Source organism: Trachinotus anak, unplaced genomic scaffold, assembly GCF_046630095.1.
Source record: "Trachinotus anak isolate AG129_WGS33_773 ecotype Australia unplaced genomic scaffold, CSIRO_AGI_Tana_v1 ptg000019l, whole genome shotgun sequence".
Taxonomy (NCBI): domain Eukaryota; kingdom Metazoa; phylum Chordata; class Actinopteri; order Carangiformes; family Carangidae; genus Trachinotus; species Trachinotus anak.
Window position 1 is genome coordinate 5770234 of NW_027273870.1, and position 57019 is coordinate 5827252.

The 57019-nt window shown below is 40.4% G+C and overlaps 5 protein-coding genes and 1 long non-coding RNA gene across 7 annotated transcripts; 5 read left to right on the forward strand and 1 right to left on the reverse strand.

Annotated features, from left to right (window-relative positions):
• Positions 1-12366: 12366 nt before the first annotated feature.
• Positions 12367-17128, forward strand: LOC139636655 (uncharacterized). Its single transcript, XR_011694441.1, has 3 exons — positions 12367-12557; positions 16143-16221; positions 16965-17128. It is a non-coding gene; the product is annotated as an uncharacterized lncRNA (long non-coding RNA).
• A 629-nt stretch (positions 17129-17757) lies between these two features.
• Positions 17758-22028, forward strand: fgf8b (fibroblast growth factor 8b). The gene is made up of 5 exons (XM_071504892.1): positions 17758-18431; positions 18532-18568; positions 19086-19266; positions 20794-20900; positions 21175-22028. Exons 1-5 carry the CDS (start codon positions 18373-18375, stop codon positions 21469-21471), a joined length of 681 nt encoding a protein of 226 aa, XP_071360993.1. The 5' UTR covers positions 17758-18372; the 3' UTR covers positions 21472-22028.
• Positions 22029-23133: 1105 nt separating this feature from the next.
• Positions 23134-26201, reverse strand: dpcd (deleted in primary ciliary dyskinesia homolog (mouse)). Its single transcript, XM_071504891.1, has 6 exons — positions 26069-26201; positions 25402-25482; positions 25182-25306; positions 24884-25017; positions 24616-24718; positions 23134-24178 (listed from the first exon to the last, which is right to left on the reverse strand). Exons 1-6 carry the CDS (start codon positions 26175-26177, stop codon positions 24074-24076), a joined length of 657 nt encoding a protein of 218 aa, XP_071360992.1. The 5' UTR covers positions 26178-26201; the 3' UTR covers positions 23134-24073.
• A 97-nt stretch (positions 26202-26298) lies between these two features.
• On the forward strand, positions 26299-31966 carry poll (polymerase (DNA directed), lambda). Its single transcript, XM_071504876.1, has 9 exons — positions 26299-26439; positions 27289-27432; positions 27609-27906; positions 28106-28223; positions 28406-28744; positions 28943-29116; positions 29880-30008; positions 30667-30835; positions 30939-31966. Exons 2-9 carry the CDS (start codon positions 27318-27320, stop codon positions 31298-31300), a joined length of 1704 nt encoding a protein of 567 aa, XP_071360977.1. The 5' UTR covers positions 26299-26439; positions 27289-27317; the 3' UTR covers positions 31301-31966.
• A 117-nt stretch (positions 31967-32083) lies between these two features.
• On the forward strand, positions 32084-48277 carry wbp1lb (WW domain binding protein 1-like b). 2 transcript variants are annotated; one of them, XM_071504884.1, is made up of 4 exons: positions 32084-32677; positions 41117-41219; positions 43256-43417; positions 44651-48277. In XM_071504884.1, exons 1-4 carry the CDS (start codon positions 32591-32593, stop codon positions 45490-45492), a joined length of 1194 nt encoding a protein of 397 aa, XP_071360985.1. In that variant the 5' UTR covers positions 32084-32590; the 3' UTR covers positions 45493-48277. The 2 variants fall into 2 exon arrangements, with proteins under 2 accessions (XP_071360985.1, XP_071360986.1); XM_071504885.1 differs by lacking the exon at positions 32084-32677 and adding an exon at positions 37916-38069.
• Positions 48278-50932: 2655 nt separating this feature from the next.
• as3mt (arsenite methyltransferase) lies at positions 50933-56677 on the forward strand. Its single transcript, XM_071504888.1, has 11 exons — positions 50933-51067; positions 51279-51327; positions 51513-51640; positions 51720-51870; positions 52763-52899; positions 52994-53063; positions 53213-53294; positions 53374-53505; positions 54655-54794; positions 54881-55003; positions 55967-56677. The coding sequence occupies exons 1-11, from the start codon at positions 51051-51053 to the stop codon at positions 56072-56074; spliced, it is 1137 nt and encodes a 378-aa protein (XP_071360989.1). The 5' UTR covers positions 50933-51050; the 3' UTR covers positions 56075-56677.
• Positions 56678-57019: the final 342 nt, after the last annotated feature.

A 57019-nucleotide genomic window follows, 5' to 3' on the forward strand; every position in this document is an offset into this window, starting at 1 on the left:
ATAAATCAGTTTATTGTGATTAGTGTTGAAACTTAGGCTTAATTGCAATAATGGAAAACTTAGAAAAATGACAAATATTTGCTGGTTTTAGCTTCTCAATGTGAGGATTTGCATTTTCACTTTGCTGTATTGTAACTTTTGTGTTTTGTACTGTAGGGCAGACACATCACAAGAAGCTGTTTGAACGTGCCAACTCAGGCTCTGGGAAATTGTAACATTTATTGCTGTTTTCAAACATTTTATGACAATTAACTGATTGAAAAAAATAATTGGGATCTGAATCAATAATCAAAATAATAATTGCATAATAATAGTTGCAGCCCTAGTAGGGACTGTTTTATTAAAGTTGAGCCCACAATGTCCTTTTACTGTGCTATCTCCCCTTATGAAAGCACAACACCATCAGTGTGTGTTGTAGTTAAACCTGTGCTACTGTAACATTACACAATAATTTTCAAAGGGAACTAGAACCAGAAGTAACTTTAATTTCCATTTCAATACATGATGCTTTGATATTTGTACAATACAGGACCTCAATAATATTTTTTAAATATTTTTTATTTTAGGTTTAAATTGATCAGTTTGAATCTTAAATGTCAGTTACATCTTGGATCATACAGCAATTTTGAAAAGCCACACATTCACACAAATACACTGACAGATTCCCATGCACATAAACTCTGATATTGTAATGAATTTACTTCCACAATCACAGGGCAGACCCACACCCACCCCTGTCTAACATTACAATCTCCCCACCCAAGCACCCCTCCCCAGGACGTGAAGGTCAGCGTGGCAGATAGGAGGGGTGTTTGATCGATAAGCACCACCTAACCCCTCGGCTCACTGACAGCTCCCGTCAAGTGTTCAGCAGGACTCGTATCAAATGGATCAACCCCATACCCCCCCCCCTACACCACCACCACCGCCACCCACCCCCCACTTTAAAGGAGAACTGTCACTAACTGCCACTGTCACATACCAGTCAGGTGCTTTCAACACACTGATAATGTGCCAAGGAATTTCACCAGGACTGTTGTCCCAACTGTACGGGGGAGGATGTGTGTGTGTGTGTGTGTGTGTGTGTGTGTGTGTGTGTGTGTGTGTGTGTTAAGAGGAGAGCTGCTGAAAGTTCTGTATTGAGTGTGTGTGTGTGTGTGTGTGTCTGTGTGTGTGTGTGGCCATTGTGACCCAATTTTCTGCTCATCATTTCAGATCAAGCTACAAAAGAAAATATCCGCAGCATATTTTGATTGATTTTATAGTAGTTTGTATTATATGAGGAAAAACTAAGTAGCTGAAATGAGTTAAGAGGCTGGAGACCTATAGTTTCAGTTTTTTTTGTTTTTTTTTTTCTCAGAGACTCCTTGTTAAAAGAGACCTGCTACTTTCCATATGTCACCAGAGGAGAGGTGCTCCTCAGTGACCCACATCACAGATGTTGGAGGTGGAAAAGTCCTTTGTGTGAAGTCTGAGAAAACTATGTTTGTGTGTCCTACACCCGCCATAAGGCCTGCATTCTTAGGTTCTTAACACATCGACGACTGTGTCCTTAAACTGAGACGCAGCAAAGCAGGCTGCAGGCTCACAGAGTTGGTGTTTGTGTGTCTTAGAGTGGTGGTGGTGGTGGGGGGGGAGTTTAAAGGGGTGACAAGGAGATAGTGTCGCTGATTGACACGTGAAGAGCAACTAAAAAACGCTCCCCTTTGGAATGCGACAATCTCCCAGCGTCCCATGTTGCTCTGTGTCCGACAGTGAATTGTTAAAAGCATTCCTGGCAGTTGGGGTGAGGGTGAAAAGAGGGTGAAAGGAGACGGTCTGGTGCTAAAAGAGGAGTTTGTTTACCCCTAAAGAGGATGAACCGTATCCTAACTGCCCTGCAACATAATAACCCAGAAAAGATAAAGATGGAAAACTAGAAGTAGATGAAAAGTTTTCAGCTTATTTCACAGTATCTCACGTTGCTGACATTTCAAAAATCACAAAAATCCTAACCTCCATTAGCTCCCATCTATTCTCCTTTAAAACAAGTCAACCCCACATTCTGCATTTTAACTGAGGACAGGGGTTCAAAGGAGGCTTGGTGGTCCCTGAGCTCCTGTGGTCACATAACTACACCCCCACCCCACCGTCCCAAACCCACCCACTGAGGCAGGCAAGGTGGTGGTGGTCGTGCTACAAGGCGAGGTCCTTTTGGAGCGGCAGGTTAAACCGACCACACGACAGGGGCAAAAGGCCCCGGCTTACAAAGTCTAATTGGTTCCACAGGTTGCAGAGTACAGAGGAAAGAGGGGAACAGGGAAGAGGAGGAGGGGGGGAGAGGGGAGAGTAACAGCAGGGAGTGAGAGACAGATAAATGGTAGGAGAAGAGAGGGTAAGAGAGAGAGGAGGGTGCAGGAAGGAGGGATCGGGCAGGGGGAGGCATAAGAGACAGATAGAAAATAAGATCAGAGATGTAAAAGACAGGAAAGCGACTAAGTAAGAAAGAGAAGGAAAGATAGAGAGATTAAATAAGAGGACAAGGAGAAGAGCAGAATCCTATTTCCATGATGCAACTGTTGGGTTTGACTGACTTTTACTGCAGTACTGAGACTGGTTTTGTCAGTGAGAACTGGTGGAATAAGATGTCAGGTTTCAGTCCCAGCTACCATAACATAATGTTATAGACATAATGTAGATAGATAGATAGATAGATAGATAGATAGATAGATAGATAGATAGATAGATAGATAGATAGATAGATAGATAGATAGATAAAATACACATATTGCTAATGCTAACATGCTGATGTTTAGCATGCTGACACTCAAGACATTTTCATGTTTTATTCTGCAACATAAAATACATCAGCAGTGATTTCCTTATGCTTTACATCTCTTAAAAAAGGCTGGTTGCTAACAGGTGGCTAAATGAGAGAACAGAGGTTGTCAGGGATGTTAAACATCATCATACTGAACACAAAACTGATCTCCTCCCCAGTCCGCTTTTAGAGCCTCATTCTGCTTATACTTGTGCTTTTGTAAACCTTTACGAACTTTGTAAGAGGAAAGACCTTTGTAGAGGAGGTAAGCACATTAAATCAAACTATAAGTTGGAAGTTTTTGTTTCTGGTGATTGTATTTAGGCTTTAAAAATCATGGAAGTGGTGTTAATTTAAGATTATCTTGCTGAACAAAACATGTTAGTAGCCTATCATAAGCCCATGTAAAAATCCCATAGTTTTTTTTGTCAAAGGAACCAGGGTTATGCTAACTTCCAGGTTGGCCTATAAAAAATATAATTGTCACGGCATTATGTTTACTATCTTCACAATCTTGGTTTAGTGTGTTATCATGCTAGCTTTTGTTGTACTTTGTGTTTAACACTAAACGCAAAATACAGATAAAGCTGATGGGAATGTCATTAGTTTTCCTGGCACTTTTACAATTGACCCTAAAGGCATCATAAACATCTGTACCAAATTTCATAGCAACCCGTCCAACAGTTGTCAAGACATCATGGTGGCCTGAGAGGAAAAAGTCGGGGGATCACCAGAGTCGTGAAGAATCATCCTCTGGGGACCATGAAGGCCTGGACAAAACTTCATAGCAATCCATTCGTTAGTTGATGAGATAAATTACTGGACCAACAGACCAATGGACTGGCAATTCCAAAAAACTGCAAAAACCAGCCCATAGATCATTTGTGCAGCAGGTTATTATGACCCATAGTTATGTTTTGTTGTTAGGCGACATCTAGCAGCCGGTGCAGTGACGTAGTAGGTATGTAGGGATGGATGGGGCCAACATGTATGGGCCAACAAAACACAGGAATATGACACAGGAGTGTGGTGTTTGATTCCCATGTGATAGTAGCAGTTGTTTCTATTATCCTTGACCATTTGTCAAAGTTAACCACATTGTTATTATTGTAGCCATGACAACAAAGATCATCTAATGTTGAGGAACTACTTATTTTAACCCAAATTACAATCTTTTCCTAAGTAGTTTTTGTGCCCAAATCTAACCAAGCCAAGACCTTCGTTATAGTAACACACCTGTGTTTGTATTTACCTATTTACCATGATACTCTTCATGCAACAGACACTTGTATGCTATCAAGTTAGAAGGAGTGAAGTAACAGGGTTTTTTTTGTGATCTATGTCAATACCCAAAGGGGAAATTGCTCAGAGAGCAGGATTAGAAATAGATCGGCATCCCTGGAGCTGGGAACACTTATAGGGAAATACAGGCGAATACTTATTGTTATTCAGAGAAGCTTAAACATGGGTTTTTGGATTAAAAGTAACACCGTCTGAAAATTCACTTTGCCTAATTGGACTTGAACTCTGGACATCTGTGGGGTTCTGCTTACTCAAAGTAACATTCTGTTCATGTTCAAAACAAAGTTGGAAAAGGTTACTGAAACATCCAGAACTCACTATAACCTTATAAATTTGACGTCTACTACACAGAGAATGTTTTCTTTCCAGTCCTAATTTCAAGACATCACATAATGTTATTAGCTGAAAAGAGTAATAATCTTTTAGAGCAAACAATAAAAGGTATCTAAGGTGAGGCATATCTGTGAGCTGTTGTGATGGCGTTTTCTCTGATAGCTTAGATATTATTTGTTAATGCAGTCTATGTGACAATGACCAAGTCAGCTACATGGCCAGAGAACCACAGAAAAAAGCCTGAAAGCTGTGATGCTATTGAGAAGATGTGAAATCTGGAACTGTTCAGCAGATGAAGGAGGGACTTTGTGAGTCCTCAGAGTATTTATTTCTTTTTATACCCAGCCGAGCTTTAGTCTGTATTATTGGTAGTTATGAAGCAGAAAATGGTATTCCCAGAAAAATCTAACTGGGTACTGTCACACTGCAGGAAATCTTAAAAGTCATTTAATCTAGTTAGGACTATTTAAATATTATTGTTTTTAAATCTGCCAGTGGAGAAAAGTAATTTACCTATTTCCTTTGCAAAAACCGATAAAAAATGCTTAAAATTTTTTGAATCCTATTCTTGAATAAATGCATTTTTTTGATACTACTAAAGCAATGTGCTCATATTTAAATCTTGTTTCTTATTTCAACTCAGTTTCAGAGACAGCGGCACTAACATGGGAATAAGTGGACTTACCTGACGTTTCTTTGGCTTCACCATCTTACATAGCTCACCCTATTGTGACGCAGGTCCAGTTTTACATCTCCATGACATCTGTCCTAGACTGTCTAGACCATAGTAATAATACATATAAATTCCTAGAGTGAGTGGCATTCCCATTTCATGTAAAGTGATCTGCTGTATGCTTGCCAGGACTGAGCGAACAAGATCACTGACACTATTCCTGTTATACGATTTATTTGAAAGAGTCACTAAGTTTTAATGTTCTAAATCCTTGTGCTTTTGTACATGATACTGCAGCTGTAAAAATGGAGTGAAATGTACCGATGCCATTGAAACATAAAAGGCTCTATGAAGCTCCTCATCCCATGGTTTTATTCACTAACACACCACATCACATCAGAAACTCTTGCAGAGCTTCTTTTTGTCATTTTGTTATCTCACAGTGGGCTGTTTTCCTAATTTACACACCTTCAGCCAAGTTATAGTACAGCTGCAGTCAAGTCTAAACTATTATGGCCCAGATGTACTGAAGAGTATGTATTACAGATGTTAAATGGTGCATTCATAGATGTGTTATGAATGTGTCAAATGTCTAGTAAATGTAAGTCTTTACCACATCTTTTAAATTAAAAAGAACTTGAAATAATGTAAAATCTGGTTTCTCAACTATGTGTCAGGACTTTAAACAGGTTATTGGACTGTATCCCGACATATTTATAGAACCCAAACCTGTCAAGCTATTCAACAAAGTAATGAGAGCAACACTCCAACTAGGCTGGCTAGCAGGATAGTTGGCTGACCACTGGGACTGTTACCTTTAGCACAAGCAAAGTCTAGTGATCACAAGTGTCCACTATGGTGCTTTGTCATCAAAGGAATAACTGCAGAGTTAGAAGAGAAGATTGATATTGCTTTCATATCTGTACATAAAATATGATTAGAGATGGAAAAACCGCTAGCATGGCTTTGTGAAAGTAACAAAATCCCAGCACCTCTATAGCTCACTAATCAACACGTTATATGTTGGGTTTTTTTTTTATCTTATTTGTTCCTTGGCCGGGCAAAGGGACAGAAATACATACTGTGACATGTTTTTGTTTCTTGCTCAAATTTGTTGCACCCATGGTGAAAAGCAAACTATTCTGCAGGCAGCAAGCATCTGTCCAACCTAAGACAGTGATTCATATTTGTGTAGACGTTACGCTTTTGCTGCGTGCACAGTCATCAGCTGGCTCTCGGTGTGTGACGGGATGAGACCCTTGTGATTTTATCAATCATAAGTAGATCCCAGAAGTGGAGAACAACAAAAAGGTGATATTTTAATTTTAATTTCAAGAATATCTTCATTGTTTGTGTTAATCATCTAAACCTTTATGTCCTCTTGAATGTGAACATTTGAAGTGTTTTGTGGGAGACGAAGGGTTAAGCCCTCCGTTGGAAGAGATAGGGGCTGAGAGCAGCCCATGAATCCTGCAGTCTCTGCAGGCACAGCATGGTAAAATAATTAAGCTTGCCTTTGAAGGGGACTAAACAAACACAACAGCACTCAACACCAACCCCGTCCACCCTTTATTTTTTTCCTCCCAGCTTTAAAGTGGACTTTCCTTCTCTGCTTTCTCACTCTGTTATCTGCCATACTCAGCTCCTTGTGTTAACCAGCCACCCCCACCCTCACCCATATTTCTCATCCCTTCATCTTCCTTTTTCATTTCACATTTTGCGGTCTCGCTCTCTGTGCAGATTCTCCTGGGGACGAAGGGTGGGGAGTAGGAAGAAGAGAGGGAGAGAGAGAAGGACCAGGTGATTCACAGGTCAGTTTTTTACATCTTCTAAAGTTGGCTTTAAACTGAGGAGCGAAACGGTGCTGCTGGAATACTTAACTACTAATCCATGAGTGTTATGATACTATTAAAGTCCCTTCTGTTAAGTGGCCTTTAAAACACTTGACAGTAAGGGAATGGAAAACGTGAGATTTGATTCTTCTTGGTATTTTAAGTTCTGCCAATGTTGTTTCAGTACGACAGAATGGGAAATTATTTGTCTTCACTGAGCATTTTTGTGCTTTTAGATATTTTTTTGGATTCATGACGTGATTCAAGCTGAATATTGCGACTGTATATTCTTGTCTTTTACATGTAATTCTGTCATCTATTTATGAAGATGATCATGATGATGAAAAGACATTTAATATATAAGATATTTATGCTGTCTAATTCAAGATACTATGAAAAAAAGCAGTACTATTAGCAGTAGTAATATGCTTCTAAAATTTAAGTGATATAAATAATATTTTGGGAAATAGTTTTAAACGGTTAAAACTACTCACCTAGAAGCAACAATGTTAAAGGAATAGTTTGAAATTTTGGGAAATACACTTGTTAGCTTTTTTGCCAAGACTTAGATGAGAAGGTCAACGCCACTCTCATGTTTGTGAGGTAAAAACAAAGCGACTGCCAGCAACGCATAAACTAGCTTAGCATAAAGACTGGAAACATGCATGACTCTGTCCTAGCAGGTGAAAGTCTCCATTGGTTGGTTTTTGTACAGATTAAATAAATAAGATAACACATGTTAGCTAGCTGTCTCTTGCTCCTCTTGAGGTTTCTTCCTTTCTTCCCAATAGAGGAGGACAGAGGGTGTTGAATGCTATGCAGTAATTTGTTTTTTTGAGCTATATAAATGACAGGCAGTTTCCCTGTTTCCAGTATTAATACCAACCTAAGCTAACCTTTCAACAAGTGATTGTGACTGTTAACAGCAAAACATATTGCGCATGTAGGAAAAACACACATGGCATAAATGTCCATCAGTGATGCAACCGCAAAAACCACACATGGCACTTGTTAGCTAGGAGGTTCAGCGCACGAAGGCAAGTCAATTACACCAAATTCAGCCACTCTTATTCCCACACACACACCAGTTAAATATATACATTACACCCTACTACTTTAGACTGCTATAACTGCACACTTATGGCAATCTAAAGCAATCATGAACCCAAGTCACTACACTGATAGATCCCAGCAATCACAAGACTGTCCAACACAAACAAATCAACGAATACAGGCAGTCCACAGTGAGGCTGGTATGTTCAGAGGGGCAACAATAAGATTAGAAAGCCTAGCAGCTATAAAACAGAGGAGATATTTGAGCAGCACCCATGAGGATGGTACAGATTCTCACCAATTGCTCATTTTTTTATTATATCCCACCTCTTGGAGGAGTGTGAGGAATTTTAAAACCAGGACGGTGATCTCACCACAGAGGGGACTGATGGTGATGATGCATGAGGGACATTACGTTCAGCTCCAAAACTCCAGCTCCTCTTTCTTATTTTACAGAAGCTTAGGCTGAAATATATTAATGCTGGAGATGAGAAAATTGTCCATTAGTCTTAGTTTCATGCCGCCTTTATTGATAGAGCCTGAAACCACGGTTAGTATTGCATCCGTGTTGCCACACATGATTATTTGTGATTTACATTAACAATCATACAAGGTGTCCAGTCTCGCCCACTCTCAGCTGGGATTTTCAGCTGGGAGAGCTATTTACCTTGAGGACTTGTTGGAGACCAAAACAAAGCTAAAAACAGAATTAATATTGCACCCACACTCATAAATTAGCCTGACCATACAACAGGTGGGTGATGATGCTCTGTATCTGGATGAGTAAGCAGGCAATTGCTGACATGTTTTCCCAAACTCAATTAGACAAAACTTTATCACATTTTGCCCTCTAGTGGTCACAGGTTAATACAGAAAAACTTCTTTTAATCTCATAAATAATGTCAATCTTAACTGTATAATGTAGATAAGAATTAATATGACTTTATATAGACAATATTTACAATGTAAAACCACTGCGTGGAATTTAAACTAGCAAGCAGCTACTGTACCTTAACGCTGGCAGTGAAACTTAGTTCACATAAAAGAGAGATTTAATTTTCTGGCTTTTTGTTGTGATGTCTGTTATATTTTTCAAACTATATGACCCGCTTATTGGTATTTGCAATTCTGGCATGCCATGTTTGACAATAAAGTTTGAAATAAGTGGACAATGGTGAGTGCAGCTGCCAGAGCAGAGAGTTCCTCTGAGTTCAGGTAATGCTTTGTAGACTCCTGATGTGCTGTGCAGACACAGTGCTGATAGAGAATGGTGTTGATTAATATCTCAAATTCTAATATCTGAACCTTTTTATTTAAATCTGTAGATGGAAATTTTGCACAGCTACACCCAAAAGGAATCTTTTATGACAGAAACATAAGAAAAAAACAAATCATGAAATTTAAAAAAAAAAAAAAAAAAAAACACACCTACACTCTATTTCATTTTTGCCAGGTTATTATGAGACTATTATGGTTTAATTTCCTGAATTAAATTTCTCACAGCTGTGTTTGGCCCTGCTCCTGGACGATTTTCAGTCCATCACTGACCTCCACTGACGCCAAGGATTTCTTCCTGAATCTCAGTTCCTTTTCATGCAACTTGATGATTTAGTGGTGAAATAAAGCAACTGTGGCAGAAGGTGATGTGAATCTAAACCTGGGCTGTTTCAGGTCTGAGGGTCGTAACTGTGAGAAAACTTAAAGGAAATAAGCAGCTAAGAGGACTGAACAACAGACTGAGAGGAGGGAGGAGTATCAAAAGGGTATCACTTTAGATAGCGGGCAAGAAAGAGAGAGATAAAGAAAAAGAGGGAAGGATGAAGGTAGACAGGGAGAGGGAAGGAGAAAAAGAGCAAGCGAGAGGCATGGGGAGGTACGATTCCCAGAGGACCATTGAATTTCCTTTCTTTCTTCTCTGCGTTTTTCATGGTCCTCTCACTCCCAGGTCCGCACAGCTGTTTCAGGGCCGGGGGCTTCTTTCTCCAGAGCCCAGATGAAAGAGCCGCCCTAAGCAGCCCTGCAGGTAGGTCTGTTAAAGCCATTGCTCTGGCTGTCCACTGCCCAACACATGAAATAAAAAGGCAGAAAGAGAAAGAGCGAGGGAGAGAAAGAGGGGGGAGTTTGGAGGAGGGAAAAGAGGATGATATGAAAACAGGGATAAAGAGAAACGTAAAGAAAAAGGAGAGAGGGAATAGAGGACACAGATGACAGACAAGGAGAAAAGATGGAGATAGAGAGATGGATGAGTGAGGGGGAAGCCAGAGAAGGAGGGGAGAATACCTGCCCTCAGCCACCCCAGACCTCCCCCTCACCACCCCCTGATACCAGGAATGATGTCTGCTTTTATTGACTTTGTTAAACCGTTTTCAATGCTACTTCCTATGTGTTTACAAGACAGTAAATCACGCTCCATTCGGGGTGGGGGGTTATGGGGTGAAATATGGGGGAAACATCCAAGTCAGTGGGAACAAAGACCGCTGCGACTGAGCCAATGACAACTTTGCAGCTTTCTACCTCACTGCCAGCGCTTCACGCCACACACGCACCTTTCCTCACAGGGAATTGATGATGGTGATGCCACGGTGGGGCCTTTTGTCTTCATCGCTTTCATTTTCATCTGTTCTGACAAGGGCAAATGAGTAATTTAAGACTTACTGAATGATAAATTTGTTGTTTAGATACTTAAAAACAAGTCTACCATGAGAAATAGCAAAGCAGAACTGCTATACTCAACTGTTGTTAAAAGCTTGAGCAGAGAGCTTTATTTAATATCACTCAGAACACCACTCAAAGTCGTTATGCAAACACATTTGGGTTATGGCAAAATTGGGTCCCCTTAATCACTTCTACACACCGGGGTCATTCCCAGACAGTCGTTTCATCTAGTTAAAAAGTCATTTAAGCTCTCCACTCCGCTCAAACATGAGTAAGTACTTCAAACGTCATTCGGTGGCGAGAACTTCAACTTGATTTTCCAAATTTTCTCATTGTAACACTGTGCTCAGGCGCTGGCATTGTGACACTACCCCATACACACACACACTCCCCAAATCATCACAGCATGACTGGGTTGCTCCAAACGACTGAAAGGTAGACAGACACCCCAGCCCCACCCCACCCTGATTACCTCACTTTAATGGAACAGTGTGGGACAATTACTGTCCCTCTCATGCTGTCTTTCCATCAGGCCAAATTCATTTCAAAGATGAGAGGAGATCAAAAATAAGAAAGAATTTGTGAGAACAACTTGAGGGGAAATTTTCAGTTCAGGGAAGAGATTTCATGGAGGTACCTTTAGGTACTTTATTGTGTCTTTACAGTGGACGATAGGCAACTTCCTCTTGTCTGCCCTGATTTGAATAAAAATAACCTTGGTATAGATGGCTAGAACAGCTAGAAATATGTGACAGATAAGTGACAAAATATTCAAATTCACTGAGTCAAGAGCATGTCTAAATAGTTCTTATGACTCCAGAATGTCTCCCCATTTAGAGAAAAAACTTAATAGTAACTTAATAATACTTTATAATAAGTCACCATCTATACACTGTAACTGATGGCTTAATTAATTATTGTTTTACAGATCAGTTATAATCCTTTAATGGATTGCCAGACTGTAAAAAAAAAAATATATATCTGGCTGATGAGTCATCAATAAAGTGAAGTCATTAATACAGTGTCAGTAGTTTCTCACTTTCTGATAAATGAATGAAGTGCAATAAATCATCAAGTATACTGTTATAAATGTTAATAAACATCAAGTATGCTGTTATAAATGTTAATAAACATCAAGTCTGATTTTATAAATGCTAGGTAACCAACCAGGCAAAGCAGATGACTGCCCCACAGCCCCATACCCTAAGGGGTCACAAAAGCCCCAGTTCACTGCGTGTCAGATGGTTTTACTAATCTGATTAAGTGTAAATTAGGTATGCACCAATAAAATACAGTAGCAACTGCAGTGGATCCATTCATAGCCCTATCTTGTCTTTGAGATGGGTACTGAGTTTTATTGTTTTATACACAAAACACAGTAAATCATACAGTGTAAGGAGTAAGTATTATTCCAGCATGGGAGTACTGGTTATACTAATAAGACTCTAGATCTAGGTGGGGGGGTCAGTGAGGACCCAACAGTCAGCCTGCCTGCATTGGGATCTCCTCATAGGTTAATCCAGTCATTTTAATGTGTTGTTTATAAATGGTAACAAGTATGCTGTTAAACATGTACAAGTTATAAAGAAAGGGTCAACTTTTGTCTCTAATGAAGGATTTTCTACAAAAAGCCAAGTCTCTAAGAGTAAATTTGAATAAGTTAACAAATACATTTTGGTTGAGCTCACATATAGACATTTTCCAGAAGGTCAGGGACCAAAGGCCCATAAAAAAGTGACTGATTGAAGGATGGTATCCATTTCCCCATCCGTTGTCACTGTCAGGCCATCCATTAGGACACTGGATGCCATTCATCCTCCATGTCATCCTGCAAACACACCAGGAACAAATTGTAACTTCCAGTGATGTTGTGATGTTGTGAGCCAGCGCACTCTCCAGCCGGTTCAAGGTAAGTTACTGGTGTGGTGATGTGTTCTTACAGGCACATTATGTGGTTCACGTTGTTGCAACAAAGCAGCAGTGCATAATTACAACAGGTGGCTGAGGAGTTTTTCTTCTAAAAAACCACTGAGGTTTGGGCGGTGAGCGACGCTGCTACCAGATGACACTGAGAATCGCAACATCCCTCATTTTCTTTCCACCCAAACACACTCATATGTACACACACACTGTCTCATATTATGTGCGTCTTCCTCTCTGGCTCTGTTTTTTCTCTTCCTCTATGGTGTCTGCCTTTCCATTGGCTCTGTCTTATGCAAGAGTGTGTATTTTTATGTCTCACATTAGCTAGGGGGAATAATACCTCTCACTGAATGGTAGTCTGCTCTGAGGCCTTTTCAGACATTCAGTCACTCCTCTTCTAAGAATAACCAATGTGCTTCTTTGCCAAAAAGTTCCTCTCGCCGATTTCTTTATTCACAGCGTCCTGTGATTGCTGTTTTTGTACCTCACTCTCTGATACTGAGGCTTTGTATTAGCAAACTGTGATCCAAATGAGAAAAGCAGCATTGGGAGACTAAGAGAAAAGGCAAAAGGAGTGGGGAACTGGGGCAAAACTTGGACCTGTGTCAACTTTTCTCAAACTCATTAGGAGGCCAGAGAAGCTGGTCACTAGAGAATCTCAGGAGTGGGGCAGCAGACAGTTAGGTATGTAAAAAACTAGAGTAAAAAATGATAGCTTTTGATCAGGTTTCAGAGGGAACCTTTCATGTACAGTCTGGAGAATTTTAGCCAAACCTGTCTGACAGGTCACCTTAACCTAATGTCATTTAAGTTTACCGAGATTGAATTGTTCCTAAATTGCAAGTGGCTGTTGTAGACTGAAGTTAGAGAGATGTATCGACATTCTGGCACTGAACCAAATGCTCTCTGAAGTTTTCTGAAGCAGTAAAGACTGTGAGGGAGATCCTGTGTATGAGGTGACCTAGCTAAGACCAAGATGTTGGGTGTAAAGGAACAGTTCAACATTTAAGGAAACACACTTAATTGCTTTCTTCCTGAGAGTGAGATGAGGACATTGACACCCCTTCCTGTCTGTTCTCTGAGCACAAAACTATAGTCAGCAGCCAATTAGCTTAGCTTAGCATAAAGACTGGAACAAGGGGAAACAGCTAGCCTGGCTCTGTGCTGATGTGTGAAATGTGCACACCAGTGCCTCTAATGCTCACTAACTGACATATTAGGCCTATATATTTCTTCTTTTTGTAAGTTTTGCTACATAGCATAATAACAGCTGTTTACTTAACAGTCCAGAAGAAACGTTATGCGTTCAGCATCAAACTTAATTCCTTTACTCACCAACAGCTGTCTCCAGCTGTGGAAAGCAAGGCCAATGTTAACTCTTGTCTCTATCACGTCTTTTTTTTCTACTTATGTTAGCACACTGACCAGCTAGCCCTGACTCATCTCGTCACTTTCCGATAGCGACTCACTGTAGCCTCTAATCTGAGGCGTCACAGTTGGGGCGTATTATAACCTGCAACCCTGATTTTGTGGTCGGTGGCGTTCTCCAGGCTCTGTGGGCGACAAGTGGGCTACAATTTTCTTTTATAATCACCACCAACACAGCAGGACAGTTGACACAACTTTATTCTGCACTGTTAGCATTACATGTGGATCCCCATAGACTGTCACATTAACACCTGTCCCCCTGTAAACAAGCAGGTGGGAACCAAACTGCTCGACACTAAAAGGGGTTGTAAATAAGCAACTTAAATGTTACACTTACAAAATATATTTGGTAAAACGAATAAAGTGCTGCAACTAATAATGAATTTATATAATAGACTCAATTAAGTTATATTGATTAATAATATAATAAACTCAAATAATATTGCTCCACTTATTATACAACACAACTTAATATATTAAACTTACAATTAAAATGACCCAAATGTGTACAATAATTAAGGTTAAACAGCCTCTTGTCTTGAAAACACAACAATGCCCGAGCCCTTTTAAAGTGACAATCACCACAATCCTCCTTAATCATGGCTCAAACTGAGACTTAAAAATTACATGTTGTGGTTTTACTGGGGGTTATGCTTGGGCCTATTTCTTGGCTGGGTGCAGTGATTTCCTGGAGTTGTGACATCCCCAGCCAATCAGCATAGACTTGCATTGAGTGGACAAATATTTTCCTTTTGAAAACATACGTCAGGTAAGATTCAATGAAGGTACCAGTGGATTTTCTATATCAGTACAAGGGGCACCTTTTCAACAAAATCAGTACTACTCATCTATCAGAAACAGCTCTTTATCCTTCACAATCTTCACATGATTGACTGCCACACAAGCAATATATAATAATTAATTATTAAAACACACACAGAAAACACAGATTGCATCGATCACAAATTAACAACCTGAGCCAAGTATTTAAAACAGATCACTTTTTTGCACATTTTGCCTAAAATAAAAAAAAAAGCTGATTATACTGTAAGATGTTTTTCAAATCATTGTTATTATCACAATGTTTTTTATTCAAGTTGTTTGAATGCTTCTCAAATGCATCCACTAGCTGACATCATCAACTGTCACTGAAAATGTGGGAAATACTGTAGACAGCTTTCCTAGCAAAGACACGTGACTTCTGGCATTGTCTGGTCTTGGCTGACCTGATCCAAGGCCATGACAAGAGAACACAAGGATGCAAGCTGGCAAGTATGTCAGGGAGAAAAAAAGCCATCTTGCATGAAATAGTGTCGTTCTTACCAAAACAAGAGACAGACACAAAATAAGAGGGACTGTCAACAGATGAAGATTTTACTGGTTTGGTTTGGATGATTTATTTGAACATTTATCTATTTTGAATCAAACAGAAATATAAGTTTGCAGTCTGGTACCAATTTATACATTCGTGGCCTCTAAAAGGTAGACGACAAAAATAAATATTGATGATTTCCATCAAATCCTTGTACCGATAACTAACACTAATCAGCAGTATCACAGAACTTCATTCATTCTGTTTTAATCTGACATGAGCCATAGTTTTCTATGCAACTTCAGAGAATAAGAATAAAAGTTTCGACTCTAGAATAATGTGTGTCTTAAATTACCAAACCTAAAAGAGAGTCATGTAGACTATTACAGTGGGTTTCGAATAACAGAGAATAACCATGTGGTGGAATCCAGGTTTCCTCTGTTTCTTAATCAAATTTATTTTAAATGACTCATGAGTGGACTAATTTGTGGGTTCAGACAGTTAAACTGGCACTTTTGATGAGTCATTGTGTGGTCTTCATAAAAATTAAAAATAAAAACGCACACACACTTAGCAGCTTTAATTATCATGCATGTGGATTTCATATCAGGATGTGCGATCGTTGCTTCATAGGGGTCAAAATATGAAAAAACAAAGTTCTGAATTGTTCCAGGTGGCAAAATCACTTGTTGCTGTGTCCCACTGGAACTAATAAGTCAGGTCCATTTTCACCCCTTAAATCCCCTGCACTGGCTAAAATGACTGATTTACAGCTAAGACATTGACCAAACTCACATAATTATATGTATATTATATTTTACTCTTTTACAGCTGTTCTGTGTGAAGGGTGCAAAAGTTTCCCATACTGTTCACACAGAGAACGTGGGCCTGCGTTTATGAAGCCTCACAGGTAAGAGTTAAAGTCGGTTTTGGCTCATTAGGACGGTAATCAGATTTGAGGTTTGGAGTCAGTAAACCTATACCATAGATTAACACTTCTAGTCTGATTTAAAGCCTGAATATCCAGGCACTGATGTCACCTAAAATCAGTCTCAGTCATGGCGTCATGAGAACTCAGATATACAGAAGAGATTTAGAAGGCAGTCCCTGATGTTTTTACACCATTGCGAGTGCTCAGGTTTAGCCTGTTCAGTCACCGTTGTTTCTCAAGTTGTGTATGAAACTCTTTACGTTTATTTCATCTGTACATGCAGGGACAGTGAAAGTAGGGGAGAGCTGGGTTAAATGTAAGATTTGTTTCATGTTTGCACCTATATCTCCTCACTCATTTAAGATACTTAAATTGAATTGAACTTCAAAATGTGGTGCAAACATCTGACATGCCTCTGTTATGTAACCAACAGAAAGAAACTTAAACACAAGTAAAGTAATATGTTACATCTTCTGGTGACACATGCATCGAGTTATACAACCATTACTACACAAACTTATCTCATTAGCTGTGAGGGTCCAAATATTAGGGTGAGGGTTATTTGGAGAAAAAAAGCTGCTTCAACTACTAGCTACTTCATTTTTATTCACAGTCATTGTCTTCACATGTTGGACACAAGCAGCCACTGATCAAGTTTAGAGATTTTTCATGACAGGCAGTGTTCAAGGTGTACCTCAACCATTCCCTTTCTTCCCTATCAGATGAATGTGCAACAGTCACGTCCCCCTGAAGGAAACCCTGCCGCTTTGTTGTCACAAAGAATAATTACAATATAATTCCATGATGTAGTGTATGAAACCCTGCTGTGAAAGTAGCACACCAGGCCCAGGACACACTTTTCGAAAATCAAACCAGGATTGTGAAAAGTTATGGAAGAGTGATTGTGAGCGAGAGAGCATTTGTATCCAAGGCAAAGGTCTTAGATGTTATGTGAAAACCATTTTGTGTCATGTGTTCACATGGAATACATATTACTTACATATGTAGGATGAAAAAGTACATCAAGGTCTGTCCTGAGGGACCACCAACCAACCTCTAACCTGCAGCCAGGGAATAAGTTAATGTAACTGTAGATTTTCTTAAGTACATGCCAGGGAATTTTTCCATGTGGATGCCTGTGCTTATAGAAAAACAAGTGCACTGTGATTTTACATGTATGAAGATACTGTAATATAATGACATGTGCTGAATGACATTAATGTTTATGATTGTGAATAAATGCTTAGTAGGTTGATATCAGATTTTTTGGGGGCTCTAACCTGATTATTAACCGATAAATAAGCCCCCTCGTCATCATGGGGCTATTTTCGTGGGTTTGTCAATTATGTACATTTAAATGATGAATGTTGTGTTTATGGATTTGCAAGCAAATAGTTGCAAAGCAATAGGCAAAGTGTTTTAACAAGTATTCAGTTTCAAATTGGCTCCAGCCTGAACGCTCCGCCTGCTCTCGCCGAGGATATTGACTTTCCCGCAAGTTAAAGTATTTAAATGTGGAGGGAGACAGATGCTGTATGCGGACCGGAGGCGACCACAAGAAATACACGTGTGGGAGGAAGGTTGATGGAGCTTTACTGTCTGCACATCTTATAGAGAGATAGCCGGGGCGTCATTGCTTTAACTGCACAGACAACAAATAAATCCGTGCTGTCACTCGTGGAATTCATTCATTTTTTTTTTTTTTTAATCACTTATCTTTAGGGAATCACCGGCGCGCATCTTGCGTAAAGATCAGCGTCGAAATCTAAATCAGCGCAACTGCTGTGTCACAGACAGTCAGAGAGGATTTATTTCGACTTGAAATGTCAATCGAGACTTTCGTTGCTGAGTGAGTGATTGACGCGAAGAGGATTTGGTGGAGGTGGTTTGGTGACAGCGACACTTTCTCCGGACTTTCAGCTTGGATTGGCACCGCAGCGCCTTTCTCGGGTATCAGTAGAGTGGAGAGTGGATCCTTTACCCGCATGGGACCCTGACAGCTTCGGATCTCTTAATTGTCCCGGCTATCACCTTCTATGTGTAACAAGAGGGGCATAAAACTGGGCTGAAATCCCCACCAGGAGGAACTTTATTTCCAAGAGCTTCCAGCACCGAATCAGTGGAGTATTCATGAAGCAATATTTGAACTATTACAAGATGAGGCTGAGAACATCGAGGTTAGGTTATCTGTAAGTACAGAGGTGTCAGGGTATTTTAATTGCTTGTGTAACTCGCTGAATTCCAGCAACAGGTTAGAGATATTCATTTTTTCCCCCTTTTTCCCTTCAGGTTACTTCAGTTCACGGCGCTTTGCTTTTACGCACAGGTAACTCACATTTTCACTTCAATAAAAATCACTAATGTTGCGTAAAGTTCTATAACTAACTAAGTAAAAGTTAACAGGTATTCAGGCGCCGTGCTTAGCAGCTCGTAGTCCACCGTCTCTACATCTGCAATGGGCTGCAATAACAATGAAAACATTTTATTATGAGTGCTATGGCAATTGGCAACAATTCAAACATCTTGAAAAGAGGTAAGCTCCAGCCTAAAAAGTAATTGTTAAAACACATGTGGATGGAGAAATGCTGAAATGAGAAAAAAGAAGTCAAGAAGGGGCGAAAGATCATTGATGGTAAAAGAAAAAAAGCAGGATGAATTATTTAAATATGATGAATGACATAATGAAGTGTGGGACAGCGGGGCAGGGCCCTGGCTGTTTGACTGGCAAGTTTCATAGTTTGACATTAATATTTTCAGGCTTTCCTGAGTTGCAAAGTAAAATTCTGCGACATTAAAAAGTAATTTCACATTTCATGACATGTGTTTCCCATATTGTCCGACAGAACTCTGTGCAGACTCCTCCTAATTTCAAGCACCATGTCACCGAGCAGAGCCGGCTGTCGGACCGGATGAGCCGCCGGTTGACCCGGACCTACCAGCTGTACAGCCGCACCAGCGGGAAACACGTCCAGGTTCTGGCCAACAAGAGGGTCAATGCCAACGGAGACGACGGAGCGGTACACGGTAAGAGGAACAAAAAATGAGCGAAGGATGAAGCCAACAGATGGGAATGTATGTTCAATTTACAATAAACATAATTACGCGTCAACTAAACCACTATAGGAAGCGGCAGCAGGTGAAATATGCAACATATCGCGAGAGTAAGTCATGCAATTAACTTAAGAACATTTTGCCAAATAGCCTTGCTTAACGTTCCCTGAGCTGGCGTATATAATTACATATGGGTTTAAATAGAGCAATATAGCTGAATAAAGGTCCACATATGTTAATCCATTCAGGGAAATCATTTTTTATTATCTCTGAAACGGTGAAGCAAGTTTACTTCTTAAAGTCCGTGTGCTGTGGCCAGATCCATCAAAAAAGTGATGACAGCTAAAGGCCATCGTTTCTTACATTTCAGTGCCTTTAAACCTCAGGAAAACAGTAAAATACGAAACATGTTCACCTTACAAACACGGGAATAGTTTAAATTCAATGGTGCGCGGTGCAGTGTTGAAAAGCAGCATAAATTATGTCGTTTTTGGCAACCTGGAGGAAAATAGTTTGAGCCAGTAGAAACAGTAGTAGATATTGTAAACAAAGTTAGTGGCATCAGTGTTACCATCATTTATTGCCTTATGAAGGTAATTTATTCCTTTAATGTGTTGGTGGTCTATAAAGTCCTTGACACCTGTTATGATGGACTTCAGCAGAGACTTTTTTTTTTCTTTACTTCTAGCAGGGAAAAAAAAACTGTCTTAAACTTAAAGGCAGCAAAATTCCTGTCACCAAAGGATTTTGGTGTGTCTAGCCATCTTTCCACCACAGCCACCACCATCCATCCACTTCTCTATGCCTGCTGCCTGCTTTTTGGAGGCTGATTTTATGAGGAATTTTCATTGCTTTACAACTCAATGTATGACTCAATTTATAAGGAGGGGTGAAGTCAGCATCTTCACTTTATACCTTTTCCTCTCCTTGCCTCTCCTGTGTGCTCTTTTGTCTTTTAAATTTCTCTGCTTACACCCACATTCACACACACACACACACTCTCAGTCAGTCATGCACACACTGGCTGCACATCTTAAGTGGGTGTCACTCTTGTAACCGGCCCAAATCTGACCGCTGCTCTGTGCTTGTGGCTGTGTCCCTGACCGCAGTATTCTCACTCTCCTTTATCCCCAGTCTGAACTGCATCACAGCACAGCATTTACAGACATTCAACAACAATCACTCCGCGTGAAATCACTATCATTTGATGCTATTTTGGAAGGCTTGCGTGCTTTGTTGAAGGTGGCTGCCCGGGTCATTAAATTTATTTGTTATCTTCATGATTCTGGTTCCCTGGTCATGATCTCCTCAAAGTGATTTAATGCCATTTAATGATGACATGATGTAACTCCAGTTTATTACAGTCTTGGCTGCACATAAGGAATACTTTCAGAGGAAAGAAGCTCATTTGTCTAACACACTGTAACATAATAATCTGCATGTCTGCACCATGTCAGAACTGTGTTATCTCATTATTTGTGATTTGTTTTGTCTGCGCAGCTAAACTGGAGGTGGAGACGGACTCTTTTGGAAGTCGCGTTCGTATTAGAGGGGTGAAGACAGGATACTACATATGCATGAACAAGAGGGGGAAGCTGATCGGCAAGGTAATCTGGAATTCATAGTTTTGTGGCTGAATAAGACTATAGCAACATCTTGAAGTTTGTCTGTTTCTTGGAAATGTTCTTCCAGATTTGCAGCTTATGGTGACACATTGTTGAGACACATTTGAAGCCAGAACAAATTAGATTTTTAGATTTGTCTGAGCGGGCCTCCCAAGGTTTCAAACGGTATTTGATTATCTGGAAATAGAGACAATGTTTCTGCTTCCTGGAAATTGTCCAAAGTATGTCAGCGTCTCCCCCCTTTTTTCCATTGCAGCGGAAAGGACGAGGCAAAGACTGCATCTTCACTGAGATTGTTCTGGAAAACAACTACACGGCACTCCAGAACGCCAAGTACGAGGGCTGGTATATGGCTTTCACACGCAAGGGCCGTCCGAGGAAGGCCTCTAAGACCAAGCAGCATCAGAGGGAGGCCCACTTCATGAAGCGTCTACCCAGGGGGCACTTGCTGAGTGAGAGGAGACCGTTTGATGTTCTTCCTCTCCCTGTCCCCGTGCAGCCTTTCAGCAAGCGGACTAAACATTCCCATCACCAGCGCTCAGGGGGCCGCTGAGGACGGAAACCACTGAGGGAGAACTGTGGATGAACCAGCAGAGAAGAACCACTACAAGGGAAAACAAGTGCTCCCAGCGAAATCAACTTTTACAGTCAAGTTTCCATACACCTTTTGCCTCATTTTGTGGACTTATTATGTAATTCTTTGTACTGGATTGTATGTAAACATTGACTATCTAATCTGCTAGTTATTTCCAATTCAGACAGACTTTAGGAAAGATTTTTTTTTTCTCTTATTAAATCAGGGGGCAATTTAAGGACAGAAGAACTCAACTACAGTGACTTTGGTTAGGGGTTAGCCAGCTCAGCAACAAAGAATGTTTAAAAGAGAAATTGAGTACAATGAAGCTAGACACGGCAGCTATCTGTGGATTTTCTTGTGGTTACAGCATCTCAGTTGACACGCTATCTTGCCTTTAGGAGGCCGTTTGGGAGAATTTTAACCTGTTTTTTCTACATATATGAATATATTTTTACTGTAAAAATGTAAATTACGTGAAATGATGGAAATATTTATTGTAGAGTGTATATTAAAACCACTAAAGAATCAGTTCACATGCTGCGTGGCTTTTGTCTTGTGTAGTTGTTTTGGGATAGAAAGCAAGTACAATGTTGGTTGCCCTCAAAAAACAGTTGTTTTTTTTTCCCCCCTTCTTCTTCCTCAAGCTGGAGACCCAGATAACTGAGGGGCAATATCTGTGACAGGCTACTGAATTCAATGTGCTCAGCAAGTGAGACTTGGGCCTGAATGGCCCGAGCTATGCATTAAAAGCGATGAGGTCAGCCCACCATTTTGGCCCAAACAAAGGTTACCACCATGTAGTTGCATTTCTCACGATCGCACACCGTAACTCTCTGATCAAATGGGCCCTTTGTGAAACCTCATATAAAAGGGCATGTTATACAATAGTGGGTTCGAATAATAACACGAGGAGGGGTCAGTTATCAAAAAGAAGCCAGTCACACAGGGAGGGGTAAGAGGGATGGGGGGCTGGGGGGTGTAGCGAGGGAGTTGAGGGGTTGCAGAAAAAGCATCAGGGCCTGTGTGGCAAAATGTGGCATCGGCTGAAAGAGTGGGAATGGCTGGGAAGAGGCATTCGGGAATGAAAGGGAGGCAGAAAAGAAACCCTCTTCCCAGAGGCAGTTGAGCATGACCATCAGAGGCCAAACGACAGGGGAGGAAGAAGACCCGGCTGCTCTCACAATGCATGAGCTAGATGTCCAATTTGTTAGTTGGTGTTTGCTGCCACAGGAATTTGTTTTGACAGCAGCTCAATCTCTAAAGATGGTAAAGCATTAAGGAAAATTAGCAAAATTAAGACCTCATATAAACTCTTGGTGTTTAAATGCATCTGCAGATACTTCCTGCATGTTATATTCATTTAGAATCTACACAGCACGTCTTAAAAAACAAAATAAACAAAAACTGCCTAATCAAGTATGTGTGAATGCATTTTTGTCATGTCGAAGTTCCATCAAGTCCCTTTCATGAATTTGCAAAACAACAGGACAGACTGCTTTTAAAATGTTTTCTTGTATTCCTGTTCTTTCCATCTGGAAGAAGACAAAGCACAATAGTGAGCAAGACCTGTGGTTTTGTCTCTGCTTTTTGCACTTGCTCTCTGGGTTTGGACAAGTGGTAAAAAAATGCAAGGAATCACAAGGTTGAAACAATCTATATTTAAATGCCATTGTCTCTTTTAAACAGCACCGTTCTTTTTTTATCCACTGTCTAAGTATTTCTGATGGGACTTTTTCTTTTTTTAATTGAACTTTGTGAAAAAGTAGACAAATGTCACATTTTGAAGCAAGGTTCTATACAATTATTTTTTGTACATGTCATATATACACACACAATTCCATATGCCAAAGATGTGAAATATCAACTCTGTCTTCATCCCTCCTTGACAAGAATATCAAATCAATTTGAAACAAACCTCTGGAACAGTTGCTCCTATTTCTAACTTGTGTCTATTGAGTTTTAGCCGGAGACCACAGAGTCAGAGTGACCCTCTGTTGTAATGGGAAACGGTAACACTAGTTTCAGTAATGGCTTTCAGGGTGGCCCACTACATGCAAAGAACATAAGGGTATTCAGTTAACACAAATGGGACGTGCTCATAACAGTGACCCCGGAACGAACAGGGATGAGGCATTGTATGTTTTGAGTGTTTTACAAGGACATCAATGAAAGGAGGGTGGTAGGTTATGTGACCCCATCAACAGGCTCCCTAGTAGGTTTGGTAACAAGGAGCAAAAAATAGATACTGTTGTAATATATTTTAAAATTTCCATACAAATATTTATGTAAGTTGTGAAATTATGAAAAATTATTTTTGTAAACACTCCAGATATATTTTACTGAATATGTCTGTATCAAATATAAATAGCGGACCAATTTCAACTCTAACAACTCCAATAAATGGACCCCAATTAGTAAACATAATGAGAAGCATTAAGCCATGGAGAAGGCACTGAGAAAAGGTGTCTCGGAATGAAGGAATTCAGATAAACGAGGGCTCACGTGACTAGAAAATGGCGCTGTGAGGTTCTGCTTTAAATGCAACGCAGAATTATTCTCTCGCTCCCACAGTCACAATTCACTGAGTTTTGCAGTCGGCATCGCGTCCAGCAGTGTCCTTCACTTTCTTCAGCTCCTTCAGTAGCTCCTGCTCAAGAGTTAAGATCTCTTTGGGTTTTTTGTACTGGACAAGAGAGAACAAAAATAATTACTTAAACATTCTCCTTGACTCCTTCCTGTAAATCCTTCACTGTAGTCATATTGAAAGACAATACTGAATACAAAGCAAATGAAACAAAAACAGCAAAAATTGTAATGTTAAAAAACTTGACAGGTGCACAGAGAAAAAAAAAATACTAAAAATAAAATACTTGAACAAAGTTACACTTTTGTGGACTATCATGGTTTAAACAAATAAAAGGTATCTTATGCAAGTGAGGATAATAGTTTCTAGGAAATTTTCTTTGGATTTGTAATTTTTCAGACACTGTGCAGAACCCCCATCCAACATTTTAGGTAAGGACACAAGAATCTATCTTTAATGCTTGCACCTTTATATTTAAAGTATATGATTTCGTAACAAAAACATTTGTTTATTTTTCATTGTAGTATAGGACTTACGCTGACAATCAAAGTGTTGTTGGCGTGAGTAAAGCTGAGGGCAGAGCAGTCAAATGGCAGCTGATTCCGATCAAGATCAGGAATATTGAACTTCTTATAATACCTGGGAAGACATGGAGAAGATGTCTTAGGCTTGTCATGCAACTGTAGACAAAAGTATTGTGCACAGTGCCATCTATAGGGAGGAAATAAGCATTACATGCAACAAGTGTATAGCACAGGAAAGACAAACTGGCCAGGGAAAATCACTGATCTCATGCATATATACTTTTTGTTTGAGGTTTTTATGATGATGCATCTCTCAGATGGCTCCACAGAAACACTGAAGACATCTTTTGGATAGGGAAGGTTGCGGATTCTCCACTGGAAGCTGCTTTTTGTGTCTTTACGCATGAATACAGGCTGTGGAAACAAAAAAAAAAATCTGTTTTTAACACATGACTGCATTTGTTTTCTCTCAAAGGAATCAAAGTGAACTCAAACACACCAAGGTTCACATGAGAATATGCTGTGGTTCAAGTGTAATTCTAGATTCAAAATCAGAGAAAACAGAGAATAAAACTCACATTGGAGCAGTTCTCCTTGATCACATCGGAGTCCAAAGATGCGACAGGGGTTGTGAGTGACTCCCCGACCTCTACCTGCCATTGGCCCTGAGCTCCAAGTGTGCTTTTATGACGCCACTTTCGTACTGTAATGTACCAAATGTTTCGTAAGACACAGAAACTCATTCCATGCATTGAATAATATTTATATATTAGTTGTCCCATGCAGCTTGTTGCTTACCAATGAGCTCATCTGTTTTCAAGTCATATTCTTCTGCCATTTCTTTTCCATCTGTGAAGAGGTAGTGAATCTTCCTTTTTCCTGGAGGTGGAATTCAGAAATATATTTGCACACAAATGAGAGAAAAAATACTGGAATACTGGAATATTTGTCTAGTTTAGAGCAAGCTAAATAGTTTCAGTACTAACCCAGCCTGACGTCTAATCATTCTCTGGATAGTAAGGAATGTACATATCTAGTTCTTTATTTCTTTAATACTGCAACATACAATATTCAATGAAATATTGGTAAAATCAAAGCATCTGTAATTGGTGTAAACTCAAACGAGCATGGACAGATAAATGATAGTATTTCGAGGATTAGCATCAAGAAGCAAGTGAGCAGAGATGCTAAAGTTAGACCCATAGGTTAGACCAGGCTCGTCGATCAGAGATCTCACAATCGGCAAGATGCTCTGTATCACATTGTACCTCTTTTTTTTTTTAGTACACAACTTTTTAAGACATTGTGCTAAATGAGAACTCACCACCTGCTTGTTGCCTGGTAACATTCATGTTAGCTAACATTAGCTAACAGTCTGAAATAACTAGCTGTTAGGTAAAATAATACTGTTTCTCGCAAGTAGCCTAGTTTGTTTCGATCATAAAAGTGTCTTCGTTGTACTCACCGTCGTGTATCAAAGCTGTTTTCCTCGATGATTTTAAGATATCACTCCAGCTCTGCACAGCCATGGCGCTACAGACGTTTCTGCTGCATGGGACCACTTCCGTAACCATAGCAACTGAACTCAAAACGCTGCCTCATTAAGAGGATGTATATTTCAATGTTTGTAGATATATATGCAAATATAATTAACCGCTTTACTTTTCTAAAACGTATCACATACATGATGTCATACGTAGACACTGTAATTGTTATTTCGTTAGTTAGCTACAACTGAACAAAACTAAGACAACCAATTGACCCGGAAGTGGAATGGTTGAATTAAAGTTGTCCGTCTGTCGTGGTTTCTCTGCGCATGGTTCCATCTGAACAGGGGTAAGACTCAAAACATTACAGTTTAATAAGTTTTATGCCGAAAGTGCACAATTATACTCGAATATGTTGTAATGAGTTAAAACACAGTGTATATATTAAGTGAAAAGAGTAATTGAAACAGTCAAAATACCGACTCTTTGCTGTTTCCAGCCTTCGCGTTAGCATAAGCTAAAGGTAGCTAGCTAAGACTAGATAAGAACACAGATGTTTTATGAAGCAGAATCAAGTGCTCGGTCACAGAGTAGAAGCCGAAACAGCTCTCTGCTATTCCAATGTCAAAATGGCCAGGAAAAGCTGTAACTGTACAACAAATATACTTTACTGTTCTGTACTAACTGTAAACAAACCATTCAGTATGACAGACATCAGGCAGCTTGCTCAGTCGTGGCATGTCAAATACTGCAGGAGAGTTTTGAGGTTTTGTATTTTACTTGAGTATTCCACCTTTATGCCGCATTACTCCCACTCCATATACTTCAGAGAAATATTGTACTTTCTACTGCACAACGTCGATGTGAAAGCTAGTCACTATGCGGATGAATGCCTTACTAAAAATAAATGATTGTGTTCTCAATGTGTTGTAAACGATTTGTAGTAATGATAATTCAATGCTGTAATCTTGATTATAACATCTCATATTGATAATAACACAGTCACAGGGAGAACTCTGTCTGCATGATGTGTACTTTTACTTTTGATATTTAATGATAATACGTCCATACTTTCCCCCTAAATAGCATTTCAAATGTAGAGTATATTTACAACACAATATTGCTTCTGTCAAATTGTAACTTTCAGAATGAAAAGGAAGTATAAAAGGAAACTTTATAATTATGCTTTGTGCCACAGGCCGCCGGTGCCCCCCTTTAACAGACAAGATGGAACCTCGTCATGGGATCATGAAAGCTTTCCCTAAAGTTAAAAGGGCCAGAGTACTGCAGGGAAAGGAAGCACCCCCACTAAAGAAGAAACCTGATGAATGTGATGTCACAGGTTGTTATTGCATGTTCATGTTTGTGAGAATGAGTAGAAAAAAATTACATGGGTGTTTGAAGAAAACAGATAAAGATGTACTTGCAGACATAGATAAATACTGTTAACACCAAAATAGAAGCCAGGCAATGAAAACACATTTGCTCACAGTCTTCTGTTCCTCTCCTCTGCCTCAGGAAACAGTTTTAATGGTGTCACAGTGTACATCCTGCCTGCTGGAATAGGAAATGCCAGATGCCAGATCTTTCAAAGACAAATTCAGCAGAATGGAGGACAGACGGAGAGTTCACTGTGTCCCAGTGTCACTCATGTTGTTGTTGATGACAACATGGTTAGTGACAGGGCTCTGCGCCTACTGAAAGTGGATTGTATGCCCTCTGGAGTCCAACTGGTGAAATGCACGTGGTTGAGTTTGTGCATCAGTGAGAAACAACTGCTCGACGTAACCAGCTACAGCCTTCTTTTACCAAAGAGGTTAATGAGCTACTGATTATTTTGTGGAAAAGAGTGCTTATGTCTGAAAGCCTCTCTTAATTTTATCTATGTCATGATGCTTTTAGTCTATGACATAGACTTGTACTTTTCGATACACTGCACACAGACAGTGGCTATATATAAGAAGACTTGGTGACTCATCAATCCTGATGCAACTTTTCATTTTCTGTCCACTTAGGCACCCTGAAACACAACATGAAAATATTAAAGAAGAGCTTGCGGATGTCAAGCCTGCGGCAGAAACGATGGTAGAGCCAGTGTCTCATCAAACTAAGAAAGGAGAGACCATAGACATGGTAGGTTGCCAGGTCACGTGAAGAAAACACAAATTTAATTTGTCATTTATCAGGTTTACTGGTGTTTCAATCAGTAATCAATTGGTGCAAATGGGAACAAACCTAACAAATGAACACATAAACACAACAAGTCTGTGTGCATTGGATCGTTATTATAGTTTTATTTTTAATCCTACTCTTAGACAGTAACAGATACCAAAGAGGAACTGCGAGGAGAAGAAGGTGGTGTTTCTCAGAGTGACCTGGAAGCGCTCATCACTGGCCAGCACCCCAAAGAGGAGACTCCTAGCTCCAGCCTCACCCCCGATCCAGACTCTGCTGCTCAGAAGGCAGTCTTAGGGAAGTGGGTCTGTGCCCACTCCTCTCAGTCCAAAAGTAATAACTTCAACAAGCACATCACAGACAAACTAGAAGTGCTGGCCAAGGCCTACACACACCAGGGGGACAAGTGGAGGGCGCTGGGCTACTCCAAGGCTGTCAACGCACTGAAGAGTTACCACAAGCCTATTACATCATATCAGGTTAGGCAGTGCAGATGCTTTTAATATTATGTTGTTGGTACTGTCAGTAGTTTGTATAGTTTTTGGATATACTGTAGCAAATACTCTCTGTCTTTTTGTTGGATGACAGTGAAGTGCTCAGATTATTTTAGTGTACACTACTGGAATTATGTTGGTTATATTTTTTTTCAACAAAAAACGTTTTTCCATTTGTTTCAGGAGGCTTGTCAGATTCCAGGAATCGGAAAACGAATGGCTGATAAAATTGATGAGATCATGGAGAGTGGTCATCTCCGGAAGCTAGATCACATCGGGGAGGCTGTGCCAATACTTGAGCTCTTCACTAACATTTGGGGTGCAGGAACTAAAACTGCACAACTGTGGTATCAACAGGTTAGGCATACATACATACACATGCTCATAGAGATATATAATATAGTTTAGCATGTTAATTTAATGTGAGATGCCTTCTTTGCCTTTATGGTAGAAAATCTCTGAATCTTAAAGTTTCTGCCTTCCCTCTTTTAGCTACACACTTAACAAGACTGTTCTCAAAGAGTTTTCACATCAAATCGCCACTCACAGCACAGTGACATAATATCTAGAAGCCAAGAGTAGCTGTTACAATGCAACAGCTATTCTTGATGACTCTCGTCTGCAGGGCAGATACAGTATAGTGCTGATATCAGCTTAATGACTATCAACTGATATTTGCATACATGTCATCTGATTAAGTAAAAGAAATTTCCATGCAGAAATGCCAGACATGTAATTAAGAAACAATGCCTATATGACAAAATTTGCATACCAGACAGCACTGACAAGTTTATTTTGAACCGCAAAATGTGCTGCTCAGTAATTATCTTGTCACAGCTCTTTAAAATCTAAATTGGAGAAAATTTTATCTTAAGCGTTTGTTTATATCATGTGGGGAAAAATATATATATTTTTATATGGTTTTAATCAGATTTTCTGAATTCTCAAATAGTTGCAATGTCTTCATTTGAGGCTTCTGTAAAACAATGCCTTATCAGTGAAATAATTTAAAAAAAGAAATGGAAAGACGTAGAGAAATTGGAAAGAGAATGCAGATTGGAAAGTGTCATTTTCATGTTATTTATGGTTTTTAAAATAATAATAATATATAATTTATCAGGGATTTCGCACTTTGGAGGACATCCGCACAAAAGCCCACCTGAGCAACATTCAGAAAATAGGACTCAAGCACTACGATGACTTTCTAGACCGTATGCCCAGAGAAGAAGCAGCAGCCATAGAGAGAGTGGTAATGCATCTTCATCTGTCGCAATATCTACATGTAACATTTTGTGATGATGATTGAAATATGTTTGCTACTTTAAACACTTCAGTGTTTAGTCATGTATATAGTCATGTATCTCTAAAAAGATCCCTCTTTAACCCTCAGAAATTTGGAAGCAGAAGGCTTAAAGTAGGAAAAAGTTTGTGTCAGCTTTCCTTGACTGCTTGATAATGGGAAAACCAGACTGTATTCTCACAAAGTGGAGCATCCCTGAGGGGAAAACTAACTCTTAAACTTGCTGCATCTTAAGTTAGCCAGATACCTGTTCGCTCCAGAGCGTTGCATACAACGCTAGTTGTTTTCAGATAGTATTACTTGGCTTTTCTTTTTCCTTCAAAGCTGCCAGATAGAAAGTGCACAGGAGACAGATGACTAAAGCATGTGTACTCCCTCAGGCTTGTCAAAATAAAATGTGATGCTTTAGTGACCCTACCTCCCAGTATTTGGCAGGGAACAGGTAAAACCTTACTTATTCACCAGTGGAAGTGATACAGAAAGAAAGAGAGAACATACAAATTAAACACTGTTGTTGAGAGTCCAAAGATTTAAAAAAAAAAACCTCCATCACTTTAGGATAGATTACAGCTTCTGTTTTGTGTCTTTTTTTTGGCGGCATGTGCAGGTGAGGGATGCCACCCATGCTATAGACCCAGGCCTGGTGGCGATGGCATGTGGTTCCTTCCGTCGGGGAAAAGCCACGTGTGGAGATGTTGATGTACTTATATCTCACCCTGACGGCAAGTCTCACAAGGGCGTTTTCAGCAAAGTGTTAGAGAGCCTCCGAGACAGTGGTAAGTTCCATCTTTTCGAGGTGAAAGGGATTTTCTCATGTCTTACTTGTAGGTTTGTTTTCCTTCAGAGAAACTGGGAAAAAAACAACATTATTTTCCTCAGGGTTTTTAACAGATGACCTGGTGAGCCATGAAGAAAATGGAGAACAGAAGAAGTACCTGGGCGTATGCTGTCTGCCAGGACCCGGCCACCGCCATCGCAGGCTGGACATCATTGTAGTGCCCTACAATGAGTTTGCCTGTGCTCTCATGTATTTCACTGGGTCGGCTCACTTTAACCGCTCAATGAGAGCCCTGGCAAAGACAAAAAACATGAGTTTATCAGAGCACTCGCTGAACCAAGCTGTGGTGCGTCAGGGAAACTTGAAGGTATATGGCGGGACTCCACTTCCTACACCGAGAGAGGAGGATGTTTTTAGTCTTTTAGGCATACCATACAGGAAGCCCCATGAAAGGGATTGGTGAAGATTTTGCTATGTCTGGTTTTATGGAAAAATCCTGATTATGAATGATAATGAGAAACAGCAATTATGTTCAAATAACTAATTTTAAGGATGTTTTAATTTATCACTGATTACATAAGAGCCTGTTTGACTTGAATGCTAATTTTATTATACAGATAAAATGGTTGGGTTAACTCAAATCTCAAAAACAGCATATCTCCTTACTTAAGCCTAGCTGTATCTGTTCCTCCAGTTTGTTTAAGTTGTACATTCTGATATAATGTCCACCTCTGAAACATCTCCTGTGAGCCCAATGTAAAACAATTAATGGAGTTTTGTTGTAGTTTCCAGAGCCTTTGATTTTAATTTTGTATGGCTGGCTTCTGGATTAAGATGAGTAATAAGGAACATTGTAAAAACATATGTTACAAATGTCCATTTGTAAAACTTTAAATGGTGAAATTCCATCAATATCAGTTAAACAAACAAAGATTTCAAAGGTGGATATCTCAAGATCAGCAGGTAAATCTAAAGCTATCTGCAGGGCTAGATACCACTAGAGGAAAGTGGAAAAATATGTGATTTTGCAAGTTGAGTGAACTCACCCAGACACTTTAATATAAGAAGTGCTTGATATAGTGTATTTTATGACAGACAAGTAATGATAATAAAACACACTGAAAGGTAATAGCAGAGTTTTTCCTGTGTAATTTTTCAGAGCTGGACATCAGTTTGATTTACTGGGTATACATTTGGCTGGCCTTTGACTTTTATCACGTTTTATTACGAAAGAGTGGATAAACTTAAAAGGCTTTGAAGCTGGATCGTAAAGAAGGACACGGCTGTCTTTTGAACGTGTGAAGAGAGAGAAGAGGAAGCCCGGAAGATAACAAATCCATGCACTAGAGACGCACCGATCAGTGATTGGTCAGCCTCTTCCCAGTTGGACCTCGCTGTCCAATCGCGGGCTAGTCCGCAAAACCAGTGGCGATTAACGCGACTGTACGCACATCACGTTGCGCACATGGATCGGGGCGAGGAGACCACGCCACACCCAGCAGACCGAGGCAGAGTGTTTGTGCTGGGGGAACGGCTTGTGTAACAGCTGTATCAGCCAGTGGCACCGAAGGCAACCAGTTGCGCCAGCACCGTGCCTCGTTGAAATGTCCAGTACGCAGAGGAGGCGGCGCATGCAGCGGCCTCTCAGCGTGACAGGGGCCGAGAACTAGTGGAGGATATTCGGACACAGTTTGTGAACAACAGTGTTTACATGCTTGTGTTTTCACCGCAGCCGTAGCCACTTCTTGGAGGAATGAGAGGCGTGTGTTCGGCTGTAAAAATGGGATTGTTTTTGCACGCTGTCGGCTCTGTCACCCCCACCGAGTCCGCAGTAGACAGGGTAAGGTTGAGCAGTCAAAAACAAGGCTCTCTCACTGGGCTGTTAGCTAGCTAGTTATCCAGCCAAGTTAGCAAACTGTCCAACAAGAAATGTAGCTTAGCAAGTCCGGTCATTAATGCAGCATGTTATATCTCCTGCCGTTAGATGTTGTTTACCTTTAGCTCATACTGTGCTGTCAGTACAAATGTTAGTACGCGTACTAAGTTCGGCTGTTAGCTGCTGTGGCTAATGCACTTAGCACAGCTGAAGTAAAGGGACTTTCAGAGTCAGGGCCTTGCTCTGTTGTGTTTATGGTAGAGGGTTGACATTTTAGCCAGAAGTGAGTTGCATAAACAACAAAAGCAGTTCTTCAGGTATGAAAGCAGCCACACCGATAGACAGTGTACCTCACACGAATTTGAACATGACCTGTAATTAACTTTGCCAGCAAAACAAAAAATATCTCTTATCTTAGTTAATTAACCTAATAGCTAATCTGTGTTAAGATAGTAGATGTTATTATTGGTGTGTTGGCATTGATAAGCTTACAATCTCTTAGCAATAGACCCAGTCATCCAACAGTTTTATGTTTTATATAAATTAATGTTTTCAGAGTGGGCTATTACTGTATGTATGTGTTGGGGTATCTTCTTATGTAGAACAGAAAAAAATCAGTCTCCAGACATTGATCTTTGTAATAACAAGACACATTAATGATCCACAGATAATGGCAGGGTGTGTTCAGTGTGATAATGATGTACAGGTGGTACTTCTACATTCACACCTGTGTAGTTAAAAAGAAGAATTCTGCTTTAAATGATTTTCCATTCATGAAATTGATTGCACCAGCCAAGAGAGGAAATGTATTTATTTACTGAAATTCTCAATCGGATGCTATCTGTTTTGGAGACATGCAGAGGTTGCAGTATCACTTTTTGTTTTGTTTCTTGTGACTACACATACGCATGTATAAATTGAGTGGGTGGGTTAACTTTTTTTAGTCAGCATCCCGTGCTGTTTCATATAAGCATTTGAATTTCATGTAATATAGGGTGTAGTTAGTCAGGAATTATTCTAGATCATATGACTGCTCAGTGTAGAAAATGTAAAGGGCATGCACAGTGCATTAAAGGCATTTCATGTATATGTATGCAAGTGATCTAGCTTCTTTGAATCTTCTTTGATCTTTGAGCAGCAGGCGAGGAAATATTGTGTGGCTTCACTGGTATGACGAGGAAATGATGAATATGAAACCACAAACATGTAAAGTACCAAGTAAGACCAGTTTATAACGGCATGTGGAAGCACAGCAGATTTAGTTTTACATTGTATAAAGAATTCTTGTGGTAAAGAGAAAAAAGGTGCAGTAACAAGATTCTGCATTATTAATCACGTATTATAACAATTTCTCCATGAGCTAGACTACGTAGAAATTATTAATGAACAAAGTTCAAAAGATTTTCTTAATGATCTAGATTTAAAACATCATCCACTGCGTTGCTGTTGACCGCAAAAACATACAGGTGCAAATTTCTAGCTCCAAAGCATGTAAAGCATGTAGCTTTACAGGGAGGTGTGTTGCCATTATTGTCAATATTAGCTATTTGTCTTGAGAAAACATGTCAGCTATCATCCATATCAGAACCTGACTTTCATACAGGATTGCACCCTCTTTGTTTTATCAGTAGCTGATGTGCTCAAATATCTCTGAAGGTTCACATAACTGCTAAAGTTTAAAGTTCCTGTGCTCGTAAAGAACCCTGCTTCTGAACCCCTGAAGACATCAAGGCACAGGGGTCAAAATATAATGTACTAAGTTGGATTTCTGCTTTTTCTTTTCCTAGGCAAACAATGTGAGTTAATATTGTTATCACATGCAGTATCATATTATCTATCTGTTATCAGTGCACATGTTTGCATAAGCCATAGTTATGAAACAATGCTTATTTGCAGCCAATTATCATTATTTTGAGAACAAGTAGTAAAATGATGCCTGGGAACAGAAGTATGTCATTTGATGGTGCACTGGGAGACAAAAGTCACGTCATGGCATTGTGGTAACCAGTTATCGTTTGATATAATCAGACATTATGATTAATATTTCTCATCAGCAGTTCACTGTATGAACACTGTGTCATACAGTCTGATATTTGAGAAAGCTGACATTCATTCTCTAAAACTAAAGAAATGTACCCTGTAGTGAGAATCAAGGTAAAGGTGTTTGAATATATCGATGTAGATGTTACAGGGCTTTCAGGATAACAGCAGCTGGACTTTTCTCAAATCTTGGCCGGTCTTGGTCATTTTGCACTTTCGAGCTGATACTCCAGCTGAACCATGTCACTTTGATGTATTCAGTGGCTGTTATCTCAAAAAGCAGAAACGAGTTGTAAATGCAACATTGACCTATCACCTTTTAAGGTGATTAGCAGCGGTCACATTGACCAAATATTTCCTGTCATTGACTGAATTTTTTATGCTTGGACTCAAGGATGGAGATTTTGGTGGTCAAAGGTCAAGGCCAGTGTGACCTCACAAAACAATTTTGACAAAATAATCTAATAAGTGGTTATTATTTTATATGACGCTGGATAAAAAGGCATTTAATCTGAAACCAGTGTGAGTTGTGGAGGCATACAACTGAAAGGCAATAATTCTAATAATTCTTTTTTTTTTTTTTTTTTTTTTACAAAGGTAGAAAATCTGAAGACTGTTGATAATTTTGACAGATTAGAGCAGACAGCAGGTTCTGTGGCATCACACTCACGTAGGCAGTGGCGCAGACCTTTTCTATTTTGCACACAGTGTACATTGTGAAGATACTTAACTCCCCTTGGAGCAACATGTCTTGATATCACCGTGCTGACACTGGAGGCCTTGGAGCACATCTGTGACCACTATGGGTCACAGAGGGGTGCAGCCATGCTCTTGGTTCCTCCTCTGCACCAGCAGTGTGTTTGCAGGATTGGGAAATACACCTTCAGAGAGACTTGCTGACCTCTGATCAGTTCCCTGGGAGAAACGTTTTCCCTACTTCAAAGCTGTGGCTCTTCTGTTAATTCCGGGTTAGGTTAGGTTAGGTTAATCTTGAGGAGCGACCACTTTCATGTTGTTATACTGTTTTCACATTGCCATTAGAGCATCAACCATTAGCTGATTAGTGGTTTGAAATAAAACTTTTCTGCAGCTGTTTTGATAATCAATCAGTTGGTTCGTTTTCTTTAAGCAAAAATGTCAAACATTTTCTGGTTCAAGCTTCTTAAATGAAGATAATTTTGTGCCTTTCTTAGTCTTGAATTATAGGTTTAATGATCACCCTTTTTTGGCTGTTTTATAGACCGAAAAATTAATTGATCAATCAAGAAAATAATGGGAAAATTAATCAATAATTATAACAAGAGACCATTGTATGATGGGATCACACCAGCGACGACGCTTGTCAACATGCTGACGTTCCGACTCATGAATAACAAGTAGTCATTAGTAGTTCCCGCTACAGTGGGTGTCTCCAGGGCCTCATTTTTCCATGATGACACATATACACATAAAGACAAGGTGAAAACAATACCAATCACATTGTTGCGGCTGGTAATAACTGTTAGTTGCAGCAGTAATTGCTGCGAAGAAAAATCTTGACTGCAGCTGCTTGAAGTGTATGACAGACATGCAGGAAGTAGCACAGCTTGTCTTGGTGCAGTGTTGACGTGAAGTCCATCCATCCCATGTTCTACTTGACCCTGCCTGAAGTGTCTGGTTTCAGGACACTGGTGATGTTGGTGTTAACTCTTACTGAGCAACAACAGTTCTCTGTCAGTGTAGTTATTTAATATTAACAGCTGGAGTTTTCCATCCTAAAGTGAAGCTTTAGCTGCTGGCAAACATACCGTATGTTCGAACTCTGAGATGAAATTCTTCAGCTCATAAGCTCCTCCTCAGCTGCTGAAATTTAGAAGACCCTCTTCGTAGGAATGTGTAGTATTAACAGTTGCTGCAAATACCTCAGCAGTTTGTTGTTTCATGTGAGAGTACCTTTCTTTGTTACGGGACAGGATAATAAAGAAGGGGTCACCGAGGTCTTTGCATGCATTGGCTAACTTGCCAGGTCCTGCCGACCCGTGCTAAGTGGATCAGCCCCGGCTGTGCAGTCAAGAATTAACTAAGAACTGTAGCCACTTATCTGCAGGAGCAGTATTCGATAGTCACCAGGGGATTATCGAACTGTTCTCATTGTCTGCTCATTTCAACAGCTTCTCATTACTAAGGCTGATTATTTTCTAATGCAGCGATCATTTCTGGGACGGTAACCAAACCCGCTTTTAATCTGGTCGTATGGCACGGGAAAGGTGGATTTTTTCATTGTTGCCTGTTTGGGATGGAGACAGAGGAATCCAGTCTGTCCAGATTCTTTACTCGGTCACTGTCAGGAGAAGTAAATACGAACAGTTAGTAATCTTCTCAAATGACCTAGATTTTCTCAGGTTCACCTGTTTTATTGATTGACTGTCACCTTTCCAGCAACACAAGTTATTTTGTGGGGTCACATACGTGTTAAAGATTAGATGGAGCGCTTTTTTTTCTGTATGAAGGGCTGTTTGTGAAATCTTGACCCCATCAGAACGTGGTTGTCCTTTCGCAGCACAGACTGAAGACCCAAACAAACTACATGGCTCTCTGTATCAAGTTGCAAAAAAGTGTCCAGCCTGCCCAGTAAAGAGCATGTGGTGCAGAGCAGCTAGTGAGCCAGTGAAAACAGCTTAAGTTATCAGAGACAAAGTGGAAGAACGGAACATCATGTGTTTATTACAGAGAATTAAATTCCACTGTGTGGGGTAGGGGTTTTAAAAACACGTCGTCTTGATAAAAATGAAACAGCTGATGAGGAATGATTAATCTGTCAGGTTTGTGGTTGAGGCCACGTCTAAAGTCAGCTGTTTGGATTGTGCTGATCCAGTGTGTCGCGTGTGACTAATCATTCCTGTGTTACCGCTCTGTGTCTGGACATCTCAGTGCTTTTCTTGCCACTCTCTCCCTGCCGCACACTTTGCACCGCTGTGGACGCCTTATTATCATGCAGCGAGGGCCCGGCCAGGAGCTCGCTCTCCGCTGCTGCTTGGAAATTTCCGTAGAGCAATCCTTGTCCACTGTTTGGGCCTGGATTGGAGTGGGGTGAGGGAGTGTGTTTGTGTGTGTGTGGGTGTGGGTGGGTAGGGTGGACGGAGAAAGAGAGAGAGAGAGAGAGAGAGAGAGAGAGAGGGAGGGAGGGAGGGAGGCAAGGAGGGAGAGAGTGAGAGTATGTTTGAGAACTGTTGCTGACTTTTTTCTTCTATGGGATAATGACCTATGAGGTGGAGGGGACTTGTCTGAGATTTTTGGACCCTGGATCACCATGCCTCTCAATCTGCGACCTGTGCTGGTAATCTATACAGAAAAAAACGGCGTAGAACTATGGGTAGCTAATCATTAAGCTAATCTAGAGGAAAACATCTGAAGGATCTTCCTGGAAAAATCCACAGACCTTTCTCATGAGAGGATTTTGATAACACTGCTCCCTTGTCTTTTGGCTCGATGCTGATGTATCTGGTCTGATTATCCTCTAGCCTGTGTCCTTCTCACGGGTATGATATTAGTAATGTGATTAAAAATGGTAACTTTTGACCAGGCAAAGCTGCTCTTTTGGTCTTTGGAAAATTATAGGGAACGTTGGAGTGGGGACAAATGCCTTATTGATTTTGGATGGAGGTGGACTGTTGGGCCAGATCCAATCTGACAAGTTCTGATTAGTTCTCTGATAAAAGTTTTAAGTTGAAATTGTGTTTTAGATCTCGGGCAACATACTGAGTGGTTTTGTGCTGGCTGTGATTCAAAAATTTGCACTTGATATGGGCCTTAAACACTGGTGAAATTCTAGCAGCTTACCAGCACAAGTGGCGAGGACCTGTTTATTCCAGATCCATAGCTAAGTATAAATGTTGGCTACTAAATATCTGCAGTGTAATCATTATTATTCTCAATTAAAGACCAGGGCTCGGCATGTAAAACAAATTCTATACTACATACTAACTGTACACAACATGTACCATATGCTAATCTTTATAGCAAACTGTTTTTGTAGTTAGAGTATAAGAAATCAGGGTACTTTATCATAGCAAACAGACCTCCTGAAGATTTACTACACCTTTCCAATGTAGAGTAGTGATTCCATTTCCTATGTGCATTGCATTGTGGGACAGTTGTGTATATCAACAGCACACTCAAGAAAAGCAAAAAGAATTTAAGTATGCATTCTTTGGTATGTTTTTGTTTCTCTGGTGTGTACTTATATGTAGCATATGACAAAAACCTGTTTAGGAATGTTACATTTGGAACTGGGACACAGTGCATGTTTCAGTGACTGGAGAAAAAAAAAAAGTAAACGATGAACTAGGTTCCTAACAAAGTATAGATCTATGGACTGATATGTCACAGGTGTAAATAATAAAAAGAACAAAGGCTGAATTCCATTTAGGTTCTTTGGTTTCATTCAGTGCGTGCTCGCTCAGCAGGACTATTAAATAAAACGGTGCTATCGTCAGCATCATTGGCAGCAGTTGTGCTTTCGCTGCCATGACAAGTCAAAATGTCTGGTGTGAAAATAGCCTGTTGTTTTTATTTTTATTTTACAATCGAGTCAAAATGTAAGCAAAAGAGTGGGCACTCGAGAAATAGACCCACGAGTACCATCAGTTGTAAGAGACTTTGTTAAGATGTAGCAGCACTTTGAGCCACGTTGGAGAGAACACGGCGCTCCAGCAGTGACGGTTACGTTGGTTTCTCGGTTTGAGCCTCTTCAGTCGTGTGGGCTGTGAGGAACAACACGGATTTTAGTAGTTGGCATGTTGTTATCTTGTGTTTATCAGTAGACCACAGCATCAGTGACCAGACTGAGCAATCACATAGATAAAATATGTATAAATTAAGCTTAAACTGGGGCATTGTGTGTAACTGTTCTTTTTGTGAGCTTTTGTACAGTTGTGGTTACAGACTCTCTCTCCACCTCCCTACACTCGTATTTGAGTCTTATTTATTTGCCAAAAAAAGAGACAAAACACAAAATAAACTAAGTTAAAGATGAATTTAACTGATAGTATAATCGTGTAGTGAAAATCTGACAGCGTGACAGCTTGAGTGAAATGTGTATACAGAAAAATGTAAGAACTAGAATGAGTCAACCTGGAAACTACCTGAAACTTGGCAACTGAACAGCATGAAAATAATGATGCAAGTTGCAAACGATCATAATTCTGATAGTCACTACATGTGCACTTTGTCTGAGTGAAGTGGGTCCTCTTCTAAAGTGACAAACACACACAAAAAATGTCAATATTATGGCCTTAGCTAAACATTTTATTTATCATTGACCAGCCGAGAGAGCACTTGGCTGTGCTGTGTAGTTAGTGGCTGAAAGTAACATAATGCTTAAAATGGGTTTCTATTCAGAGTGCAAATTAAACAAGGACAACCGGGGGGTGGGGTGTGTGTGTGTGTGTGTGTGTGTGTGTGTGTGTGTGTGTGTGTGTGTGTGTGTGTGTGGGTGGGTGGGGGGGGGGGGGGGGGGGCCACGACGACGTAACTCACACACCTCCCTGTGTGTGCACTGCATGAGAGAAGCAGCGATATGGAATAATCAGGTTTTCTGGGAGATTAAAAAATACAAGTGTGATATGATGTTATGATATTGAAGGAGACGGAGCTCAACTCCGACGGGCTCCGGCCCAATTTAACCCCTGTGAGCCACTGATGGAAAAGAGGCAGGTAGACGAGGCACTCAACTAACGTCAAGGTTAAGAACTGGTACTTTAGGGGTGTCTGAAATCATATTGCAAGATTCTTCCAGGCATGAATATGGGAAATATATTTTAATATTTACAATTACAGGTAAGAAGGATATATAAATGTTTCAGCTCCCCCTGAACTGTTGTTTTTTCCTCTTTTCGGGGGGGGGGGGGGGTCCAAATCTTAATGTGGGGGTCAGACCCCCCCAATCCTCCCCCGTAATTCGAACCCTGTTTCTATTTATATTACACTTTTCACTCACGTTATTACACACTGATGATCTCACCTGTCAATTTTTTAGTGGCCATGGTTCAGGAAGTAGAGTCAGCCCTCAACTAATCTCAGGGTTTGTGGTTCAACCGTCAACACTGATGCCCAAATTGTTCTCATCCAGTTTTCAGACCAGCACCTTGCGCAGTAGCTGCCATCAGTGTGTGTTTGTGAATGGTGAATGAAAGGCAAGATGTAAAGTGCTTTGGCTGAAAGGGCTACATGAATGTAGCTTTTTGCCATTTTACTTTTTAGTCATTGATCATTGAAAAACACCATTTTTGGCTCTGCACATTGTAACCAGATGTAACCAGAAGTTGAGATGTTGCTGCTACATTCCTTCTTAAAGTGACAGTGTTTCACCTGCTCGTCTTGTAGAGCCTGCTGCACTGTGAAGGTGTTAACAACCAGAGCTACATCTGTGAGTCTGGACACTGCTGCGGAGAGTCTCAGTGCTGCAGCTACTACTATGAGCTCTGGTGTAAGTATCCTGTTTTTCCTCCATATGTCTTTTTTCTCTACCCCTTCTGTCAACTGTCAAAAATGATGCAACAGCCAGCACAAGGGCCACTTTAATGAAGAAGATAAAGGGATTTGGATCAGATCAGGGTATTTAAAAAGAGCCTGTTGCAAGCTGCAAGATGATGGGTGCAGCTGAAATGTTAAGACATGTTTTGCCATAAAATGTATACAACACATTGCTTTGTCGTGTGTATTTAAGTAGAAGACTTTTTTTTTGCCCTGTTGCTTTGCTTTATGTCAGGTAATTACATTGATAAGTTATCTAAAATTAACTATTAAAATGTCTGAAACCAAACCATTCTAAAGCCTATAAACTCTTCTGAAGTCAGGTTGAATGGTGCTTTTTCACACTGACTCCCAGACTCAGCCTTTGTCCTTGGACCAACCTCTCAAGCATGTAAGACTGGACAAGAGCATTATGAACATTATGAATCTCTTCCTGTGACAATTTGCTAATAAGGAACTTATTCTTTATTAGATACAGTATATTTAAAACCATACTAATATTGGCCATAATATCAGCCTGCCAGATTTATTGGTTCAGCTCTTGTACTAAACCTGAACAACAGAGTTTAACTGGTTGGACTATTTTTCACTGCAGTCTGTTTATTGTTTGTCTGCTAGGATATGTTAAAATATTGTTGGGTGATTTGCAGGAGAGGTTGTATTAGGGCTGGTTTTATAATTAACAGTCACTGTACAAGCATGTTTGCATTGTTAAGAGATTCATAATGTCCTGTTCTACATGCTGAAAAGGTCAGTCCAGGGACAAAGACTGGGTCTGGGAATAGGTGTGGGTTCTTAGAAATAAGCAACACTCAACCTGACTTTGGAAGGATTCATATAATAATGTTAATAATTATAAAATAGATAAAAATAATAACTATTTATTGATGACCTGATGATGAACTGGATTAGATCTAACCCTGCGTCTTCAGAATTTTCACTGTGTGAGAGAAGATTGTCATGAGGTCAGGTACATGTTTGTTGAAATGAATTGGTGTATCTTGGTATATCAGTCCAGTGCATCACTTGCAAAGATTGCACTGTAGTGCCATATTGTGGAGTTTACATTCTTATTTCTCAGACACAGGCTGCTTTGCCCTTTAGTCCTTGAATTGTAGTTTTCCACATTTTTCAGTGTCGACATCATGGCGTGTGTACTTCAGAAACACAGTAAACACAAACTGGATAGTTTCTGAAGCCTCACTCAGTTTTGGTTCTCTGCTGCTGTTGAGACTGGACTCTAGGTAGTACAGTTTCACAAATAATTCATTTGAAGAAATTTATGTCTTATTGAAAAAACACAAAATGTTCTTAGACAATCGCTCTGCGCTGGGATGTTTATGTCAGTGAGGAGTTTTCTCTAAATGTATTTTATTATTGTTGTCTCAAGATTTCAACATTTTTGAAATGGATGGCTTCCAATATCTCTTGGCATTTATTTTCCTACTAGGTTGCACTAAAACAATCCAGTCAGCATTTACAAATATGAGCAAATGTCTCCCAAAGTGAGAAACGGGAGAAGTCAAGAGTTGAGCATGTGATGCAGCTGTGGTGTCGAATAAGGGTTTGCTCCATAAAGGAAAGAAGTGAGAAAGACTGTAAATCTGCCAGAGCTTTGTTATGAAGATAAGACTGGCCTCTCAAATGAGGGTTACAAAAATGTAAATAGCATAGAATTAAATTCTGTCATGAATTACATAATACAGGACATATAGTATACAGGCATGTGAATGTTTCACTATAGTAGAACCAGATGTTGGCAGTATTTGATCTGCAGTGTTATGTTAGTGTTAGCAGCAGGGACTATATGTTACATCACCACATCAGTGCAGTTAAACATTATGGACACTGTAGATCACAGTTTCTCCTGTGTGAACGTGTTCATCACCATATGAGTTTATTTAAAAATAACAAACATTGACATTTGATCTATTTTGTTGGAGTTCCACTGTAAATACTACGTGTCTGTGTTGGTTCTTCCCTCTGCAGGGTTTTGGTTGGTGTGGGCAGTCATCTTCATTTTGAGCTGCTGCTGTGTGTGCCATCACCGCCGCACCAAACACCGGCTGCAGCAGCAACAGCGGCAGCACGAGATCAACCTCATAGCTTACCGTGAAGCACACAACTACCCCTCTGTGCCCTTCTACTTCAGTAAGAGCTGCCACTGCCCTGTGATAAAACTTGATGTTGACCGTTTTTGTAATGCATGCAATTTATACACTTATATGAATTGTCTTTATGAATGCTGATGGCAGCAGGTTTGAGTATTATGACTAGCGGGGTTGCTCATAGTGACAAACCCACAGAGAATTACCATCCCACTCTGCGGTCGCTCTCAGTTTTAAGAGCGTTTTAGTGTCTTTCAGATCATTGTCTTCTTTTTTACACCTGCAACTGTATTGTTCTGGTTCAGTCTCACCGTTCTCATCTGCTGTGTTTCCACCCCACTGTGTGCAACCTGCTCCGCATCAGCAGCAGACAGAAAAAGTTAACAACTAGGCGGAAAACGAAGTGGAGTATTAAGCTGCTAAAGAGCCAAAGATCCCCCTCAGGAGTTGGTGGAGAGCAAAACATTAAGGAGAGTGATTATTGGACTTGTACATTCGCCAGGTGGCCAGGAACCCAACTCCAAATGAACGTTCCTCCATGTCTGTTGGATGTGTAAAAAGGCAACTGTTTGCTGGAATCCTCACACAGAACTCGCTATTCTTATTATTATCCTCATAAACACATCTGCAAAAGCATATACTGATACCCTGAAGGTTTATTTCAAACCAGTGCACGTCTGCTGATAGTGTGTATGTAAACTTTTTGGAGATTTGTTTGTCAGTTTTTTTTTTTTTTTTTGTTTGTTTACAGTATAATTTCTCAACAGTAATTTTCCAGTCACATCAAATTGAGGTATATAACACCACTGACAGGCAAAGCAGTGGCTCCTGACTCAAAGTGCTGGTGCCTGGCTCAAATGTAATGTTTGCACTGAGATCCATCCCCGGTTTCACACAGTGTCAGAACCTTTCCTGTTTGCATGCCCCAGTTTCAAGGAAACGGCCAGCATTGCTCTCTTGGTACGTTGCCAGTATTGCAACATCATCTCACGCAGTACTGCAACGGCCCTCAGCACAGAATTGACCCAGAATTGAGCTTGTTTTGTCACATTTTCCCCCTATTGCGTTGGGAATGCTTGAATAGTGGTGTTGGCAGTTCAGTGAGGTCACACAGAAATTTGGAGGACTCAGACAGTGGTGTTTATTTAAGAGAGACTAACCCATATAATTGTTGCTTGCCTTGCAAAACGTGTTTAGTCATGTTCATTTTTATCAATGCAAATGCAAATGTATGCTTTTCCTACTCAAAGCTGTTTTTCCATCTTCCTCTCCCCAGGGTTTCTGCCAAACTACCTCCTGCCTGACTATGAAGAGGTGGTCAACCGGCCACCGACTCCTCCCCCTCCCTACAGTGCCTTACACACAGGCCCATCCTCAGTGGTTTCGAGTCCACTGGCCTCTGAGCAGCAGGAGGGACACTGTCCAACCATCCAGCCCACTCCAGTGCCCCAAGTCTCTGACAGTCTGTGTTGCAGACCCAGCATAGAGGAGCCACAACCCCCCACTTTAGACTTGAGGCCAAAGCCTGACAACAAACCCATGCAGACAGGACAAGATTCAGGCATGATACTGCTGTCAGATGGACTCAGTAGGGAGGGGCTCAGCAGCCAGGAAAAAAGAAGCGGAAACGGGGAAGAGTCCTGCAAGGACCCCTTGCTGAAGGACCTGTCAGAGGGCTGCGCTGAGGACAAAGATCGACTCCCCAATGGAAGGAGGAGGCGATTTACAGGGGACTCTGGGATTGAGGTGTGTGTGTGCGGCACACGTGGAAGCAGCAGTTATAGTGGAGCAGGAGAGACAGGCCAGGAAGGCAAGGAGTTGAGGGAGCTAGAGCGCCTGCTGGGGCGTGAGGGAGACGAGGAGGAGGAGGAGGGGGAGGAGGAGGAGGAGGCGGGTGACTTCTGCGACAGCTGCGGTCATCGGGCCTCTTACAGCGTGGAGGAGGAGCAGGCGCTGGGCGGGCTGGAGAGGCGGGCCGCACGTGGGCCTTCAGGACCTCCTCAGCAGGCTCCGCAGATAGGCAGCGGATCGCTCCACCCTCCTGTGTGCCTCCTCCTCCACACCATCAACGAGCAGGAGGGGCCGCACCACAACACCAGCACTGAGCCGCAGGGCTGAAGCACAGCTGACACACCTTTGTCATCGAGGGAAGGAGAACACTTAGGACAGGACATGGAGGCATATGCTTTTGTATTTGAGCAAGTATTTATGTCTTAATGCTTTCTAAGTGAGTATTTTTATGAATGTGTGCATCTTAGATAAAACAGGTGTGGGCGCAGGAAGGGGAATCTCAACAAAAAAAAAAAAAAAAAGAGTGAGATCCAAAGGTTTAGAAAGCCTGGTCCTCCCCACACTGGAACAGTGGCCTTAACCTGTGTATTTTGGGTTATATTGGGGCAGTGAAAGCCCTGTGACAGCCTGTGGCAATTCAGACTTCTCACACTGCACACACACACACGCACACACACACTCAAGCACACAGTCTGTCAGATGTCCCTCTCATACAATGGAAGCTACTGACATAGTCAAAGACTTGATAGCTGAAGCTGTGATGTCAGAACAGGATGTTCACTGCCCAGGATGAATGCAGCTCTCCTCACCGGGTGCTTGCAACAGTTGTGCAAAGGTGTTTTTTGCACAGTGAAAACACACACACATACACATACACACACAGCAGGAACATTTTTGAATGATAGCAATGTGGAATTACCACAGTGTGTGTTTATGCAAGCTGATACTGTACAGGGACACCAGAACAAGACGGTGTGGGGCATCCTGTTAGACTCTCGCTTCTCAAGTGCTTTTTCAGCGATTAAAAACCGCTCTGCCTTGTGTCTGTTTTTGTTGCTCTCTATCTGCCCCGCTAGTGATAGAGGAGTGTAAGTGCATTGACAGATCTTCATGTGAGCAGTTCCTATTTTGCACAAAATGTATTTATCCTCATAAATGAAGCTTTTAGCTAGAAAATCAAAAATAAATTCAGTCTTAAATTGCAGTACATGATTAGTTTCTTAGGGTTTTGTTGCAACATCTGTCAAAAGAAATGGACCTCTGTGAATTGTTAGTAGGGAATGCAACAGGTTCTCTTTGTATACAATCATTTTTAAAGCTGATTTGATGAATGTTTGTAGTATGTGCCTACCCCCCCAAAAAAAGCTGAATGTTGATGGACAATAATACGCCTCAGTGAAACTGAGAGAGCATCAGATAGCAAGTTCTAAAACCAACAAAACAGTACTGAGCTTCTCAGAAGTTTTAACTGAAACAGGCGACATCAGACGTCAAACTTTTGTGTCAGTCACCTCAGTAACTTACCACCTTCACCAGCTACACAGTATCGAAAACAAAGATTTTCTAAAGATTGGTCTTTATGTTGGACTTTCATATCAGCACAATTTTTACCATATTTCAGCTTTGATATTTATTAATTAAACATTTATAACAGCTCCCTGAGGAATCCATTAAAGACGATTTCAGTTGACCGATTTTTAACCATGGGTGGATCCTGCCAATCTTCTGCATTTGTTCTATTTAATCTGAAAGAGGAAATTATCCTTTTAGTTTTTCCACACAATACTTGTTATATTAAACATTTTAGAACAAACTCTTTCTGACAGCTGCAGCGTGCTGAGTGGAAAAATACGTCTTTGTGGGGGTGAGGTATGAGAACAGATTAAAATTAATGCAGATAAAGAATAAGTGAGGAAACAAAGACTCAGATAAAGTAATAAAATAACAGTCTGATAGTTGTCTGTGGTTTTTTAAATATCTGACAACAAGTTTGCACAACAGGACATTTCAGAGAAATATGTATTTTTATTATTGACTAAAGATTGTTGACACAGGATGTGATTAACAAGCAGTTTGTATAATTCTGCATCTTAAAACACTTGTGAAACAAAGACCCTTAAGAAAAAGCATTACATAGTCAAAGTTATCACATCCATCAAAGAATCTTCGACTCAGTTTGAAATAACTTCAAGAGCTTGAATGTTGCAAATCAAACCACCCAATCCAAAGCATCCAGGAGCTGTAACAAAGACAATGTTGATGGATGATGTAAAATTGATTGGCCACCGATCATATAATAGTATATACAATATAGAAACTTTAAAAAATGGAGTTAACTAAAATCTTTGTTTGACCACTCTCTGAAATGCCATTGTGTCTTGGAAATGTATTTTTTTCCAGATGTTTCTCGGAGCACACTCAAAAATGCACACATTGCAATGTCTGCTGAGCACAAATGTTTTAGCCATCGGCCTCTGAGATACCCTGAAACAATCTAACAGAAGATGTCTCCCGAAATCTCTAGCACAAGTGAAACTGTAACGTGAACTTTCGTAGTAACAGTAAGATGACTGAAGCCTGAACACACTCTAAAGTGCTTCATATGTTAATGCTTTTTGTGAACTAGAATATGTAATTGTGGTACATGTAGTACAAAGATGAGCTATTTTTCATATCAGCTGAATCCTTTAAAAAATTATTCAAACTGTATAAAATTTCAAAACCACTTTATATTTGAAAATTGAGTACAATATTCTGTAACATGTTTGTGAACCAAATAGTTACTCTCATAATTATTTTATGAAATCATTAGCTTTATGGTTATGGACAGATTATTATTTTTTGTCATTATCTGTATTGTTATTTTTTCTGTTGAAAAAAGATTTAACTTCTTATCCTGAAGATGTGTGAAGGGTACATTTGACTAACAATACAGTAGTTAATTTGTTAACAAGATCAGGGGCATCTTGCCAAAGACACTTTTTATTTCTTCACTAGTGTGTGTAAGATGGTTTTGCACATATTTTTTGAATGTTCTGATCATAAGCCATTTATTACAACTACCAAGATGGATGTATGTTAAATAAACATACTCTTATTAAATTCAGGCAGACTGCTGTGTCTGTGTGGCTTTTTCATTACAGAGTGTAGTAGTTATCCTAACTGACTGAAGTTCTGTCCGGAGAACTGTACTTGCATTTCTCAATACTTAGACTAAATAAAAACTAAAATATACAAAATATTCTTTTGGACTTTATTGACTGTGTCAGCTGTGATTTCGGGCAGTGAGGGACAGGGTGTGCTGTTGAGCAAGAAGTCAACTGTGAACTCTGCTGTGAAACTGTATCCATCTGCAGCCTGCAAGACTACAAGACACACCTACCACAGACACGCCCACTATGAGTAACGCCCACTTGATGCATGGTTGAGCTAAAGGCCCATTTCAAAGGTGTGAACCAAATCACTATTTAGCTATATAGCCATTGACTCAGTACCTCATGTTGGACCAGGTAAGGTGGTCCACAGCGTTAGACCATTTGTAAACAAATACATGTAAACTGAAGTTTTTCTGGATAATGTTTTCATTTCTCAACCGATTTCACTGAGTTCAAATGATAATCTCTGCTAGACGCTGAGGAGAGGAGTGTCTGTCAACCTTAGGTTTACATCAGCTGACAATAATTCATTGTCACAGTTGTAAAAACTCACATTTGTCAAGCAGATATTCTTTGGTTAATACTTCTGGAGCCATCCCTATATAATATAATTTAATTGGGTGGCTTAAAGTTTCTAATGGGGTGTAACTATATTGTTTCTAAACTGCTGGTAAAACCATATACTGTATATCCTTTTTTTTTTTTTAAATGAAACGATCTATCAACAGCAGAAATGAAGTCCAAGGCTAAATATTGAACCTCTGAATACTAACAACAGAGACTATAAAACAAATTTCCAAAACAGTTGCTCTGTCCTTTCATCAGGGGAAGCTGAACTGGAAGTTTTCTGGCATCCTCATCATCCTCATCATCATCATCATCATCATCATCATCATCAGCTAAGGATGTTGTCCATGCAGTCTCCTTTCTCCTCAACCAGATGAATGGCATCAAATGCATTGCTCCATGAGGTTGAGAACTTGTATATGAACTATGACTTGTATTAAATGAACAAACTCCAATTCCATATCCATTCTATACGTTGTTCTATATTCTTCTATACACTGTGTATTATAGGAGCCACATATGTACATTTCTTGCATATCCATGTGCTTGGTTTCATGAGCTCACTGCCTTTGGCACTTAGGTGGTGGGAGTGTCACTGTGGGTGGTAAGAAGACGCCAGAAGAACACACTTTTTTTGTGAAAACATTGTGTCTTGTGTGCTAACAGGAGGTCATCAGACTGAATGTGTGGAAGAAAGACATCAGTGTAACAGCATCAACAAACTAACAAACTAACTTACAACAAGACCGTCAGTGGAAAATGCCTAACCCACCAACAAATAATGAGAAAATAACTGTGACACAACTGAGTCAAGATGATGTGCACATAATTCACGGTGGTGAATGACCCTCCAGACTGCATCATCCAATAGGCTTGTTAATCAATCTTCTTCTTCTTTGGGTTTTAAGGGCAGCTTACATATTCAATGCTGACCTACTGCCATCTTCTGGAGCTAGTTAACTCCTACAGCATGGAGGGTGTCAGTTTCCTCACCAATCCTGTTCTCATTCGGAAGCTGACCAATCATCTTCTTCCTTGCCCCTTATCACCACACTGCACTGTTAGCCCTAATCCATCATATCCTTTCTCTCTGCTATATTTTTCCTAGTCTTTTTCAAGGTCTTCCATTCTCTACAACATGTTTGTTTGATAGGTCTGACCCTGTTTTCACCTGGATAGATCTCCTGCTCAGAGAGTCTATTATCCAGTTGAAAACTTTCCCTCTGACTCTCATAACATGTCATTTGATCTACAGCCTCTCTCCATAACTTGTCATTTGCTTTTTACATATCAAAAAACACTATGGCCACTGTTTCTTTATTTACTTGAGCTTTTTTTTTTTACTTCATCCTCCAGACATAAACACTTGATCCATAGAGCCCCTCCATCTCCTAATCCCCCTCTGATATGTCATCATACCTCTTTTCTCCAAGCAATCCTTCAGCCTCTCACTGACCATCCGCTCCATCAATTTACAAATCTGTGACATCAAGGCAACAGGCCTGTAATTTGTCGGCTTACCGGCATCTTTACCAGGTTTCCTGATTGGAATAATTACTGTTTCCTTCAAGCTCTCCGGGACTCTTCCTTCTTCCCATATTTGATAGAATAACAATACCAGCTTCTTCAGCCCACCGTACCTAAACCTTTCAGAATGATGGAGCATCATCTTGCATCTTTCACTGGTCTTGCTTAATTCTTAATGGGACATTTTGTTCATCATTGGTGCTTTCCTTTCTCTGTAGTGCCCCCCCAGGTTTTCAGATTTGGTTTCTTGTGGTCAGTCACTCCAGACCAGGCTCACCCCTAAACGTACCTCTCTTTGAGACCTAAGATCTAATGAGTCATGGATTTATCTTCAGTATGACCACAGCACACTGATCAGAGCGAATTTAACTAATACACAAGCCATAATGACCTGTTGAAGTACATATCGACTTGATGCTTCATGAGAGAAGTTGACGTTGAGAATGGGGGGGTTTATTGGAGTCAGAGTTTTGTTTTTTTTTTTGAGAAGGGTGTTTTGGAGCCAGCCCCCCCGCGGTCCTCAGAGGTATTGCGCTGAGAGGGACTTCCGTATTGGCTTCGCTCGACGGATCCGCTCCGCAGTTGACGTCCGCTCCGTCTTCGGCTCGTATTCTGCAGCGAACACGTCTGGACCCGATGGCCGAAGGAGACAGGTGAGACCGCCCCGCAGACGCGCTCAGTGCACGGCGTCGCTTCCACGCGGCGTGGGTCAGATCTGAACTTTTCGGCTGAGCGACAGAATATCACACACAGTGTTATGACCTGTAACCGGTGGAGTACAACTTAGTCAGTGGTTAATTGGTAGTTCATGAAACACTGTGGGTCGAAGTGAACGTGCAGCTAACGAGGAACTTCTCCTTTCAGTGCGCGTGCCGGGGGTTTCGTCGACAGCGGCGTGCACGTGGACGTCAAGGTAATTTCTAATCATATTTTTGTAGTTCATTTATGTCCCGGGTCGCAAGGCCCTGTAGGGGCCAGTCAGTGGTCAGCTGTGGACTGCCGACCTACCTTTTATGTGCCAGCTGATGACAATGATGATATGATGGGATAGATATCTGTGTCTATATATGTGTATCTGACCTGTCTCTGCTCAAACAGGATTACTATGGCAAGAGGCTGCAGAAAACAGCAGACCTGAAGAGCAACGCCTGTGTGGCTCCGGCCCAGCCCATACCTGGCTTCATCCGCCAGGCTCTGAAGAAGGTGCACCCTGAGGTCGCTGCCAGGTTCGGAGGGCTGCTGTTGCACTCTGCTCTTGTGTTCACGCTGCGACAAACTGACACACACTGTTTCCCTCCGCTTAAGGTACTATGGCTGTGGTCTGGTGGTGCCAGAGTGTTTGGAGGGCTGCAGGATACTGGACCTGGGCAGTGGAAGTGGGAGAGACTGCTACATGCTGAGTCAGCTGGTGGGAGAGAAGGGCCATGTCACTGGCATTGATATGACTGAGGGCCAGGTACTGCACATTGGCATCACAGTGTGTCTCACTGACCGGCAGCGGTAGCCTCTTTATGCATTGTATGTCACTGGTGGTTAAATGATGTATGGTAGACTCAGAACTACCCCTAAACAATAATATTGAATAATAATAATAATAATAATAATAATAATAACTTCATTTGTATGGCACCTTTAAATAATAAAGCAATAATAGCCAAAAGCAGGACAGAAAGTAGAGTTACAGAAGGAAGTCAAACAATATACTTAAATATAAGAAAGGACAATTAGAGCGAGCAGGTGCTGCATAAAAGCACACATGCACACACACAAATGCACATGCAAACAGAGCAAAAGCAATAAAAGAACGATACAGAGATAAAAAGACAACATCACATAAGAGCAAGTCCATGAAAATAAGTTATAAGAAGGGATTTAAAAGAAGGCTCTGACTCTGCGAGCCTTATCTCCTCGGACAGGTCGTTCCAAAGTCCAGAGACCCTGATGGCAAAAAGGCAGTCACCTGTTTACTGGCTTGCATGGGGTTAATAAATCTGTCGTGTAGCTTGGGGGGTAGACCCTGGGGTGCTTTAAAAGTGATCAGTAAAATCTTAAAATCAATTCGAAACAGACAGGGAGCCAAAGAAAGGAGGCGAGGAGTGGGGTGATGTGATGTCATCCATTAAAACCAGTAAGAGGGCTGTCACTGGCTCGTAAAAAATTCTGTTCCTCAGTATGTATGTACTACTCAAGACTCATTGTCTGATCAAATAGCTTGTCATTTACTGCTGTACTCTGCTGTGGGCTTCAAATGCAACCAAACATAGGCTCCAGACAAATAGAACCACAAGACTGTTAAAAAGTGAATGTGCTCCCAGCAGAGAGATTTCATAGTCTGTGGTCTCTTCTAGCTGAAAGTGGCCAGGACATATGTGGACTACCACATGCAAGAGTTTGGCTACAAGAAGCCCAATGTCAGTTTTGTCCAGGGCTACATTGAGGCCCTAACGGAGGCGGGTCTGGAAAAGAACTCATTTGATATCATCATGTAAGATGTCTTTCTTGCCTCTCAGTTTCATATTTGAATGCTGGGCAATTCTCGAGATATTGTGCTGAAATGTTGATTTTCTGCCATCACTTAGTTCCAACTGCGTGGTGAATCTCTCTCCAGACAAGAAGCAAGTCCTGGCTGAAGCCTACAGTGTACTCAAGGTATGCTGCTGTAGACTTCTTTTAAAATAAAATCTCCCAAAACATGACAACAATGCCCTCACAAAAAGTGAAAACATCTTTATTTATGAGCCATTAAATCTGTTTGTATTGATACTCACTTCATGTACTGTCCCTCTGTTAATCATTAGGACGGTGGTGAGCTGTACTTCAGTGATGTCTACAGCTCTGGAAGACTAACAGAGGAAATTAAAAATCACAAAGTGCTATGGGGTATGTCAGATTGATATCCTGCTGCCATAAAAGATCACAGACACCTGCCAGAATATCAGAGCATGTTTTGTCTTGGCAGGAGAGTGTTTGGGCGGAGCGCTCTGGTGGAAGGATCTGCTGCAGTTGGCTGAAGAAGTGGGCTTCAGCCCCCCACGGCTGGTTACAGCCAGTGTCATCACTGTCGACAACAAAGAGCTGGAGGACGCCCTAGGTTTGATGCTATTTCCTCTCTTTGTGACATATTCATTTACTTTTTGTGTATTTGCATGTTTCTAAATCACGGCTCATGGTGGGTCGCGCTAATGAGCAATCATTTTCAAACTAGATCAAACTGTTGTAACGGTATCACAACCAAATTGTAAGATTATATTGAAGTCAATCGGGGCCTTTTTCTAATTATGCATTACTGTTTATGTTCACCTTAGATTGAATCAAAAAGAGTGGACAGAAATGTGAGGTATACCAATACTGTCCCATGGTGACAGATGCAACAGAGCTAATGGGGGAGTGACAGAAATCACAACTAAGAGCAGTTTGTGCATGATTACACAGTCCTTCGAAGAGGTCTGATTAGCCTTGATAAGTAGAAAAGTTTGACAGTACCATTGGCGCACAGGTTTGTGCAGGTTAAGTGATAGATCATTTGATTTAATTTTATGAGTGACAACACATCTATTGTTTCCTTCACTCCTGTGGATTCCTTCAGGCACAAATAAAAAATGTTTTGTTTTTTTTTTTGACAGCAATGTTTCCTGGTCACTATATATCTACCGGGCCACAAGTTTTTTCAGAAGAGTTTCATGCTTACGATCTAAAATGTACACTATGTAGTAATGTTGACAGTGGAGTACTCTGGTAGTTAGTATACAAGAAGTAATTGTACAGAACTGTTTGTGTGTAACAGGAAATTCAGTCAAACTGAGTTTGGAACACTTATGTAAATTTCAACTCATGAAAATTTCATAAATGTCAGTACTTTATTTGTTTATTTTTATTAGATTCACATTTTTAATTTTTGCACAATGCACACAACAGGTATGTAAACACTAGGTACAAGATTGTGTAATTTTAATATCCATGCTATTAATTTGAAGAAGGCTTCATTCTGTGATTTTTGCTAGTGTTAATGGTTTATTGACTGCAAAGTTGTTTTACATATTATTAGGAACATTTACATTTACACAAAGCAATAATTAGATGTAATTTCCACAGCACAGCTCTGCTTAATATTTAATTCAGGTTTATGACTTTGAAGGCGACTTCTACTTAACTTAGGTTATAATTGTTCAATAAAAGTACCACACATGACATAGATAGTTGCATTTCATGTAATTCTCTTTTACTTGTTTTGGCAATACAGGTAGTTTCAAGTTTGTCTCTGCCACGTACCGCCTGTTTAAGGTCCCTAAAGGCAACACCAAGCCCTGTCAGGTCATATATAATGGGAACATTACTGGAGTGGAGGACAGCTTCCAGTTTGACTGTCAGTACACATTCAAGGTCTGTGGATCCTGCAGTACATGTCAAGCTGTTAAATCCACATGCACTGTAAGTTAAATAGTGTCGAATGTGGGTATATTCCACAGGTAGGTGAAGTGGTGGAGGTGGATGGAGAGGTGGCCAGCATCCTGACCAAGTCAAGATTTGCAGAGGACTTCACTTTCCAGCCACCTGGAGGCCCCTCTGGGCCCTGTGGAGTCAAACCTAAGGTCAGTGTCACAGCTCGGTACTTAAACATGAAAATGTTTTTGTCTGCTTTGTGTTCGAGCACTAGAGGTCAGTATGTTTGTAGTATCAGTTTGGAGTGTGTGACACACCCAGAGATCCCAGAGTGCACATATTCACACATGCATGTGTGCACCAGGACGCATGCTGCAAGTTCTTACACACACACACACACACACACACACACACTCTCACTCACATACCCACTCAAACATACATACGCACACATCCACACGCACAAGGTCAAGCAGCTGTCTTGGAGTCATAACCAGACTGTGGAGTCATGCTGGGGAACCTTGAACAGGAAGGAATGTTCCCTTCTCAACTAATAGAATACCAACTTATCAGCTCTCATGGTCATTCTGCACACACACACACACACACACACACACACACACACTCACATACACATCTACAAACACCACTATACATTTTTCAGTGACTACTCTAATCCTTTAATCACTCATGTCAATTCCATTCTGCTATTGGTGGGTTTTCATTTTGTTTTTGTGCAGCAATGAAGTAAATAAAAATCTCAGTGATTTTATCAAAATCTGTCCCTTGGTTTAACCTTTGGACTGACCCTCTGAAGTGAAATCTGGCCTGTGATACTTTATTCCAATCAACACGGCTAGTTTGTGATAATGGCAATAAAAAGCCTTTGGTCTTGTTCTTAAAAGCACAGCTACTGTAAAATGCTGATTTAATGAACAACCAGTGTCTGATAACAGAGACATTGAGCTGTGCACCAGGAGTAAACAATCACTCAGCGTCCAACAACAATTCATTCATGACATGTCATTCATCATATTAATTGGCATTTAATGCTGCTAAGAAACTTTTCTACATTTCTTACAATTCTCTTGGATGAAACACAGTTATTGTGTAATACTTACCAGACACAGGTTGTAAACTCTGATTTCTACCTTGTTGAACTATTAATACAGGCGGACATTGTGGATCCTTTCGAGCTGGCCCTTCGGCAGGAGAAACCAGGTCCAGGTTCAGCCACAGGGGGGTGCTGCAGCACACAGTCGGCTACCTGCTGCAAGTGATGGTGGGAAGAGCACTGAGAAATACAGGCCCAGCATCCTACCTTATATGTATAATCACAGTGGTTCAAATGCACTAAATTAATTATGCCTTGTGCAGTGTCAGTATGTTGAGTCTTATTAACATTTCATTTTTGTTAATTAACATGAATTAATTAATATTTAATTGACAATCAATATTTGAATTAATTGAATTAATATTCAGTTGCAATTGAAATGAATCTTTACTCTCAAATAAATGTGTGTTGTGGATGTTCCATGCACACTTCCCACTCAGTCGCGTCCATTGGAAAAAAAACAGAAAAGACCATGTATTTAATTTATTCAGATAATAATGTTGCATAAACAATATGGCAGTGACTGTTGGACATTTCAAAATACTTAAATGTCTTCGTCTTAAGGCTCATTTTTTACCCATTTGAACATCTGAATCTGTGCCATTCACACCGTCATCATGACTATTCCACCTTTGCTAAATAAATGACACTAATTCTGTAACAAAACCTCTCATTTAACTCATGGAACTTGTTCTAATTACCGATAGCAGTGTTATGGAAATTATTGTGTGGTTACCTTTATCAAAGGACAATAAATGTTTTTAATCAATTAAATGTCTTATTTTAATTTTTGCACATATCATATTGTGGGTTTTTATACCAGTACTGCAGAAAGACCTTTTTAAATGCATATTTTATTTAAAATAGGCCTTGAACATTGGTCAGTGATGAATAGGCGCTGTTAACTATATACTGTAATGGCAATGTTCCCAACCCAGGTCAAGACTCTTTATGGGGTCCCAAAAAAAGTCTGAGAGATCAAAGATGGCAAAGAGAATGAGAAATTATGAGAGATTACATATTAAATTAATACATAAGAAATTATGCATTTTTAAAAACAGCTGTTCTCTAGTTTTGCTTTTCATCTGAAAAAACTGAGTACTTTCACGCC

Bases quoted from the DNA above. Each gene is read 5' to 3' on its own strand.
- as3mt (XM_071504888.1), top strand. The intron at 51,641-51,719 runs GTTCGGAGGGCT...CCTCCGCTTAAG, and splicing joins CACCCTGAGGTCGCTGCCAG to GTACTATGGCTGTGGTCTGG. The intron at 53,064-53,212 runs GTATGCTGCTGT...GTTAATCATTAG, and splicing joins AAGCCTACAGTGTACTCAAG to GACGGTGGTGAGCTGTACTT.
- poll (XM_071504876.1), top strand. From the start codon at position 27,318: ATGGAACCTCGTCATGGGATCATGAAAGCTTTCCCTAAAGTTAAAAGG. The intron at 28,745-28,942 runs GTTAGGCAGTGC...CATTTGTTTCAG, and splicing joins AGCCTATTACATCATATCAG to GAGGCTTGTCAGATTCCAGG. The intron at 30,009-30,666 runs GTAATGCATCTT...CGGCATGTGCAG, and splicing joins CAGCAGCCATAGAGAGAGTG to GTGAGGGATGCCACCCATGC.
- dpcd (XM_071504891.1), bottom strand. From the start codon at position 26,177: ATGGTTACGGAAGTGGTCCCATGCAGCAGAAACGTCTGTAGCGCCATG. The intron at 25,483-26,068 runs GTGAGTACAACG...TTCCACCTCCAG, and splicing joins AACAGCTTTGATACACGACG to GAAAAAGGAAGATTCACTAC. The intron at 24,719-24,883 runs GTATATATGCAT...ATGTCTTCCCAG, and splicing joins ATAAAAACCTCAAACAAAAA to GTATTATAAGAAGTTCAATA.
- fgf8b (XM_071504892.1), top strand. From the start codon at position 18,373: ATGAAGCAATATTTGAACTATTACAAGATGAGGCTGAGAACATCGAGG. The intron at 18,432-18,531 runs GTAAGTACAGAG...TTTTCCCTTCAG, and splicing joins ACATCGAGGTTAGGTTATCT to GTTACTTCAGTTCACGGCGC. The intron at 20,901-21,174 runs GTAATCTGGAAT...TTTCCATTGCAG, and splicing joins GGGGGAAGCTGATCGGCAAG to CGGAAAGGACGAGGCAAAGA.
- wbp1lb (XM_071504884.1), top strand. From the start codon at position 32,591: ATGAGAGGCGTGTGTTCGGCTGTAAAAATGGGATTGTTTTTGCACGCT. The intron at 32,678-41,116 runs GTAAGGTTGAGC...CTCGTCTTGTAG, and splicing joins CCGAGTCCGCAGTAGACAGG to AGCCTGCTGCACTGTGAAGG. The intron at 43,418-44,650 runs GTAAGAGCTGCC...TCCTCTCCCCAG, and splicing joins CTCTGTGCCCTTCTACTTCA to GGTTTCTGCCAAACTACCTC.